The sequence below is a fragment of the Jaculus jaculus genome, chromosome 13, assembly GCF_020740685.1.
Source record: "Jaculus jaculus isolate mJacJac1 chromosome 13, mJacJac1.mat.Y.cur, whole genome shotgun sequence".
Taxonomy (NCBI): Eukaryota; Metazoa; Chordata; class Mammalia; order Rodentia; family Dipodidae; genus Jaculus; species Jaculus jaculus.
In genome coordinates, this window is record NC_059114.1 from 11,060,706 (window position 1) to 11,121,653 (window position 60,948).

At 51.6% G+C, this 60,948-nt stretch overlaps 2 protein-coding genes and 1 long non-coding RNA gene across 3 annotated transcripts; 1 reads left to right on the forward strand and 2 right to left on the reverse strand.

Annotated features, from left to right (window-relative positions):
• Positions 1-27,224: 27,224 nt before the first annotated feature.
• Positions 27,225-31,573, reverse strand: LOC123454017. Its single transcript, XR_006633146.1, has 3 exons — positions 31,562-31,573; positions 31,180-31,243; positions 27,225-27,785 (listed from the first exon to the last, which is right to left on the reverse strand). It is a non-coding gene; the product is annotated as an uncharacterized LOC123454017 (long non-coding RNA).
• On the forward strand, positions 28,201-55,010 carry Smtn (smoothelin). Its single transcript, XM_045131977.1, has 21 exons — positions 28,201-28,336; positions 30,026-30,146; positions 35,810-35,958; positions 36,308-36,401; positions 36,490-36,568; positions 36,651-36,748; positions 37,740-38,048; positions 38,136-38,208; positions 38,853-38,924; positions 39,025-39,549; positions 39,747-39,919; positions 43,743-43,880; positions 43,965-44,040; positions 45,636-45,800; positions 45,897-45,959; positions 46,160-46,232; positions 48,804-48,977; positions 49,155-49,272; positions 50,072-50,223; positions 51,204-51,368; positions 54,731-55,010. Exons 2-20 carry the CDS (start codon positions 30,096-30,098, stop codon positions 51,346-51,348), a joined length of 2,727 nt encoding a protein of 908 aa, XP_044987912.1. The 5' UTR covers positions 28,201-28,336; positions 30,026-30,095; the 3' UTR covers positions 51,349-51,368; positions 54,731-55,010.
• A 161-nt stretch (positions 55,011-55,171) lies between these two features.
• On the reverse strand, positions 55,172-58,553 carry Selenom (selenoprotein M). The gene is made up of 5 exons (XM_004664076.2): positions 58,339-58,553; positions 56,466-56,501; positions 56,025-56,059; positions 55,624-55,702; positions 55,172-55,520 (listed from the first exon to the last, which is right to left on the reverse strand). The coding sequence occupies exons 1-5, from the start codon at positions 58,465-58,467 to the stop codon at positions 55,362-55,364; spliced, it is 438 nt and encodes a 145-aa protein (XP_004664133.2). The 5' UTR covers positions 58,468-58,553; the 3' UTR covers positions 55,172-55,361.
• Positions 58,554-60,948: the final 2,395 nt, after the last annotated feature.

The window sequence follows — 60,948 nt, forward strand, 5'->3', positions numbered from 1 at the left end:
ATCACTGAGGAGCCCTAAAGAAATGACAAACAGGGCCGGACGTGGTGGCGCACGCCTTTAATCCCAGCACTCGGGAGGCAGAGGTAGGAAGGATCACCATGAGTTCAAGGCCACCATGAGATTACATAGTGAATCCCAGGTCAGCCTGGGCTAGAGTAAGACCATACCTCAAAAAACAAAAAAAAAAGAAAAGAAAAATGACAAACAGGGCTGGAGAGATGGCGTAGCAGTTAAGGCATTTGCCTGTGAAGCCTTAGGACCCAGGTTCGACTCTCCAGAACCCAAGAACCCAAGTAAGCCAGATGCACATGGTGGTGCAAGCATCTGGAGTTCATTTGCAGTGGCTGAAGGTCCTGGTTCACCCATTCTCTCTCTATCTGCCTATTTATCTCTAATAAGTAACAAAATAAATAAATAAAAATTCTATTAAGAAAAAAAAAAAGCCGGCTATGATGGTGCAGGCCCTTAATCCCAGCACTCGGGAGGCAGAGGTAGGAGGATCGTCATGAGTTCAAGGCCATCCTGAGACTACATAGTGAGTCCCAGGTCAGCCTGGGCTAGAGCAAGACCCTACCTCGTAAAACCAAAAAACAACAACAACAACAAAAAAAAAACACAGATGCCAAGCCCAGTTGAGCTATGTCCCGCTAACATGGTGGCCTTGGATCTGACTGAGATCTAGACTTTCCCACATGTCCTCATGTTCTAGTCCCTTCCCCAAAGCCCGCCTCTTTATAGCACTCTATCGCAGATCACCTTCAGTGTATAAATTTGTAAGAAGCTGGGCATGGTAGTACGCATCTGTAATCTCAGCACATGGGAGGTGGAGGCAGGAAGATCAGGAGTTCCAAGGTCAGTCTCAGCAAACATAGCAACTTTGGGGGCCTGCCTGGGTTACATAAGACCTTGCCTCAAAAAACCAAAACTAGGTAAATTAATTTGTTAGGGACACATTGACACTACAGCATGCATGGATACCAGATGAAAAATTACATTTAAGAAATATTTTATTTATTGATTTGCAAGCAGAGAGATACAGAGAGAGAGAGAGAGAAAGAGAGGCACACCAAGACCTCTAGCCATTGCAAACAAACTCTAAATGCATGTGTCACTTTATACATCTGGCTTACATGGGTACTGGGGACTTATGTGGGTACTGACAAATTGAGCGCAGGTCGTCAGGCTTTGTAGACAAGTGCCTTAACCATTGAGCAATCTCTCCAGCCCCTGAAAAATTACATTTTTTGGTACCTAGTCTGCAATTCTCAATAGTTTCTGGTCTGGAAGAAGAGTCCACATGCTGTAATGTGTCTGGTATAGGTACGTGTCTCCTGGATGGACAGCTAGAGAGAGTGACTTACTCCTGGACGCGTAGTCACCTAGTATCCCCACCTGATGCCTCACCCTGGGCCCTGGAGGGTACACAGGAACTGATCAGAGAGTGAATGTTGAGGCAAATAGGAAAATCTTGGAGCAGCGTGGGCGAGGGGTCCTGGTCTTGTGTTCTCTTTCATTAACTTTCCCAGCAAGATCCTGAGGAGGGGCGATCCGACTGCAGCCTCTCCCTCCCAGAGTGTCCTGGACAAGAGCCGGGGAGGCTGAGCAGGGACGAGGGCCCCACAGCCCACATGAGCAGGCCGGAGCAGGCCTAGCCTCGGAGGGCCAGGACTGGCCATATTTGGTTTCCAGAGAACCGGGAAACTGCTCGCTTCCTCTGCTGCCCACACACAGGAGCACGGCCACCCACAGTCTCTGAGTCAGGCAAGCAGCTACAGTCGGGGAAAAGAAACCCCACCGTGGGGAGAATGGAGCAGAGCCATTCAGAGGATGGCCTGCCCTATCAACTAGATAAGGGGGCGGTGGTTAATGTGTTGGTTTTTCAAGGTAGGATCTCATTCTAGTTCAGGCTGACCTGGAATTCACTATGTAGTTAGTCTCAGGATGGCCTCCAACTCGCGGTGATCCTCCTACATCTAGGTATGCGCCACCACCCATGGTGGAAAAAAAGGTTTTTGGTTTATTTTTTCGTTTTTTATTGTTATTTATTTATTTATTTTGGTTTTTAAAGGTGTTGCACACCTTTAATCCCAGCACTCAAAAGGCAGAGGTAGGAGGATCGCTGTGAGTTTAAGACCAGCCTGAGACTCCATAGTGAATTCCAGGTCAGCCTGGGCTAGAGTGAGAACCTACCTCAAAAAAAAAACAAAAAACCCCACGATGTGGGGTTTAAACCCTGCCCAACTGCTGTCTCTGAGCTGGAGCATCACATCTAGCCCAGGCTGACCTACAACTCACTCTGTAGCCAAGGCTAGCCTCAAACACATGGCAATCCTTCTACCTCAGCTTCCCCAGTGATGGGATTAAAATCATGTACACCATATCCTGCTTTTTTTAAAGATTTATTTTTATTTATTTATTAGAGACACAGAGAGAGAGATAGAGAGTGAGAATGGGCACACCAGGGCTTCCAGCCACTGCAGATGCACTCCAGACACAGGCACCACCATGTTCATCTGGCTTGCATGGGACCTGGAGAGTCCAACTTGGCTCCTTAGGCTAAGGCATCTCTCCAGCCCCGCTTCTACTTTCTTTTTTTGTTTGTTTGTTTATTTTTATTTATTTATTTGAGAGTAGCAGACAGAGAGGGAAAGAGGCAGAGAGAGAGAGAGAGAGAGGAAGGGAGAGAATGGGCATGCCAGGGCCTCCAGCCACTGCAAATGAACTCCAGACACATGCGTACCCTCGTGCATCTGGTTTATGTGGGTCCTGGGTAATCAAGTCTCCAACAGGGGTCCTTAGGCTTCACAGGCAAGTGCTTAACTGCTAAGGCATGTCTCCAGCCCTGCTTTTTATAAAATAGGACAAGGGACTAGGAAGATGGCTCAGCAGTTAAAGGCACTTGCTTGCAAAGCCTGCCGGCCCAGGGTTCAATTCCCTAGCACCCATGTAAAACAGGGTACAAAGTTGCTCATGCAGCTCAGATCCCTATCACAATGGGAGGCAAAGCCAAGAGAACCCTAAGCTTGAAGGACAGCGAGGCTGATGTTTGCAGTGGCAAGAGACCATGTCTCAAAAGAAGATGGCTCAGCATTGTGGAAGAGGTGGCAGAAAGAATGTAAGAGCCAAAGAAAGGATAGGACTCCTTACAACGTGCTCCCTCCAGACAAAATGGTCTGGATATCCATGACCTCACAGTGCCTGACACTACCTACACAAGACCATCATAATAGAAGGAAAAGATCATGACATCAAAATGAAAGAGAGACTGATTGAGAGGGGGAGGGGATATGATGGAAAATGGAGTTTCAAAGGGGAAAGTGAGGGGTGGGAGGGAATTACCATGGGATATTGTTTACAATTACGGAAGTTGTCAATTAAAAATATCAAAATTAGGGCTGGAGGGATGGCTTAGCAGTTAAACTTTTGCCTGTCAAGCCTAAGGACCCCGGTTCAAGGCTCGATTCCCCAGGACTCACGTTAGCCAGATGCACAAAGGGCGCACACGTCTGGAGGTCCTTTCCAGTGGCTAGAGGCCCTGGCGTGCCCATTCTCTATCTATCTATCGGCCTCTTTCTCTCTGTCGCTCTCAAATAAATAAATAAAAAACAAACAAAATATCAAAATTTAAAAATTAAAAAAAAAAGAAACAAAAACAAACAAACAAAAAAAGGCTCAGCCAGGCATGGTGGCACATACCCTTAACCCCAGCACTTGGGAGGCAGAGGTAGGAGAATCACTGTGAGTTAGAGGCCAGCCTGGTACTACAGAGTGGATGCCAGGTAAGCCTGGGCTAGAGTGAGACCCTACCTCAAAAAAACAACAGAAGGAGGAGGAGAAGGAAGAGAAGGCTGAGTGGTTAAAAGCACTTACTTGAAAAGTCTACAGCCCGGGTTTAATTCCCCAACATCCATGTAAAGCCAGATGCAAAAAGTGTGCAAACATCTGATGTTCATTTGGAGTAGCAAGAGACGTTGGTGTACCTATGCACACACACATGCAAATGAATAAATTATTTTTTTTGTAAAGGTAGAGCACAAAACCTTGAAGTTGTCTTTTGACCTCTACACACACCATGGCACACGCACCCATGTGTGTGCACACACGCATATAAATAAATAAAACCCTACTGACACCATCCTGTATAATTCTCATCACAGTAAGAAATTATTGGGCTGGCCGGGCGTGGTGGTGCACGCTTTTAATCCCAACACTCGGGAGGCAGAGGTAAGAGGATCACCATGAGTTCAAGGCCACCCTGAGACTACATAGCGAATTCCAGGTCAGCCTGAGCTAGAGTGAGACTCAGCATCGAAAAGAAAAAAAATTATTGGGCTGGATGGATGGCCTGCAAAGCCAAAGGACCCAGGTTCAATTCCCCAGGACCTACATAAGCCAGATTCCCAAAGTGGTGCATGCGTCTGGAGTTCCATTTGCAGGGGCTGGAGGCCCTGGTGCACCCATTCTCTCTCTCTCAAATAAATAAATAATAAATTAAAAAAGAAAGAAATTACTATTGCCACACTCTCCAAGGCTTAGGATCCATTGCAGAAGAAGTGATACAAAGAATGTAAGAGGGCTGGAGAGATGGCTTAGTGGTTAAGCACTTGCCTATGAAACCTAAGGACCCTGGTTCGAGGCTCAATTCCCCAGGACCCACATTAGCCAGATGCACAAGGGGGCACACACATCTGGAGTTCGTTTGCTGGAAGCCCTGGCACGCCCATTCTGTCTCTCTCTCTATCTGCCTCTTTCTCTGTCACTCTCAAATAAATAAATAAAAATAACAAAAAAAAAATTAAAAAAAAAAAAAGAATGTAAGAGCCAAAGGAAGGGTAGGACTTCTTACAATGCAATCTTCCAGACACAAAATGGCCTGGATATTCATGATCTCATAATGGCCAATCCTCCTACCTCTGCCTCCTGAGTGCTGGGATTAAAGGCATGAGCCACCACACCCAGCACCTTTTAAAATTTTTATTTATTTAGTGGGGAGACAAAAAGACATAGAATGTATATGTGCATGGTTGTGCCAAGGCCTCTTGCCTCTGCAAACAAACTCCAGATGCATTTACCACTTTGTGCATCTAGCTTTGTGTAGGTACTGGGAAATTAAACCCCAGGCTGATGGCCTTATAAAGCAGTGCCTTTAACCACTGAACCTTCTCCCCAGGTCCCTCAGGGACTATTTTTTTTAAATTAAAAAAATATTTATCTATTGAGAGAGAGAGAGAGAGAGTATGGGCCTTCCAGGGCCTCCAGCCACTGCAAATAAACTCCAGACACATGCACCACCTTGTACATCTGGCTTACATGGGTACTGGGGAATCGAACCTGGGTCCTTTGGCTTTGCTAGCAAGCACCATAATCATTAAGCCATCTCTCCAATGCAGGGACTTTTAATTTAAAGGGCTTAGCTGAAGGAAGACAGAGTGGCCTAACTGGGCTGATGTCAGAGACAGGGGCATTCAGATGTGAGTAAGCAGGTCTTTCTTGTTTGATGTTTCTCAGCCCAGTAGGAATTCCAAAGTCCCTTCAACCTTTATTGTTGATTATCATTGTGATCTTGGATAAAGGGCCCTGACAGAAGCAACTGAGTATGGAAGGCACTGAACTTAACCCTGGAGCAACTGTTAAAGCTGAGTTGGGTAAGAGAGCCTCCCTAACTTGTACCTCTCTCTTTGGTTTTAAAAATCCTGTCTTTTTCAATGCGGTGGCCCATGCCTGTAATCCTAGTGCTTGGGAAGTGGAGGCAAGAGAATCAGGAGTTGGAGGCCATAGTGAGTTCAAGGCTAGCCTGAGGCGACATGAGACCCTGTCTCACAGACAAACAAACAAATAAAATCATGTTTCAAAACAATTAAAAAGTGAAATTGAGAGGGAGAGGAGCTGGACGTGGTGGTACACGCCTTTAATCCCAGCATTCGGAAGGCAGAGGTGGGAGGATCGCCGTGAGTTCGAGGCCACCCTGAGACTCTATAGTGAATTCCAGGTTAGCCTGGGCTAGAGGGAGACCCTACCTCGAAAAAACAGGAAAAAAAAAAAGTGAAATTGGTTTAGGAAACTGGATGAAGGGTCAGTTTATCCCTTAGAGTTATCAAGTTCATGTCAAGTACATCCATGTTTGATCTCTCTCCCTCTCTCTCTCCTTGGAGATAGGGTCTCAATCTATAGTCCAGACTGGCCTTGAACTCTAGACCCTCCCGCCCCTCAACCTCCCGAATGCCAGAATCATAGGCTTGTGCCCACCACGCCTGTATCATATTTCTAGTAAGACACAAGTATCCATTCAAGGTTCTTGAATATTCTATGGGGTTTAATAGTTCCCTTTTAGGGCCAAAACATTGTTGAATTACTGCCTACACAGGAGGCAGGATCGCCTGTCTGCCACCCACAGGTGCCAGGTGTGACTCAGCACGTCCAGGCAGCCCAGATGGCAGCCCCAGAGGAAATAGCTTCCACAGGGCTCTCCTTGTGTCTCCAAAACTTATGAGATGACATCACAAGTAAGCCTTGGCCAGCAGGAGGAAGGAACCGTGCTAGTGAGGACAGACAGACGCTTGAGGGCATGGGCAGAGACAGGGTAGGAACAGATGGCAGAGAGGTGCCAGCGAGGCCAAAACTGGTGCCTCAGAAGTAGTGACTCCAGTTAGTGTTACCGAGGGGTTTCATGAGCATAGCCCCCCTTGAGCCTCAGCCGCTCTGAGTCGTAAGGAGTAATTATATCCATGGCATAGATTGGGATCCTAAGGCCCTGGGATCAAGGTTAACACGACCAGGAATGAATCATCCAGGCAGGATGGATGGAGTCTTGATCTTATACGCTAAGAAGGGTCTAGCATCACTTTTGCGATATGCTTGCTAGAAATGCATAACCTTGGTCATAAAAATATCAGCCAGGCCTGGAGAGGTGGCTTAGCGGTGAAGGCACTTACCTGAGAAGCCTAAGGACCCAGGTTCAATTCTCCAGGTCTCACATAAGCCAGATGTACAAGGTGGTGCATGTGTCTGGAGTTTGTTAAAGGAAGGAAGGAGAGAAGGTAAGAAGGAAGGAAGAAAGAAAGAAAAAGAGAAGGGCATGGAGCCAGGCGTGGTGGCACATGCCTTTAATCCCAGCACTCGGGAGGCAGAGGTAGGAGAATCACTGTGAATTCAAGGCCACCCTGAGACTACAAAGTGAATTCCAGGTCAGCCTGGGCCAGAGTAAGACCCTGCTTCAAAAACCAAAACATAAATAATAAATAAGTAAATAGATAAAATAAAGAGGGAAAAGAGGGTACCAACACATGATGTGTCCATACAAAATATGTTGTAAATAATAATAATAATAAACTAGAAAAAATAAATAAGTGAAGGGAAAAAAGGTTCTTGGCTAGTATGATGGTTCCTGCCTATGTTCCCAGCACCAGAAGTTTGAGGCTACATTCTCCAGGCTAGCTGGCCTGAACGGCAGGCCAGGCATGTAGGAGAGAGAGAGAGAGAGAGGGTGGGAGAGAGAGCCCCGATTTCATTTTTTTTCTGGTGCTGACCATTAAACCTAAAACCTTCCCCATGCTAAGCAAACAGTGCACTGAGTTGCATCTCAGCCCTTCCACATTCACTATGGAGTCTCAGGCTGGCCTCCGTCTCATGACAATCCTCCTACCTCTGCCTCCTGAGCGCTAGGATTAAAGGCGTGTGCCACCAAGCCCAGCTATTTTTTTTTAATTAATCAGAGAAAGACAGAGCATGGGCACACCAGGGCCTCTTGCCACTGCAGACAGATTCCAGATGCATGTGTCCACCACTTTGTTCTGGTTCTATGTGGATAATGGGGCATTGAACCCAGATTGGCAGGCTTTACCTTTAACCGCTGAGCCATCTCTTCAGCTCCTCCTCCCATTTATTCTTGAAGATTTCTGTCTCACCAGAAATGGCTGATTGATTCATCCTTATGTCCATTCCATAACCACCAGAATCTAATAAATATTCCAATAGAGCTCCCTTCCAGTAAATCTTCCTTTTTAAAAATTAAGGTAGCCAAAAGAGTCTTATGCGGCTGTCAGAGCAAAGATACACAATATGCCCATCTTAGCTGTAGTTCTCCCTGGCCATGGTCAGCGAGAAAAGTGGGCTGAGTGGGTGAGTCACGTATCCAGGTGGTTTTTCTATTTGCTAAATTCTGAGATTCCTGCTTGTTGTTAAATTTTATGGGATAGTAGTAATAGTAAAAAGTAATTTGTTTTTTCCTTTTCTTTAGTGTTCTTGGGCACATTAAAAAAAAAAAAAAGTCCATTGTGTGTCCCATTTGAGAAGGAAACTTTCTAGGGACATGGAATCCTAGAGCTGGGGAGGTTCTGCCAGGTAAAGACTCCTCCAGGGCACAGTGCCTGGTATGGGAGCCAGGCCATGGACTGAAGGAGGCTGAGCTAATGGGTTTAGAGAGCTGTTCTGGTCTCCTGACTGTCAGGCGGAGATGATCTGCTTTAGAACTATTACTCTTGTTTATTCACCTGATTCTTTCACGATTTTCAAAGCTGGCCTAATTTATTTACTTATTTGAAGAAATGACATACTGCCAATCCGCTGACCCCCTCCAAGCCCACCAACCTTCCCTTTGGGCGGTGCCAAGGATAGAAGCTTCACAACTACTAGGCTAGCATTCTGCCTCTGAGACACATCCCAGCTCTCTGCCTGACCTTTCCTTTCAAGTGGATCAGATTAATTTTCTCTTTTATCTTAGTCATCTGCGTAGGGGTGAGAGGAGAGGTGAGACCTCCCCTCTTAAGAGTGTCAGGGTTCAGCTCCTGTGGTGGGGAGAGCGCACCAGGGTGTGAGTCAGACCGCATTGCGGTCCACCTCTGGCTGGTTGCCAAGGTCTCAAGTAACTTGATTCATTTCTCTGATCCTCAGTTTCCCATCTATAATGAGGAAATGATTATCTAGCCTACTTTTCGCTGTTGTTGATGGTAGTTTTTTTTAAATCTTTTTATTTATTTTTTAAAATATTTTTATTATTATTTATTTTGAGAAAGAGAAAGAGGCAGAGAGAGAGAGAGACAATGGGTGTATCAGGGCCTTCAGCTGCTGCAAAAGAACTCCAGATGTGTGTCCTCTTGTGCACATGTGCCATATTGTGTGATTATGTCACTATGCATCTGGAGATTTGAGCATGAGTTCTTATGCTTTGCAGGCAAGCGCCTTAACCATGAAGCCAACTCTCCAGCCCTATTTATTTATTTATTCTTGAGGTAGAGTCTTGCTGTAGCCCAGGCTGACCAGCCTGTAGTCTCAGGCTGGCCCTGAAATCATAGCAATTCTCCTTCCTCTGCCTCCTAGGTGCTGGGATTGAAGGTGTGTGCCACCACACCTGGCTTTACTTTTTTCCATCTTTTTAAAATATATTTATTTATTTACTTATATTTAAGAGTGGGGGGAATGGGTGCTCCAGGACCCTCTGCCGCTGCAGACAAACTCCAGACACATGTGCCACTTTGTGCATCTTGCTTTACATGAGTACTGGCAAATTGAACCCAGGCCATCACGCATTCTAAGCAAGTGCCTTTAACCACTGAACCATCTCTCCAGCCCTTTTATTCCCCCCCCCCTTTTTTTTAAATGGAGTCTTTTGTAGCTAAGGCTGATTTTGAACTCCTTAAGTAGCTGAGGGTGACCTTAAACTCCTGATCCTCCTACCTCTACCTCCTAAGTGCCGAGACCATAGGAATGTGCCACCATGTCATACAGCTGTTTATTTTGAGGGTGGGATCCTGATATGTAACTCAGCCTGGCCCGGACACCTGATCTTCCTGCTTCAGCCTGAAATCACAGGCATGGACCACCACAATCTGCTAGCCCACATTTTGCTCAAGGTTGTTGTGACAAGCTGAATCAGGCTTTGGCAGCAATATGGAAACTGGAAATGGGAAGAACAGATGCCAGGCATTACTCACAGAAACTGTTGAGGATGTTTGGAGGCAAATTGATTGAGTAACAGAAATGGGAATGAAGGGGAGCCTAAGTTGCTCCCTACTTGTTTTTCAAGCTAAGATTTTGCTCCAGTCCAGGCTGACCTGAAATTTACTATGGAGTCTCAGGGCGGCCTTGAACTCACAGCGATCCTCCTACCTCTGCCTCCCGAGTGCTGGGATTACAGGCGTGCGCCACCACGTCCGGCTCCTCTCCCTACTTCGTTCTCTTATGTGTGAACTCACCTCTCTGGTTCTTCATTTCCTCATCTGGAAATCTACGTCGCACACCAGGAAGTATCTCTTTGGATAGGAAGTGAAGGATGCTTGAGAGTTGCTTAGAGAGAGAGGCTTTCTCTCTCTGCAGTACGGCTGGAGAGATGGATTCGTGGTGAAAGTGTTTGCCTGTAAAGCCAAAGGACTCAGGTTCAATTCCTCCGTACCCACATAAAACCAGATGTACAAGATGGTGCATGTGTCTGGAATTCGCTTGCAGTGGCTGGAGGCCCTGGTGTACTAATTCTTTCTCTCGATTCTCTATCTACCTCTTTCTCTCTGTCTCTTTCAAATAAATAAGTTATTTTTTTTTTCAAGGTAAGGTCTCACTCTAGCTCAGGCTGACCTGGAATTCACTATGTAGTCTCAGGGTGGCCTCGAACTCATGGCAATCCTCCTACCTCTGCCTCCCAAGTGCTGGGATTAAAGGCATGTGCCCCCACGCCGGGCTCCCACAGTAATTTTAAAAATATATATTTATTTAGCTGGGCATATGGCACATACCTGTAATTCTAGCTCTTGGGAGGCAGAGGTAGGAGGACTGCCTTGAGTTCAAGGCCACCCTGAGACAACATAGTAAATTCCAGATCAGCCTGAGCTAGAGTGAGAACCTACCTCAAAAAAAAAATTACTATGGGGCTGGAAGGATGGCTTAATGGTTGGGGCGTTTGCCTGCAAGGACCCAGGCTCAATTCCCCAGGACCCATGTTAGCCAGATGCACAAGGGGCACAAGAGTCTAGAGTTCGTTTGCAGTGGCTGGAGGCCCTGGTACAACCATTCTCCCCCTCTCTTTCTCTCTCTCCCTCTCTTTCTCTGTAAAGTAAATAAATAAAAATAAATAATTAATTAAAAAAGAAGCCTGGCATGGTGGCACACGCCTTTAGTCCCAGCACTCAGGAAGCAGAGGTAAGAGAATCTCCGAGAGTTCAAGGCCACTCTGAGACTACACAGTGACTTCCAGGTCAGCCTGAGCTCAGAGTGCTGGGATTAAAGGCGTGTGCCACCACACTCAGCCTTTTTTTTTTTTTTTTTTTTTGTAAAAGAATCTTTTTTGAAGCACTGGGGATGGAACCCAAGGCCTTGCATGTGCTAGGTAGGTACACACTACCACTAACTATATCCTCAGCTCAAGAATCTTCCTAATACCCCAACTATCCTGCCATCCACCGTAGACACAGCCTGGATAGATGGATCCTGCTTTTTTGTCTGTTTGAGACAGGTTTAGCTGAAACTAACTCTATAGCCCATGCCTTGAACTCACAAAGATCCTCCTATCACAGCCTCCCAAGTGCTGGGATTAAAGGCGTGCGCCACACTTGCCCAACCTGCTTCTTAAAGAAACCTAGTAGCCAGCCCCCTTTTAGGCTGTTAAGGGGTCTACTGGTCATGTAAATGTCCCTCGATAATAGCAGGTTTTCAAAGTTTACCCTGGAGATTTCTTGTTGTCCTCTCAGAAGGAGACCCAAGCCCACCTTCTGAGGCTCCCTGCCCCCCTCCCATCCCCTCAGCTGTCTTTACATCAATTAGCTGGTGACTAATTAAGTCCTAATTGCAAATCAGCTGGCCCATTAGCAGCTCAGCGTGCTTCAGGGAAAGGTGTTTGGGAATCCAAAGGTTTCATTTGTTCCGTAAATGGATGTTGATATTTAAGAGAGAGAGAGGCAGATAGAAAATGGGGTGCACCAGGGCTTCCAGCCACTACAAATGAACTCCAGACACATGTGCCACATTGTGCATCTGGCTTACGTGGATACTGAGGAATCAAATCTAGATCCTTAGGCTTCACAGACGAGGGCCTTATCCGCTAAGCCATCTCTCCAGCCCCTTTATTTTTTAAGTTTTTATTTATTTATTTGTGTGTGTATGTGAGAGAGAGAGAATGGGTGCACCAGGGCCTCCAGCCACTGCAAAAAACGCCGCCTTGTCCATCTGGTGTCCGTGAGTACTGGGGAATCAAATGTGGGTTCTTTGGCTTTGCAGGCAAGAGCTTTAACCACTAAGCCATCGCTCCGGCCCTGGCCCCCTTCTTTGATGCTACCTGCAGCTCTAGGCCCTGGCGACTCCGCGTTGAGCTTCACGGAGTTCATAGTGTAGCAGGAGGGAAATGTTAACCAAATTCACTCAGGTAGGAATTCAAGTAGAGGTAATTTTGGGGAGCGTTATAGATAGATAGATAGATGCTTGGGAAGGTTTCTAAGGTGACATTTGAGTTGAGACCTCAGTGGTCTCAGGAGCCAAACAGCGAAGATGAGAAGTGGACAAAGAAAACGGCAAAGGCAGGTGAAAGGAAACAACATGGCTTGGGGCAGCCATGGCAGTAAGCCCCAAGGGATTCGAGTGGGGACTGGGGCTGGAGAGATGGCTTAGCAGCTAATTGCTTGCGAAGCCTAAGGACCCAGGTTCAAGTCCCCAGTATTCATATGCAGAAGGCGGTGCATGTGTCTGGAATTTGTTTGCAGTGGCTGGCATACTCATTCTCTATCTGCCTTTCTCTCTCTCTCCCCCCCCCCCACACCCCTCATCTCCCTCTCTCTCAAAATGGATAAGTAATTTTTTTTTTTTTTTAAGTAGGGACTGCCCTAGGCGCACGCCTTTAATCCCAGCACTCGGGAGGGCAAAGGGAGGATCGCTATGAGTTCCAGGCCAGCCTGAGACTACATAGTGAATTCCAGGTCAGCCTGGACTAGAGTGAGACCCAACCTCGGAAAACCAGAAAAACAAAGTGAGGACTGGGAAAACTGCTTTGTTTGCTAAGCTTGTCGGCCTGAAGCCTGTCACAAAAAAGCGGGGCATGCCTGGCATTCGTGTGCCACGGCCAGAGATCCTGCGCCACACACACACACACACACACACACACACACACACACACACACACGCAAAACATTCCAACACAAACTAGGGGCCACGCCCCTAAAAGAAGGCGGGACTCCTGATTGGTCCCTTGGTGGTGGTTAACTACCGCACTGTTATTTCAAGGTCCCCAAATTCAGCTGCCCCTCTGGGGATAGGGCAGAAAATCCTGGGCTATCCAAACCCAGGCTTGAGATTGCAACTACAGAGAAACCAAAATGCAAATTGCTGTGTGAAATTCCCTGATTTTTTTTTTTTTAAATGGTAACAACGAATTGCAAAAGGTTTAACAACTGCGCAGGCCAATCACAACATGTCTATGGGCAGGACCTGCCCGTCAGGCTTGGGCGCGGTGCAACTGGGAATGCCTAAGGGGAGCGAGGAGAGCGAGGGGAAGGAGATGCTAAACGCAGGTTGGATTCAGGGGCCACCCCTGCTGTGGCAAGATTTTGTTCCAGGAAGAACACTCCACCACAGGCACATATTTGAGCACCTACTGTGTGCATGACTCGATGCTAGGTTACAGGACACCCAGCGCTCTGTAAAAAAGCACCTTCCTCCAGAGCTGGGCGGGTCTCCAGTACTAACCGGGTCTCCAGTACTAACTTGCCGGTTCTGTAATTGCTGAATGCCCTTGGGTTAATTCATCATCTCTCTGGGACTCAGCACACAGCCGGTGTTGACATTAATTTAACTAAATCCAGTGAAGGAAGGTTATGAAGTGTCTAGCTGGGGAGTCTGGTCTAAATCTGATTGGTACTGGGCATCCCTGAAGGTCGCTGGGCAGCGAATAGCATGCTGCAGAGAAAAAGGAAGCAGGCCACTGGTGCAGAGGGGTGCTCCACGCAGGAGCCAGGGCAGCTCTTACTGCTTAGGGAAGTCAGATGTAACCAGCATTAGCTCAGAAGTAGATCGCAAGGCACTTCAGCACTTCAGTTAACAGTCTGCTCCAACATCTTGGTATTCTTTTTCTTTTTATTTCTTTTTTCTTTTTTCCAGGCTGACCTGGAATTAACTCTGTCATCTCAGGGTGGCCTCGAACTCATGGCGATCCTCCTACCTCTGCCTCGCGAGTGCTGGGATTAAAGGCGTGCGCCACCACGCCCGGCTTGATATTCTTAACAATTCTATTTTTTTTTAATATTTTTTGTTCATTTTTTTAATTTATTTAATTGAGAGAAACAGACACAGAGAGAAAGATAGATAGAGGGAACGAGAGAGAGAATGGGCGCGCCAGGGCTTCCAGCCTCTGCAAACGAACTCCAGACGCGTGCGCCCCCTTGTGCATCTGGCTAACGTGGGACCTGGGGAACCGAGCCTGGAACCGGGGTCCTTAGGCTTAACAGGCGAGCACTTAACCGCTAAGCCATCTCTCCAGCCCAAACAATTCTATTTTTAAAAGATTAAATTTTTATTTATTTATTTGCAATCAGAGAGAGAGAGAGGGAGAGAATGGGCATGCCAGGGCCTCTAGCCACTGCAAACGATCTCCAGATGCATGTGCCCCTTGTGCATTTGACTTATGTGGGTCCTGGGGAATCGAACCTGGATGCTTTGGCTTTGCAGGCAAATACCTTAACCACTAAGCCATTTCTCCAGCCCTAAGGTTTTTTGTTTTTTGCTTTTGCAGCCAGTCACAGTGAATTCCAGGTCAGCCTGGGCTAGAGCAAGACCCTACCTCGACCTCGAAAAACAAAAACAAAACAAAACAAAATTTGATTTATTTATTCGAGCCAGAGAGAATGAGTGAGTGACTATGGGCATGCCAGAGCCTCTTGCCGCTGGAAACAAATTCCAGACACACGCACCAAGTTGTGCATCTGGCTTTACATGGCTATTGGAGAACTGAACCCTGGCCAGCAGACTTTGCAAGCAAGTGCCTTTAATTGCTGAGCCATCTCCCCAGCCCCCAAATTCCTTTTGAAAGTAATTTTTAAAAATACTTTTCTATAATTATTTATTTACAAGCAGAGAGAGAGAGAGAATGAATAGGCATGCATGCCAGGGCCTCTAGATGTTGCAAATGAACTTCAGATGCATGAGCCATTTTGTTCATCTGGCTTTACATGGGCACTGGAAAATTGAACCCAGGTCATTAGGCTTTCCTGGCAAGTGCCTTCACCACTGAGCCATTTCTCCAGCACCCCTCCCACACACACTCCAAAACAAATTCTTAATAATTTTAAACACACGACTCTGTTTTAGCTTGTACCTAGCCCCACAAATTATGTGGCAAGTCTTCCCACGGGGACCCTCTGTGTGACTTGTACTCCTCTCTCCCTTCCCCCTCAAACCCCACTTCCAGCTCACTCTTCAAACATTAGACGCATTGTTTCTCTATCAGAGATGACAGGTTCCTGATTTTACAGATAGAGGGGGATGGGCTGGAGTGATGGTTCTGCAGTTGAGGCACTTGCTTGCAAAGCCTAACAACCTGAGTTCAATTCCCCAGTACCCACATAAAGTCAGATGCACAAGGGGGCACATGCATCTGGAGTTCGTTTGCAGTGGCTGGAGTTCTTCTCTCTGTCCTCTATTTTCTCTTTTTCTGCTTACAAATTAATAAATAAAATATATTTTTAAGTTAGAAGGAAAGATAGAGGATGGAGGATGCATATGCCTTTAGTCTCAGCACTCAGGAGGCTGAGGTAGGAGGGTCATTATGAGTTCAAGGCCAGCCTAGGGTTACAGTGTGAGTTCCAGGTCAGCCTGGGAGACCCTGCTTAAAAAACAAACACCAAAGACCCCCACAAGATAGAAGATGCTAGGTGGGAAAAAAGAAAGAAAGAAAGAGAAAGGAAGGAAGGAAGGAAGGTCGCTCTGCAGCCATCTTCCCAAGCATCATTTGAAACATAGGAATCTCAATATGTCCACTTCCTCTGAATCAAGTGGCACAGGTGATGGGTCAGGAACCCCTTTACAAATGGATTGGTCAGAAGTTGATAACACCCCTTTGATGCAGACACCAGGTGCTTCCCTTGCCCAGACAAACAAAACTGGAGACCTTCTGATAAGGAGAAAATCCTGTTTTACAGCCTAAAGAAGACCAGCCCGGCGCCAGAAGATGGAGGGAAACAGGATCCACCTGAAGACATGATAAGAACATGTGCGGAATAACCGTCTCCCGAATGAGGTCTGTACTCACACCCTGCAAAGCGCCTCCGTGCAGTAGCTTGCTGGCTTCTCTGAGAAGTCTGCCGTCTGTGCAGCTTTTCCTCTTTCCCCTTTCCATCTCCCTTCGCCAGATGCCTCACAAAATCCTAAGCATGCCCTGACACTCTGGATCTCTCTGTTTCTCTGTCTCTCTCTCTAGACGGCCCTCCTTCATTACTGAGCCTACCTGCTTTGCTGACCTAGAACTCACAGACATCATTTTGTTCTTCCCCCTTTTAAAAAGAAAAATAATTTATTTACTTGAGAGAGAGAGAAATAGCCAGGTAGAGAGAAAGAGAGGGAGAGAGAGAGAGAGCACCAGGGACTCCAGCTGCTGCAAACAAGCTCCAGACAAATGTGCCTCCTTGTGCATCCAGCTTATGTGGGACCCTGGGAAATCAAATTTGAGTCCTTTGGCTTTGCAGGCATGTGTCTTAACCACCAAGCCATCTCTCCAGCCCTCTTCTGTTTTTCTATCTCCCTCCTTTAAGCAGCTACTGAGAACTTCAGTGTGCCTGCTCTGTTGTTTTCTCTCTCAAACTCCAATACTATCTGAACATTCTTTTAAAGGGGCTGAGGAGATGACTCAGTGGTTAAAAGTGCTTGCTTGTAGAGCCTAATGGCCCGCGTTCAATTCTCTAGTACCCACAGAAAGCCAGGCACATAAGGCAGCTCATGTGTCTGGAGACCATTGCAGTGGCAGGAAGTCCTGGTGCATCTATGTTTTCTTTCTCTGAGGCTCTCTCTTTCTCTCTCAAATAAATAAAAACTATAAAGTCAAATCCTTTTGTCTAGAAGACTAAGAATCTGCAAAGGGCATCCTGTCAACCTGTACTGCTGCTCCTCCACACACACACACACACACGCGCGCACACACACACCTCTACCTAAAGACCAATTCAATTCCTGGGTGGGTTTTTTTTGTTGTTGTTGTTGTTATAGTTTTGTTTGTTTTGTTTTTCGAGACTTTGTAGTCCATGCTTCCTGGAACTCACCATGTAAGCCAGACTACCAGGATCACAGGTGCGTGTCACCACAGCTAGCTTTCTCTCACTCAGCTTGAACCTCCCCTTCTTGGTAAGTGGAAAACTTTTCACTTTTTTTTTTTCTCTTTGTGTGTGCGTCCATGCGGTGCCCTATGCGCTCACCTGTTGGGGATGCTGTCTCCCAGGTGGCCGGAGCAGACGGTCAAGAGTCCCACTCCATTGCATCACCCTATTGCTCTTCTGCCCATTTTTTAATTGTATTTTTTTAATTGTATCTTTGGGCTGGAGAGATGGCTTAGCAGTTAAATGCTTGCCTGTGAGACCTAAGGACCCCAGTTTGAGGCTTGATTCCCCAGGACCCACGTTAGCCAGATGCACAAGGAGGCACATGTGTCGAGTTTGTTTGCAGTGGCTGGAGGCCCTGGCGCACCCATTCTCTCTCTCTCTCTCTCTTTCCCTCCCACCCTCTTTCTCTGTTGCTCTCAAATAAATAAATAACTGTTTAATAAAATTGTATTTTTAAATTTTATTTATTTATTAGAGAGAGAAAAAGAAAGAAAGAGAGAGAGAGAGAATGGGCATGCCAGGGACTGCAGCCACTGCAAATTAACTACAGATGCATGCTCCACCTTGTGCCTCTGGCTTATGTGGGTCCTGGGGAATTGAACCGGGGTCCTTTGGCTTTGCAGGCAAGTGCCTTAACAGCTAAGCCATCCCTCCAGGCCCTGCCCTTTAAAAAAATATATATTTATTTGAGAGAGAAAGAGCAGGAAAGAGAGAAAGGAAGAGACAGACAAAGGGAGAGAGAATAGGCAAGCCAGGGCCTCCAGCCACTGCAAACGAACTCCAGACACATGCGCTACCTTGTGCATTTGGCTTATGTGGATCCTGGGGAATTGAACCTGGGTCCTTAGGTTTCTCAAGCAAGAACGTTAACAGCTAAGCCATCTCTCCAGCTCATCTGCCTCTGCCGCCCACATGCCAGAACTATGGACCTGCCTATTTCCACAGCTTCCCTCTCAGTCTCTGCAGGTCACACGGTCCTAGAGAACTAGCTTGCTTCAATCCAGGCGCATCCCAGTCCCCCTCTGTGTGAGTTTGCTTTTGTGTCACTATGATGAAATACCCAACAAAATAATTTAAAAGGAGAAAGGACTTATTCAGCTCATGTTCTTGGAGGGTTCAGTCCATGGTTGCTTTGGCCCATGGGCTTGGGCAGAAAGTCGTGGTGGTAGGATCACGTGGTGAAGGTTTTCACCGCTCTGCAAACTTCATGGCAGATAAGGTGTTGCGGTCAGGTTTGCATTGCTGGTAGAAATCACCTAACCAAGAGCAGCTTGTGGAAAAACAAAAACAAAAAAAAAAGAGGTTTATTTTGGCTTACAGGCTCAAGGTGGAAGCACCGTGATGGCAGAGGGAAATGATGGCATGAGCAGAGGGTGGACATCACCCCCTGGCCAACATAAGGTGGGCAATAGCCACAGGAGAGTGTGTGCCAAACACTGGCATGGAGAAACTGGCTATAACACCCATACGCCTTCCCCCAAACAATACATTGCCTCCAGGAGGCGTTAGTGCCCAAATCTCCATCAGCTGGTGATGTAAAATGCAATGCATTCTTCCAACTTTAAAAATCCCCATATCTTTTGTCAATCCTAATGATGTTCGGACAACCTCATAATCCAGTCTTTTAACTGAGCCACATTACAAAAAAATCTCCCCAAAACCCATAATGGCACAGAACAAACACTCATACTGCAAAAGATGGCATTGGGCATAGCAAAGAAATATTCAAGCAGTACAAGATTTAAAACAACCAGAGCAAATATCAAACTCTGTAACTCTAAGCCCAACAACTCTAGTCAGTGACAAATCTCCAAGTCTGATAATTCTAACCAGCAACAAGTTTCTGGTATTCCAATTCTGCCCCTCCAACTAGGCTACTCACAGTCCTGGAAAACTTCATTGGGGCTGGCAGCTTTCCTTAGCAGCCATCTCGTGGTCCCATCAACTCCCCTGGGTCTCTCCACTGTAATCCATGGTTCATCCAGCAGACCTGCTTCACACTGTCCATGGCCATTTCCAAAACACAAGACAACCCAGTGCAGGTCAGCTGGCCCAATCTCACTGGTTATAATCTTTCATACAACTGCAGCGGAATAAGCAGCAGTTTCGACCTAAAGATTTCTTTCTGTGCCATATCCCTCTCCTCACACCAGTCCATTTCTACACAAAGCAACCCTGCACAATTTCTCAGGACACAGGCATAACAGCAAGCCTCTCACACAAACTGCTTCACACCCAGTCCAGGCAAAGCTCTTTCTCACCCTCATAAACAAAACCTCACAGTCCTTAGTTCTTACTGCATTCTGGTCTTTCAACTCTGACCAGAGTAGTCCATCAAGCTGTACTTACAGCACTGCAAGGCGTCTCTTAGGCCAAGGTTTCTAATCCTTCCACATTCCTCTTGAAAATCAGCTCCAAAAGGCCAAAGCCACAGTCAGGTGTCTAGCAGCACACCACTCTTGGTACCAACATTACTGTTGTAGACAGGTTCACATTACTGGTAGAAATCACCCAACCAAGAGCAGCTTGTGGGAAAAAAAGAGGCTTATTTTGACTTACAGGTTTAAGGGGGAAGCTCCATAATGGCAGAAAAACAATGGCATGAGCAGAGGGTGGCCATCAATCACTCCATGGCCAACATCAGGTGGACAACAGGGACAGGAGAGTGTGCCAAACACTAGCAAGGGGGAGCTGGCTGTAGCACCCATAAGCCTTCCCCCAACAATACACAGCCTCCTGGAGGTGTTAATTCCCAAATCTCTACCAGCTGGGAACCTAGCATTCAGAACACCTAAGTTTATGGGGGACACCTGAATCAAATCACCACATAAAGGAACCCATGGGAAATATAAGAAGGGGTGCAGGTGAAGTGTAGCCCTACAGACACCCCCTCACACACACAGTTAGTGACCTACTTCCTCAACTAGGCCATACCTCCTACCTCTCACCACCTCCTAATTGTGTCTTCATACTGTGCATCCATCAAGGGACTGATCCATTGATCCCTTGAGAGCCCTGGGGTCTAATCATCTTCTAAGCCATCACAGACAGATGGACAGACACAACCAGAGGTGTGCTTCACTAACCCCCCACCCCCACCAAGCATTCGTCCAATCAAGATACAAAGTACAGGGCTGAAGAGATAGCTTAGCAGTTAAGGCGTTTGCCTGCAAAGCCAAAGGATCATGGTTCGACTCTCTAGGACCCACGTAAGCCAGTTGCACAAGGGGCTCAAATAAATAAATTAATTAAATACATTAAAAATAAAGTTTAGCTGAGCGTGGTGGCGCATGCCTTTAATCCCAGCACTTGGGAGGCAGAGGTAGGAGGACTGCCGTGAGTTCAAAGCCACCCTGAGACTATATAGTTAATTCCAGGTCAGCCTGGACCAGAGTGAGACCCTACCTTGAAAAACCAATAAATAAATAAAGTTTTTAAAAAAGATACAAAGTGTAGAGAGAGGCTAGGCTTGGTGTTCATACCTTTAATCCCAGCATTTGGTAGGCAGAAGTAGGAGGATTGCCCTGAGTTTGAGGCTACCCCGAAACTGCATAGTGAACTCCAGATCAGCTTGAGCTAGAGGGAGACCCTACCTCGAAAAACCAAAAAAAAAAGGGGGGGGGTAACTGGAAGGATGGCTTAGCAGTTAAGGCATTTGCCTGCAAAGTCAAAGGACCCTGGTTTGATTCCCCAGGACCCATGTTAGCCAGATGCACAAGAGGGCACACGGGTCTGGAATTCATTTGCAGTGGCTAGAGGCCCTGGGGCTCCCATTCTCTCTCTCTCTCTTTCTCTCTCTCTCTCTTTCTCCCTCTTTCTCTGTCAAATAAAAAATGTTTTTTAAAAAACGTGCAGAAAGACAAGAGGTCAGCCTCCAGAATCACAGCGCTGACATGAATCCTGAGTCATTTGCTATGGATTCCAGGCAAATGCATGCCTGTCTCTGAGCCTCACATCTCCCTTCTATAAAACTGGCAGGCTGGAAAGATGGATCCCCAGTTAAAGGTGCTTACTTACAAAGCCTGATGTCCTGGGTTTGCTTCCCCAGTACCCACATAAAGCTGGATGCACAAAGTAGCACATGAGTCTGGAGTTCATTTGCCATAACAGGAGACCCTAGTGTGTTTATCCCATTCACTTTTCCATCCCCCGCTTTTTCTGCTTGTAAATAAATAAATAAATGCATAAATAATATTTTTGCTTTGTTTTTTTAGGTAGGGTCTCACTCTAGTCCAGGTTGACCTGGAATTCACTATGTAGTCTCAAGGTAGCCTTAAACTCATGGCCATCCTCCTACCTCTGCCTCCCGAGTGCTAGGATTAAAGGAGTGAGCCACCACACCCAGCTCATAAATAACTTTTAAAAAATATTTTAAAAGTATTTATTTTTATTATTTGAGAGAGAGAGGGGAGGAGGGAGGGAGGGAGGAAGAAAGGTAAGGAAGGAGAAAGGGAGAATATGGGCACATCATTGTGCAAATGAACTCCAAATGCATGTGCTACCTTGTGCAGCTAGCTTACCTGGGTACTGGGGAATTGAACCTGGGTCCTTTGGCTTTGCAGGCAAGCGCCTTAGCCATTTAGCCATCTCTCCAGCCCCAATTTTTTTTTTAAATTTTAATTTCTTTATTTATTTATTTTAGAGCGACAGACACAGAGAGAAAGACAGATAGAGGGAGAGAGAGAGAATGGGCACGCCAGGGCTTCCAGCCTCTGCAAACGAACTCCAGACGCATGCACCCCCTTGTGCATCTGGCTAACGTGGGACCTGGGGAACCAAGCCTCGAACCGGGGTCCTTAGGCTTCACAGGCAAGCGCTTAACCGCTAAGCCATCTCTCCAGCCCCCAATTTTTTTTTTTTAATTCTTAGTCCAAAGGGCCACAGTAAACTCAGCAATCAGCTGCCAAATTCAGATTGTTATAAGGAGCAAATTGCTTACCTATGGGAACCTCAGTTACTGCATCCATCAAAAGGGCTGGAGAAGTGGCTTAGCAGTTAAAGTGCTCACCTGTGAAGCCTAAAGACCCAGTTTCAATTCCTGGGTACCTACATAAGCCAGATGTACAAGGTGAAGCAAGCCTCTGGAATTCATTTGCAGTGGCTGGAGGCCTTGGCATGCCCATTCTCTTTTTCTCTGTCTGCATCTTTCTCTGTCTCAAATAAAAAAAAAAAAAAAATTAAGGGCTCAAAATAGTTTTATCCCATTGAATAGTTGTGAGGAATAAGTGAGTTGCTGTGGGCTAGTCTTTTTTTTTTTTTCCCCCCCAAGGCAGGGTCTCACTCTAACTCAGGATAACCAGGCTGGCCTTGAACTCATAACAATCCTGCTACCTCAGTCTCCTGAGTGCTGGAACTAGAGGTGTTTGCCACCACATCTGCCTAGGCTTTTTTTTTTTTTAAATAAACATTTCCCATTATGGTTTAAAGTTCTGAAAGCTATTCAAGGTCAGTGTGAGATGACAGGGGAAGTGGGGGGGGGTTCTCCAGCCCCCCACAGGCTGGAGCTCCAGAAACAGCTTCTGCTGCCATTTGGCTATTATTAGGCCCAGAGTCCTCATCACAAATCCAGATGGGGAGTGCGAAGGGCAGGCAGAGCCTGGCCTGGCAGGCGGCTGGCTGGGAACAGGGCTGGGAGGCTGGGTTTGGGTTTGGGCCCCACCCTGCCTGCAGCTGGTCCAGCGGCCACGTCTACACTTGGCTCTGAGGTCGGTGCTGAGCACACTCCCTCCCACCAGGGCTGTGGGCGCCTCCTCTGGGAAGGCTGAGAACCCTTCTGCAAACTCAGCACTTTTCTGCCCACCCCACAGAGACCAGGACAGCAGGGAAGCCGGGAGTAGCACACACAGGCCTCTGGAGCTCACAAGGAACCATTCTCCCTCCTCCTGTCTCCAGGTCTTCATGCTTCCGTTGGAGCTTATTAGATCGGATGAGGGTGAAGGGCCCACACATCTGGGTTCAAATGCCAGCCCTTGTCAACCTGGACAAGTGTTTCCCTCCCCCGAATTCCAGTTTCTTTCTCTTTTTTTAAAATATTTTACTTTATTTATTATATTATTATATGGGCATGGCAGAGCCTCTAGCCACTGCAAATGAACTCCAGAAGCATGCGCCACCTTGTGCATCTGGCTTAACGTGGGTTCTGAGGAATTGAACCTGGGTCCTTAGGCTATGCAGGCAAGCGCCTGAACCATTAAACCATCTCTTCAGCCCATGAGCTCCAGGTTCTTTATCTGTAAAATGAATGTTATCTCAGCACCCACTTCACAGAGCTGTATCCAGGTTTAAAAGAATGAATAACATATAGTGGGTAATCAGCATGTGCCAGGTGTTGATGCATTTCATGGCTGTGTGTGTCAGGCCCTGAGGAAGAAGAAACAAGAGATTTAGGAGGCTGAAGATCTGGGGTACACAGTGGCTCTACCCTTGACTTGCTGTGTGACTTGAAGCCTGTCCCTTGCCCTCTCCAGTAGGAGGATTGCTGTGAGCTTGAGGCCAGCCTAGGGCTATGAAAGTGACTTCCAGGTCAGCCTGGGCCACAGTAAGACCCTGCCTCAGAAAAAAAAAAACCAAAAAACAAAACAACAGCAACAAAGTTGAGAGCAGCTGGATATGACACTGACATTGACCTCTGGCCTTTCCATTTAGGCAGAGTTCTCAAATAGTAGCTGGTAGGATACAGTGACTAAGAACAAGGGTCTGAGTTCGAACTGTGGGTGAGATGTCAGGACAGCCTGGGTCTGTCTCATCTGTAACATGGTGACACAGGACTGAAGCTACAAGGGTCACAATGCTAAAACTGCCAAACATGTATTGTCCAGCTGTCACACCATGAATCAGGACTTCCTTCTCCCAGCACCAGGGACCCCTTGGAAGTCCTCCTCTTTGTCTGCGAGGCTGTCCTGGGGTTTGCTGCTGCCTGATGGTGTCTAAAGGCTTCTTCCCTTCTCCAAGACCGGAAGTTTATCAGGCACAGTTGCCCAGACAGCAGCTGGATGACACCGTGAAGGTGATGGCCTTGCCAAACTGGTTTGAGAAACAGGTCCTCAGTGCTGTGACCTTGGGGGCCTCTGGGTCTGCCCACAAGGAGCCAGTGCTAGCGAGAACCAGGTCTCCTCGCTCCAGGTCTCATGGCTGTCCTCTGTTGCTTCCTGTTTGCATTGTCCTTTCTTTTTCTTTTCCTTTTCCTTTTTTCCTTTTTTGTTTGTTTTTCAAGGTAGGGTTTCGCTCTATCCCAGGCTGACCTGGAATTCACTATGGAGTCTCAGAGTGGCCTTGAACTCACGGCAGTCCTCCTACCTCTGCCTCCTGAGGGCTGGGATTAAAGGCGTGCGCCACCATGTCCGACTCTCTCTCTCTCTTTTTTCTAGCTACTGCAATCGAACTCCAGACTCAGGAGTCTCCTTGTGCACATATGTCACCTTGTGTGTCTGGCTTAATTGGGTTCTGGTGAGTCCAACCTGGGTCCTTAGGCTTGGCAGGCAAGAGTCTTAACCGCCGAGCCTTATAGCCACTTATGGACACATCCCAAGATGAGGGTCTTTCTGAAAGTGTTGAAATGTTATGTTGTTGAGGTTGGGCAGAGGTGGGAAGGAGGATTAGGGAACTCAAAGAACAACACCCCCACTGTGCAGATGAGAAAAACAAGGCTTTGCATAGGAGCCAATCGGGACTAAGAAACATCACCCACTTGCTGCTTGCCCACAGGTCTCTCTGCAGAGTCTTGACTAGGGGGAGGGGAAGCCAGGGTGACTCAGGGATCCAGCACTGGCAGCTTGGTAAAATAATCATTTTTGGAATTGTGCTCTAAAGCAAAAATATTGCCCTTGGCCCTTGAGCTTCTCCAGCCACTCCTCACTCTTGTCAATCCAGGCTCGGATGTGGAAGAATCGAGATCCTTCTTGTTAGAGCCCTTTGGGAGGCCTGAAGCAGATTAGTTCTATCCTTTCTTCTTAACAGAACAGCTGGAGACCCAGACCTCCCAAGTGCCTTCAAAATTCATCCACCGTACTCTTTTAGTATTTGGGGCCCTTCACAGATGGCATCCCTCTTTTATCCTGTCGCAGCTACAGCCCCTTCTCCTTTTCCCCACTTACAAGCCTCTCAGCCTTTGCTGCTTCCCTACCAAAAAAAAACCCTTTAAAAATGGGACTAGAGAGATGGCCCAGTGGTTAAGGCACTTGCCTGCAAAGCCTAACCACCTGAATTTGATTCTATAATACCCACATAAAGCCAAATAAACAAGGTGGTGTGGAACATGCAGCTGGAGTTTGTTTGCAGTGGTTGGAGGCCCTGGTGTGCCCATTCTCTCATAAATAAATAAATATCATTTATGTATATAAACACTATATATAAATATATATATTTTTAAATATTTAATGTATTATATCTAATTTTATATTATACACACACACACACAAAGTTTTCAAAAATGCCTTCCATGCTTTTCTCTCTCCTCTACAAGGTTTCTTTGCACTCATCTTCAAGGATCAGTTTGACATATCACCTCCTCTGTAAAGCCCTTCACAATTTCTCCCACGTCAGAAGTAACAAGATGAAGTAAAAGGGCTTTGGCATTGGGCAAAACTCCACTGCGTGTGTGTGCCAATACCTGCCCAGAATGCCTTCATCTTCCCGAGTTTCAATTTCCTCCACATTCTATCTTGTTCAGTGGCCAACTTGGCCATAGTTCTCTGACAGGTAGCCGGTGCTGGGCAAATATCGGAGCCTTCCTCATGGGATGTTTGCTCTTTCCTGGGCTGTGGCTATAAAGCTCCACGGAACTCACCCTGGGCTGCCCTTTGGTCTCCAGAACACCCCCAGCAGGCATCCCCTTCCACTGCAGCACCCCTAGCAAGCAGGAAGAAAAAGAGGCAAGCAGGTACGTCTGGAGGTGGACTGGACCTTACAGCACCCGACAGTGCCCTGCAGAAACTGGCCTTCCCAGGGGTGCACATAAGGTTCGCAGTTACAGCACAGTTGGCCCTGGAGGGTGTCCTGGAGGATAAGATGGTTATGGGCCAGGTTAGAGAGGACTTCGAACCCTACCCTCCCAAACGGCCGCCGTTTCCTTCTCCTTCCTTGTGATGGGCAGGTGGCCTCTTTCTATAGGAGTTGCTTTTCCAATGTGTGAAATGGAATTTCCTCTTAGGGGAGAAAACTGAGATGTTACACTGAAAAGAATATCGGGGCTGGAGAGATGGCTTAGCGGTTAAGCGCTTGCCTGTGAAGCCTAAGGACCCCGGGTCGAGGCTCGGTTCCCCAGGTCCCACGTTAGCCAGATGCACAAGGGGGCGCACGCGTCTGGAGTTCCTTTGCAGAGGCTGGAAGCCCTGGCGCACCCATTCTCTCTCTCTCCCTCTATCTGTCTTTCTCTCTGTGTCTGTCGCTCTCAAATAAATAAATAAATAAATTAAAAAGAATATCGGTGTAAGGTTGGAGAGATGGCTTGCTTGCAAAGCCTGACAGCCTGGGTTTGGTTTCCCAGTACCCATGTAAAGCCAGATGCACAAAACAGTGCGTACATCTGAAGTTTGCAGTGTTAGGAGGCCTATTCCCTCTCTCCCCACAACCCCGCTTTGCAAATAAACAGAAACTAAAACAATCACTGGCCAGCGTGATGGCACACGCCTTTCATCCCAGGAGACAGAGGTAGGAGGATCACCAGGAGTTCCAAGCCACCCTGAGTCTCCATAGTGAATTCCAGGTCAGCCTGGGCTAGAGTGAGACCCTACCTTGAAATCCCCCCACTCCCCCAAAAAATCAATGAATTGCTGAATAGATAGATACAGCCTGCTCCTTAAGACACTAGGCGGAATGGATCGCAGCTTCTATGGGCTTCAGTCCTCGTCTATATAATGGGTGTCATTTATGGAAATTACACATCTGCTACATGACACATAATAAGTGAATAAGTTGGTATTTTTATTTATTTACTTATTTACTTATTTATTTATTTATTGACAGGCTGGACTACAGTCGCCATCCGGCCATGGAGACCCCTGGGGCAGCTCCACAGCCTACAGAATGGCTTTCCCTACTGGGTCTGAGCCCCTGGGTCGCCTGGCTTTGATGTCGGAAATGTTCCTCTGGGTCCCCGTAACATGGCAGCCTCAATTTCCCCCATTTGTGAGGCGGTGTCGTGGAGTCCATATTCCCTGTTAAAGATTTCAGCTGTGGAGCTGGAGAGATGACTTAGCTGCTAAGGCGCTTGCCTGAGAAGCTTAAGGATCCAGGTTCAATTCCCCGGTACCCACGTAAAGCAGATGCGCAGGTGGCGCGCGCCTCTGGAGTCGGTTAGCAGCGGCTGAAGGCTCTTGGCGCCCATTCTCTCTCAAACAAATAAAAGTTCAAAAGTTCTCATGCTAGGTGAGAGCGATGTCTGTGCAAAGCTTTGCTCCGTGCCAAGCAGGCTTTTGCGGACTGGGGACGAGGTCCCCGTGCTGCTGCTGCTGGTCACTCAAGTCACTTTGCCCGGAGGCGGCGGCTCCAGCCAGGTGTCTGGGAAACAGCCTGTGGGAAAGCCAGCGTGAGTCGGTTCGGCAAGGCCGCCAGTGGAGGGTGGAGTCGAGGGAGGGGACGTGGTTTCACGAACAAAGAGGAGGGTGGGCGGGGAGGGACTGTCCCCTCGGCCACTCGCTTCGACTCCGGGCACCCTCCACGACTCTGGCACCGAGCCTCGCAGCCCGCCTGCCCACGCCTACCCCACCCGCCCAGGACCACCCGGCCGCGGCGGCCGCAGAGCCTACAATACCCAACATCCCTGGGACGGGGGCGGGGACTCGCGGCGGGGGCGTGGCCATCAAAATTGAATTCCTCCAATAGGACCTTGGAGGGGGCGGGCCCAGGTCGGCGATTGGCCGGAGCGGGCCGGGGGGGCGGGGCCGGAGAGGTTGCTGGCGGGGCTGGACAGGCGGCTCCCGCACAGTCCGAGGGGACGGTTGTGGAGCAGGCCTGGCATCCCGCGTCGCGGCGCCTCCCGCCGGACCGCGTCTCTTCTCTCTGTCGGGTCCGGGGAAGAGCGAGCCCGAACCCGCGCCGGACGGGAGGGCCGGACCTGAGAGGTGAGTGAGGCAGACCACGGGGCGACCCTAGGACCCCCCCACACACACACCCAACACAGATCGGGGGTGGGGTGGAACCCGGAATGTCTGGACCTGGGGGATTCTGGAACTCCCAGAGCGCAGTAGCTCTAGCCGTATGGGAAAAGATCTCACTCGTGGAGTCACTCCATGACTCCCCTGGGTGCTAGTCTGTGTATGTGTGGGGGGGGTCTACTCTTGAAGGTGCTCCCACAGACACCTCCCCTCAGGGTCTTCACAATCTAGGGAACCCCATGCCCCCCAAAAAATGTAAAGCATGAAGCCAAGGGACTGGTGGTAAGCAGTGGCAGGAATCTCTGAGACAGTCTTCTCATAGCCCCCCTGGGCGCCCCAGATTAGGAACTCGGAACTCCTTACAAAATGCGGGTGACCACTGAGTGACAGTCTCTGGGCAGGAGGATTACCTTAGACAACATAGGTAGATAAGAGGCAAGGGACTTAATCAGAAGTTGACACCCATGTGAGTCGAGCGGGATGGTGAAGCATAGTGTCCCACAACCTCAACTGGTTAGCATTAGTCTTCCCCCCCAGACCCATTCACCGGATGAGGTGACTCACCAACTGACTGCTTTTAGAAGAGGGGGAAAGGGATGATTGAAGGATGAATCAATGGTGGTGTGGGGAGGGGGGCCGATCCTGAAGCCATTTCTATCATCATATATTAACTAAGCTCCTAAGGAGTGTTAGACCATGGGCTCTCAAATACCGGTGACACTGAGAAAAAGGACAGAGCTAGGCTAAGTGACTGGGATGGGATTTAGGGATCCATTTTGATGGACAGTAACTGGGCAAGAAGGAAGCATCTTGGGCTCCTGGGGGCACTTTGAAGGGGCTTTCAGAAGGTAGAAGGGATTCTTAGACCCTTTCTATCCTTTGAGTTTATCCCACCGACCCCCTCCTCCTTCCCTCCTTCTTCCTTGGACCTCTCTCGACCTCTCAGTTTGCCTGAAGTCCAGAGCTGTGGGTGGGTCAGCTTCTGAAGGCCCATCCAGTTGGGAGGCAAAATGTAAGTGTATGAGCCAACAGAAGGAGCTCGGTGCCTGGACACCTGGCTTCATGAGGTCAGGACGGTTGGCCTCAGTGGGAAGAGAGGAACCGAGAAGGGTGTGCACGGAGGGAGGCTCCAAGAATTGTCAGACACAGAGTGACCTCCATACCCGGGGAAATGAGAGTGCAAGGACTTGGATTTGGATTCAGCCCAGAGCCAGAGGCTCAGCTTGTGAAGTGGGGTTGCAGGGGGCTGGGGGGGGGGAGCTGGGCAGGCATTGGGGCTGGGTAGGTGGAGCAGGAAGCTGTACAGACTGGTCTGCACCTCCTGGTGGTAAGCACAGCTTGGGTGGGCCTCTCTAAGTCCCTCGTCTCAATTCAGGTCCATGCCCTCCCTGTTTGAGGCTTAGTCAGGATGCCAGTGTAGACCACACAGCCAAGTGGCAGCCAAGCTGGCAAGGCTGAAACACCTATTCTTGGTTTGGTGAGTTTTCCAGCAAGCCACCCTAGGTTATAGGATAACTCCCAGCCAGGAGCCATATCACAGGAAGGGACAGCAAAGATAGGACAGCAACGGAGGCTTATGGGTTGGAGAGAGACTCTGACACAGAGCCCGTGGTTTCCAGAAGCCCCAGCAACCTAACCGATGTTGGCTTCTTGCAGAATTCCCTGAGCTGGTGGTGTCAGGTGTCATAAACACTGAAGATCCCACCAGGAGCTGACAGTCAGCACGATGGCAGATGAGGCCTTGGCTGGATTGGACGAGGGAGCCCTCCGGAAACTGGTAAGTGGCCCCATTACCCTACTAAGTAGTGAGCAAGACAGGCCAGGGAGGCAGGGCCAGTGCGATACTTCTCACTGGACAAGAAGAGATTACAGGGGGTGGGTTCTGGAGGAGGGGTTAGGGAACAGGGCCAAGCTGGTTCCATTTGGCTGATGCAGAGGTCCCTGTGGCATGTGCCTGTCCATGCCTAATGCTGAGGTCGAGTCCCTCCCAACCCCCAACTGCCACCACCTGTTTAAACAGTAACTGCTGGGGACTCACCCATGGGCAGCCACCGGTGTGGGAAAGGCTGGTTCCAACTCTGTCCAGCAACAGCCGGGACACTGCCCACCCCGGAAGTCTACCCGATGATAATAGCAGCAATGATTAATAACGGCCGCGCTCAGCAGGGGGTAAGCTGGTGCACCATCTCCTAGAATTTTACAGAAGCTCCAAGAGCCACGATCCTGCCACTCAGAGTGGTGGTGAAATCACCTGTCCAAAGGCACCTGGTTAACTGCAGAAGCTGTGCCACAGGCCCAGAGGGGGCCCCGGGCACCAAGAATCCTGGGAAGGTTAAAGCTCGAGAACTCATAAGGGCAGAAATAGACCGTGGGCCCTTTTGGGTTCTGTGACTTCTAGACTGTCATTTTTTCCTGTAGAGGGGCTCTGGGGAAGGTCGCATGCTTGAATATAAAGTATGCGTGCTAGGGTTGGCATAGAGGTGAAACAATGCATGGATTAGAGTTGGGGGTTTTTGTTTGTTTTGTTTTTCGAGGTAGGGTCTCACTCTAGCCCTGGCTGATCTGGAATTTACTATGTAGTCTCAGGCTAGCCTCGAGCTCATGGCGATCCTCCTACCTCTGCCTCCCTAGTGCTGGGATTAAAGGCGTGTGCCACCACACTCGGTTTAGGATCCAGACTTTGGGATGGGGGAGGCAAGATGTCTACTCCCTATTCCCCACTCTGTACTTCCTTTTTCCAAAGCTTCTTTCTGCCCCCATACACAGAGAGGCTGTGAAGAAGCACAGCAGGCTAATTATAATAGACTCACCAGCAAGGCCAGGTAGTAGTTGATGGGGAGAGTTGCCAGCACACCACTGTCCAGCCCCTGACCCCTGTTCAGGGCAGAAAATTAAAGATTTACTTTCCCTAGAAGACAAGTGACCCACAACACCCTCATCCCACTCCCATGGAGGAGGAATCGAAGCCACTGCAGGCCGAGCAGCTACAACCGGCCCTAGGCGTTTGGCCCATACCTCCTAGGGCCGGTGTTGTACGTAGTAGCTTTGGGTGAATGAGGTTGGGTCTCCATATGGGGACTGCCAGTTGGCAATACCTCCCCTTAAAATCACAGTCCTGCTGGAAGTGGCAGAATTGGAGCTTTTTTTTTTTTTTTTTTTTTTTGGTAGGGTCTCACTCTAACCCACGCTGACCTGGAACTCACTCTGTAGTCCCAGGCTGGCTTCCAACTCAGTGATCCTCCTACCTCTACCTCCCGAGTGCTGGGATTAAAGGCTTGGCTGGGTTGGAGCTTTTTTTTTAGAGAAAATGCCAGGCTTGGGTGCCCGCGCATCCGCATCTCAGGAGTTCTCCAGCTGCCAGACCCCACTCAAGCTGGGGTTTGGGAGAGGGCAGAACGGGTTACCGAGAAGGGAAGTGATGGTTAAAATGGGGCCCATCTCCACCCGGTCCAGGGGAAAGGACAAGCGTATCCTCCCTCCCCCATTCCAACTGTGGGCAACGCGGGCTTCCCCAGGGAGCCGGCTCCTCCAGCGCCCAGGGATCGCCAGTGGCTGCGCATCGGCGCTGCTGAGGGTCCCACCCCACCGGCCTCGTGGCAGGAACGGGGATGGGGGCGTCCCCGAGCCGGGCTCCTCCCCACGGGGCCGGGCCTTATAAGGGGAAAGCTGGAGCCCAGCTGACTCGGGGACCCGGGGGCAGCTGCTTCCTGCCTGGGCTCCCGCACATTCCTGAGGACGGGGCAGTGGTCCGCGCGGGGGGATGCGGGCGTCCGGGGACATGCATGTCCCCATGTCCCTCCGCCGCATGCCTGGATGCTGCCCGCCTCCGTCCTGGGTTCGAGCTCGGGATTCCAAACACCCCCCACGCGGCCGAGCGGAGGAAGCCAGACTGTTCTGTGACCCTCCGTTTCCTCTGTAGATAGGGACACGCTTGCAGGCATTGGCCGGGGGGTTTCCTGTGTAGCTCCCCTCCCCGGCGCCTGGCAGGAGGTTGGGTGGCAAGGGCGTGGGGTGGACCCTGCGAGCTCCGGCCATGCTGCGGGCCGCCGGCGCCCCCTGGCGACGCGTCGCGCCATCGTCTGCACGTCCAGGCCGCGTGCAACTCTGGCCCTGGATGGACTTCAGCGAAGGCTTGGAGGGGATTCACCTCTTGTGCATGTGGGGACACTGAGGCACAGAGAGATATTAGGCCTAGCCAGACGTCCCACTCTTCCCCCAGCAACGAATACAAAGTACTGGAGACCCAGCACCCCGTGGGGAGGAAGCGCTCTCTTTCCTCCCCGGAGAATTTCACTAGGAAGTTTTGGAAACCCGCCCCACATCTCCTTCCCCTAACCCCTGGTGGACAATGGCTCTTTGTACTTCCTTCCCTTCCCTTCACAGTTCCCTTCCCCCCCGCCCCCCACAGCCACACACAGCGAGGAGGAGTGCCTAGCAGGGTGGGGGACACTGGACATAGGGACACAGTGGTCCGACCTTTGGGGCTTGAGAGGGTGGAGAATGCTGGGCACACAGTGAGACACTGTAGCACGACCTTTGTCTTCTGAGGGGCAGGGACCCTGTGGCGGGAGTCCAAACCTCAGGCTCTCCTCACACCATTTGGAGGGACCACAGTAAGCCTCCTGGTTTCCAGATGGTGATGTTCCGGAGAGTTGTAGAAATGGCCAAGTTCCTGTATCAGGCTTCCTCCCCCCCCCCCCAAGGGACAAGGACCTCTGGAGCCTAGGGGGCTGGAATTGGGGACCCTGGAGACAAAGGGCTACTCGTTGTATTCCGCCCTGCAGAAGGCAGTCTGGACTAGCTGTCCGCCCAGGCCCCCAAACGCCAAGGGCTCTGGGGACATGAGCCTTATATTCCTACCCTCTGTTATAATAGACTTTGGAATCTCTAGGCCAGGACAGAGGGATCTCCAAACAGTTCCAGGGTCCTCAAAGCTCCCCACTATCACAGATAGACCTTACAGCATTACAACTATCTTCAATCTCAGGCAGGCACTGAAGTCAGGGAGGTTCAATCCTGACTCTAGTCATTTGGCCATGAGGCAGGTCACTTCTTCATGAACCTCAGCTTCCTCTTTTGTCAGATGGGAATAACAGCAAATCAAGAGTTTTTGTTTTTCGTTTTTTGAGGTAGGGTCTCACTCTAGCCCAGGCTGACCTGGAATTCACTCTGTAGTCTCAGGGTGGCCTCGAACTCACAGCAATCCTCCTACCTCTGCCTCCCAAGTGCCGGGATCAGAGGCGTGCACCACCACGCGTGGCTAATCAGGAGTTTTTGTAGATAAGGACAAGTGGAGTCTGACACAGTTACACTCTGAATAAATGCGTCCTGTCCTTCCCGTTTGCCCTCTACTCCTGACTGGCTAGACTGGGATGGGGGTAGGTGGGGTTACATTTTTACACTGTCCCCTCACCATTCTGGGGACCATTGTCTCATCTGACAAGGAAACAAAAACACAGAAAGATTACAGGATGTACCCTGACTATCCAGCTAGGAATGAACTGGGCCTGGCACCAATTAGGGGTTCTGCCCTGAGCTTCAGGGGACTGGCCCTCCCATAGCTCCTCAGGAATGTGGAACCTGAAGGGCTGTTCTCTAAAGGCTCTCTCCACTCTCTTCGGTCGGGACACCCCACACTCCCTGCTGAAACATGTTTTCCAGGGAACACCCTCCACTCCTACCTCCCAGCTCCCCTACTTCACAGGAAAGACTGACTGGTGATGGAAGGGGAGAGGAGCCGGGCATGGTGGTACACGCCTTTAATCCCAGAGGTAGAGGTAATTCCAGAAGCACAGGTAGGACCACTGTGAGTTCAAGACCAGCCTGAAACTACATAGTAAATTCCAGCTCAGCCTGGGCTAGAGTGACACCCTACCTCGAAAAAAAAAAAAAAAACAAGAAAAGAAAGAAAAAAGAGAGAGACAGAGGAAACCACCCGCTTTTACTTCTTCCCATCTGGCTGTCATACCTACCGTGGAGGCTAAGTTCTGCCTACTGTCTTGGGAGGGTTCTGAGCTGGCCTCTCCCTTAAGCTACACAGGATCCCTGTGGAAAAAGTGACTCGAGGGGCCTGGAGAAATGGCTTAGTGGTTAAGGTGCTTGCCTACAAAGCCAGAGGACCTTGGTTCAATTCCCCAGGACCCACATAAGCCAGATGTACAAGGTGGCGCATGTGTCTGAAGTTTGTTTGCAGTAGCTACAGACTCTGGCATGCCCATTCTTTCTCTCTCTCTCTCTCTTCCTCTGCCTCGCTCTCTCTCAAATTAAAAATAAAATTAAAAAACTTTTTTTAAAAAGGGGGCTTAGATGCACAAGGGGGAGCACATGTCTGGAGTTTGTTTGTGGTGTCTGGAGTCCCTGGCGTGCCCATTCTTTCTCTATCTACCTCTTTCCCTCTCTCTGTCACTCTCAAATAAATAAGTAAAAATGAACAAAAAAAAAAATTTTAAAGGGGGGCTGGAGGGATGGCTTAGCGGTTAAGGTGTTTGCCTGCAAAGCCAAAGGACTTTGGTTCGATTCCCCAGGACCCATGTTAGTCAGCTGCACAATGGGGCACTTGCGCCTGGAGTTCATTTGCATTAGCTAGAGGCTCTCGCGCCCATTCTCTCTCTCTCTCTCTCTCTCTCTCTCTCTCTCTCTCTCTCTCTCTCTCTTCCCCCCTCCCTCTTTTTCTGTCAAATAAATAAATAATATTTTTTAAAAAGTGACTCTTAACAAGTAGTGTGGGGGAAGCACCAGGATTGGCTGCCTTGGCACAGAGAAAGTACACTTTTCCAGACATGCCTACGACAGGTCCCCACTTTCCTGGGACGTGAAGGGCTGAGAAGCTGGGGGAAGTTCCTGTGCTTCCTGGGCTCTGGGTAGTCCCTCAAGACCTGCTGTCTTACCTCTGGAGGGACTGACCCTCCTAATCTGGGCTCTGGCTCCTTCTGTGGAGGCTAGAGCCAGGACCAAGCCAGTGCTCAGGGCACAGGCAGCTCCCAGCTAGCAGAGACTCAGTTTTCCCATCTGTCCTCCTCTCCAGTGGGGCTGTTGTACTTGAAGACATCGGCTTTCTGGAGACCTTTGTTCTCAGCTCCCAGAGGTGATGTCCCTCCTGCTGTGGTTCTCTGGCTCTTGGAGATTGATGAGGGGCTCTGAGGGGCAGGCGTCAAGGCACCAGGAGTGCCCGTCTGCTTGGCACCTGTTGTGGGTGGGTGGTTGCTGGCTGCCCATTCACAGAAGGTACTCTGTGAGCCACAATACACAGTGGGCTTCCTAGGATCGCTGGGCCCGTGAGTCGGGTCCCCCTCTGAGATGATGGGTGGGCGGTCAGGCTTGGGGCAGAGCAGCTAGGAACAGGCCACTCATTGTGCCCTGCGAGAACTGTAGGCAGCTGGTGCCAGCCCTCTTGCCCCGACAGGCAAAATGACTCGCTCCTTACCCCCACCTGCCTTGCAGCTGGAAGTCACAGCAGATCTGGCAGAGCGGCGGCGCATCCGCTCGGCCATCCGGGAGCTGCAGAGGCAGGAGCTGGAGAGAGAAGAGGAGGCTCTGGCCTCCAAACGCTTCCGGGCAGAGCGGCAGGACAACAAGGAGAACTGGCTACAGTGAGTGGAGTGACAGAGTGATTGGCAGGGGTGCAGGTGGGAGGCGGGGAGGAAAGCGTGTGCCCGGGGTCTCAGCTCATGGGTGGGCAGATGTGCACTGGCAGTGAGTGCACACTTTGGGGGGTACTCAGGGATATTTGCGGGCACAGACGGAACTCTGATTGGGATGGCCATGCAGCGTGAATGTCTAAGCATGAGGTGCCCACAACCAGGGGCACACCCAGCCATGCCCCATCCACCTATGCCCCTCTGCCAAGCTTCAGGGACCCCTGTTCTGGCCCTTACCATGAGCCTGTAGCCCCTGTGATCTCATTACGCAATGGTGGCTACAGTCACGGTGTCTCCACAGCTCTCAACAGAGGGAAGCCGAGCAGCGGGCCGCCCTGTCACGGTTGGCAGGGCGGCTGGAGTCCATGAATGATGTGGAGGAGTTGACCACACTGGTGAGGTCCGGGCCACCCGGGGGGGGGGCAGGGCACGTGAAGGCCTGACCCACACCATCCAACGCCCGTGGCCTGCCTGTCACCACAGCTGCGCAGTGCTGCTGAGTACGAGGAGCGCAAGCTGATCCGAGCTGCCATCCGCCGCATCCGGGCTCAGGAGATTGAGGGTAGGCGCCTCACCCCTGCCCACTGCGTGCTGCCCACAACGCCTTCGTGCCATGCTCCTGACACTTGCTCCTGCCCTGCCAGCTGCCACCGTGGCCGGAAGACTGTGCAGTGGACGTCCCACCAGTGGCTCCCGGGAGGACAGCAAAGGACGGGCAGCGCACAGATTGGACCGGTGTGAAGTAAGGAGTGCAGCGGGAAGGTTCACCCAATGCCTTGTGCCTACTGATGTCAGTAGCCCAGAGTGGAGCACCTGCATGTCCCTGCTACACTGGCACTTGACTGGCAGCATGCCCCCAGCCTGGGCTGGGTGAACCCCACAGCTGTCTCTCAGACTCTCGGTCAACTCCAACCACCTACTTCCAACTCCAGACTTTGTCTCTACCCAAGCCTTCCACTCAAAGCTAACCTGTCAGCAAGGCGTGGTGGCGCACGCCTTTAATCCCAGCACTTGGGAGGCAGAGGTAGGAGGATTGCCGTGAGTTTGAGGCCACCCTGAGATTACATAGTGAATTCCAGGTCAGCCTGGGTGGGGGGGAACTGCCTTTATCAGTTCAAGTACCTGCTCCTCCCCCCATCGCTGCTCTCCATGGATACATCAGCGTCTCACCCGCCTCTGTCCCTACTTCCCACTCCCCCCTCCTGCCATCCAGCCTCCCACTCAGAAGCAGTGAGATGGAGCTCCCACAAACACAAGTCTAGTCTGGTACCTTCTCTGTTTACACACATCCCCCAGGCTGCCCTTCCCTCTTCCCCCTCCAAACAGTCCACATCCTTACCTTGGCTCACTAGGGCCTTTAGGGTCAGGTCCCAGCGGACAGGTGAGTCTCCTCCTCTGTTCTTCAAGAGTGTGAGATAGAAACCAGGACATGCAGTTTCACCTAGCGGCCAGTAGAGGCCACTGGCTCTCCAGCCCTGCAAGAGTGCATAATCTCCCTGCTTCTGGGCTCCGCTAGGTTTTAGGGTATACAGCATGTTTCCTGCCAACACCAACTGCTAACATTAGAGCCTGGTCCTCTCCGGACCCCCTCTGGCATTGATTAGCCTTCCTTGTGCAGATGTGTCCACAGTACCATGCCCAGCCCCTCTGCTTTGCATGCCCGCCCTCCTTCCGTAGTGGGGATGGCCGCGAGGTGAGGAAAGCCCTGGTGGCATCCAGTGGTCTCCCGGCAGGTGCTAAAGCGCGAGGAGCGGGAACAGCAGACAGAGCTCTCAGAGCCCAAGCCAAGCCCTGAGAACACCAGCCAGGATGTGACCACAGTGACACTCCTGCTGAGGACCCCACCTGAGGGCACGCCCAGCTTACCTGCCTCACCCACCACGGCTTCTCCCGAGCCTCTGCTAGAGCCTGCCGGAGCCCAGTGTCCCCCTGCCGAGGCGCCAGGCAGTCCTGAGCCGCCTCCCAGCCCCCCAGGAGCTCCCAGCCCTGAGCCTCCTGTGCCACCAGCCTCCGCCGGGTCTGAGAGGCAGGTAACCAACCAGGTGAGTTTGCACAAGGGAAAAGAATGCCAGGCACATGAGCCCCGCTGTCTAGGGGTCGGCCGTACCTATATGGCTTCTCCCTTGTAGCTCCTGCCTGAGTCCACAGAGGCCCCTGCTGCCCCAGGCCCCACCAGAGGTCCCTGCAACACAAAGAGAGCAGGTGAGGGTCCTGGTGTGGGGCGCCGCAGGCTTGTGCCTGCCTCTGACCCAGCTTCTTTGTCCCTGCCTGCAGAATGGGTTTTGATACCTGGATGCCTCTAGCCTCCTGAGGTCCAGGCAGTGCCTGACACTCCCCCACCGCTGCCCCTGAGGTGTCCCCGCCCCTGGCCAGGCCCACCCCTGCCACCCATGGCCAAAGGCCTCCCTGCAGCCTTGAAAGGCAATGGGCCTCAGGCACATTCTTCTCCCCAATATGGGAGTGCACCCATCTCTCATCCAGATCCATGGGCAGTGCTGGCCAGGGGCAGAGGGTGCTGTCCCCTACACCCATCAGCAGGAAGAAAAATGGTCAGGTTACCTTGCTCTGGCCCAAACCTACTCCTGGCCCCTAAGAGTGTCCACATCACCGTGGGGTCAGTGCAGGAGAGAAAGATGGTGCCTGTGGGAGAAAGGCAGCTGGCTGGACAGGCCTGACCAGTGGTCAGTGCACCATGGGGTAGGGAGACTGTGGTGTTAGGATGGGGCTTCTAGGGAGGTATGGAAGAGAGGGGGAAATAATAAATGCCTCCCCCACCCCCACATGCATACATTGTCCGCTGTCCTTTCTCTTCCCTCATGACTGTCATCCACGCCCCAACCTATCAGATCTGGCTGGAACCCCGTCCTGCCAGCGCTCCCTGTCCGTGCTCAGCCCCCGACAGCCAGCCCAGAATCAAGGTACTGCCTGTTGCTTTTTTTTTTTTTTTTAACTAGGCCAAGGTTTTGAACAGTCCTTGTCCTGCCTAGCCACTGACAGCCTGCCTTCCATCCCTTCCAGCATCCACCCCCCTTGCCGGTGGTTCCTCTCCATTCCTTCGGAGTGGCTCCATACAAGACCGCGTCCGCAAGTTTGCACCTGACTCTCCCATGGCTGCCAGGCTCCAGGATGGCCCATCCCGGGCAGCCCTTGCTTCCCGGACCCCCACAAGGCTCCTGGGTCCCTCTCTCATCAGCACTACCCCTGCCTCCTCCTCCTCCAGCAGCTCCTCCTCTCGAGGTCCCAGTGACACTTCCTCCCGGTTCAGCAAGGAGCAGAGAGGAACAGCTCAGCCCCTGGCCCAGCTTCAGAGCTGCCCTGGAGAGGAGGGCCCCAGGGGGCGGGACTTGGCTGCTGGGTCCCTTGAAAACAGAGCAGGGGGGCCCAGAGCCTGTTCAGAGGAGCCCAGTGCCCTGCTGCCTGTGGCTGTCGGCACAGCAGAGCCAGGGGGCAGTATGAAGACCACATTCACCATCGAGATCAAGGATGGCCGTGGCCAGGCCTCCACGGGCCGGGTGCTGCTGCCCACAGGCAGCCAGAGGGCAGGTAGGCCTCCCACTGCCTCCTCCCTGCTGCAGGTGAGGCCTGCTCTCCCCAGCCCCCAGGTCTGCACAGGGGACAGGTGTTGCAGCAAGGGCTCAGGGTGCATCCAAAGGGTGTGCTGGGGATGAGGGTGCCATCCACCGTGGCTGGTATTGCTCTCATCCTACCCGACCCTGACAGCAGCTCTTCTCCCCGCCCAGAGCTGACACTGGGGCTACGGACACCCCCTACCCTGCTCAGCACCAGCAGTGGGAGTAAGAACACCGTCACCCGTGTCAGCAGCCCTGGAGCCCTGACCCGGCTGGGCAGTGTCACTCATGTCACCACCTTCAGCCCTGCCACCCCCGGCAGCCGAGGAGGCTGCAGCATTAAGGTGAGCCCCTCATCACCTCATCACCCCACCAGCCTCTGTTGACATCCCACAGGCTGATGAAAGGAGTAGGGCCGGCAGCGTCCCCTCCGTTCTGTTCATGTCCACTCTGCACACGGGAACTGAAGCCCAGAGAGGGAAAATTGTTACCCACGGGCCACAGGCAGTTGAAACCGCTCAGACTGAACCATAGTGTATTCTCTACCAGGTGTTTGTTCTTCTCCCTTGCTGATCTGCTTTTTGTCCCCCCTTTTATTTTATTATTTATTTTTTGAGATATAGTGTCATTGTAGCTCAGGCTGGCATCGAGCTCACTATATAGCCAAAGCTTGCTTTGGACTCAAGGTCCCCATGAGTCTACCTCTACCTCTGAGTGCTGGGGTTACAGACGTGAACCATCATGCTCAACTCCACTTGCTCGTGTTTGATTTTTTTTTTTAATTTTTAAATTTTTATTAACATTTTCCATGATTATTAAAAAAATCCCATGGTAATTTCCTCCCCCACCCCCCACTTTCCCCTTTGAAATTCCATTCTGCAGAATCTTATTGGTGACAACCTCCTACTTTCAGTATTGTGTTTGATTCTTGCAACAAATTGATTGGGGCATTCCTAACCAACAGATAGACTTTTCCTCTCCTCTTGTGATGGCCCCAGTGCCCCTGTTCCCACCCCACACTGGACATTGAGCCTGAGGGGCAAAGCATCTCGTATAGATTCATCCAAGATCGGCCTAGCTCATTAGGAGATTGCAGATGAGTGATTGGCATCTGTAACAGACTGTTGGTGGGGGCAGACTGGCAGAGGGGCTCCAGTCAGTGAGGCAGCAGCCTGGCAGATGCCACGGGAACTGAATACACTCTATCCTTCCATTATTCATTCATTCCCAAGCTTGGGATCAGCTGGCTGTGAGCTCAGCTGGGGAAGGGAGTCCCCAGTGGGCCACCTGGCTGCCCAGGTAATGCCGTCTGTGCTGAACGGGAGACCAAGTGGGACTTTGGCCAAGGTGAGGTGGCTGGGGCCAGATTTGGGTCTTCAGAGGGTTGTCAAGGAGAAAGTGGGCTCGGTAGGGACAATCGCACCCTCCTGGCATCCGAGCAGGACCCAGCTCCCTGTGCCAGTGTACGGGGGCAGGGTGTCATGAGGCGTGGGTGGTGGGAAGTATAAGAGTCACGCCTTGGCTCTGGCACTCCTGGCTCACTGGCTTCCCATCTGCGGGGAACAGGTGTCTATGATACCTTTGCTCAAATTCCGGTCAGAGCTAAGCACCGTGGGCAGGCTAAAGCATATTTCTCTCAGGGCCAAGGCACAAGACTGCTTAAAGTCTCCCCTCTCTGTGTCTTCACTTCTCCCATTGCTCAAGGCTGTGTAAACCCGCATGGCATGGAGTCCAGTGAACTGGGTTCTCCGCACCTAATTGATGTGCCGTCCCAGGTCCATGCCCTGCTCCCTACCTGTGAGGTGTAGGGCACCGGTCTTGGTAATCCTTGAGAACCTGCGCACCTTGCTGTGCCTGCTACAAGTCTGTGGTTTCCGCAGGGCCAGCGCCCAGCCTGCTTGGGCAGCAACCCCTCCCCCTCTCCCCCCTCCAGAGGAGCCCAGAATAGGTTTCTATTTGGGCTGCTGCTCCAGCTGGCTGGTGGCAGGCTGGGAGGCCTGCAGGGGCGGGGCGGGCTCACTGCCCTTGCCTTCGCCCTCAGACCAGCTGCAGGCTCTGACACTACCAGCATAGGCTGCAGCCCCCGCCGCCATCCCACCGTGACACCCTGTGGAGCCCCCAGTGGTGCGATGCCGGGGGTGCCGGGGCCCGGGTCAGAGGCCGGCATGGCTGCAGCCCTTGAGGAGCGGCTGGGCCGGGCGTTGCAGGAGCTGCAGGCGGTGGCCGAGGCAGGCCGGGCCGCAGTGACCCAGGCAGCCGACACGGCCCTAGCCACGGTGGAACCAGTGGCCCAGGCGGCCGAAGAGCTGCGAGCGGAGACGGCAGCTCTGAGCCGGCGGCTAGATGCTCTGAGCAGGCAGGTGGAGGTGCTGAGCCTACGACTGGGGGTCCCACTTGTGCCAGACCTCGAGTCTGAGCTGGAGCCCAGCGAGCTGTTCCTGGCTGCTGCCGACCCCGAGGCCCTTTTCCAAGCAGCTGAGGATGCTGGGACCCCCGTGGCCCACCCGCCTGCCTTTAGCACCCGCCGCCGCTCCTTCACAGGCCCTACTGGCAGCAGCAGCCTCGTAAGTGTCTTGAGCCGGTGGGAGGGAGTGTGGATTTGAGCCAGGCCCTCCCTCTGCTGAGTGATTACAGATATGCCACTATTGCCTTAGCCTTAGTTTACCTCTCTGTACAGGGGACTAGGGCACTAGTACTCCAAGACTGGTACAAGAGGGTGCCAGACTCTTGCCCTGACAGCTGTCCTGGCAGTCTTGGGCATGGCCAGCCCCCAGCCCCACCCCCCACCCCAGCCAGCCAGGCCGAGCCTCCCCTGAACAGCTGCCACCCCGGCTCTCCTTACCCTCATGGCAGACAGGAGCCCTGCCTGGAGGGGAGGGCTGTGACAGTTGGACTTAAGCCTGTTCTTTGGGGAGGGGGAGGTTTGAGGGTGGAGGACGGTCCCTGAAGGGAGAGTTCAGGGTTAGATGCCCCTCAGAGAATGGTTCACGGCAATGGGGGCAGGGTGATAGAGAGGCACTGGACAGTCCCAGTGAGACATCTGGTTAGGAGCCCTTGGGACCTGGTCCAGCCCTTTAGCAAGTGAGGGTGAGATATGTGTTGTCTGTGAGGACCTAGGAATGAAATATGAGAAGGAACTCAACTTCAGGAACTACAATATTTCATCTCAACCTCCAGGATTCATTGCACTTACAGAGTGCCTGTGGGCAAGTCATTCAGGTGCCCCGAGGCTCAGTTTTCCCTTCTTTAAAAAAAATTACTTTATTTATTTGAAAGATAGGAAAGAGGCAGATAGAGAGAAAGAATGGGTGCCCCAAGGCCTTCAGCCACTGCAAACAAACTCCAGACATATATGCCCCTTTGTCCATCTGGCTTATGTGGGTCCTGAGGAATTGAACCTGGGTACTTTGGCTTTGCAGGCAAGTGCCTTAACTGCTAAGCCATCACTCCAGCCCCCTTATTTTTGTTCCAGGGACAAGAAAATGCTTATGCAAATGTGTACTTCTCAAGGAACATTTTTACTGCCACTACTAATTATATTAATTATATTAATATGATTCGGGATATGTGAGAAACCCCTCCAACAAGGCTGTCGGTCTCTGTAGTGAGCCTCAGACCAGCATGGCCACCCTGGGCCATTTTGAGGCAAGCCCAACAGACTGCCTTTTTTTTTTTTTTTTTAATGAGAGTGATACAGTGGGAGAAGAGACAATGGGTGCGCCAAGGCCTCCAGCCACTGCGATCGAACTCCAGATGTGTGCACCCCCTTGTGCGCATGTGCAGCCTTGTGCATTTGCATCGCTGTATCACTGTGAGTCTGGCTTATGTGGGACCTGGAGAGTCAAACATAAGTCCTTAGGCTTTACAGGCAAGTGCCTTAACCACTAAGCATCTCTCTGGCTGGTAATTTTTTTTTTTGAGGTAGGGTCTCACTCTAGCCCAGGCTGACCTGGAATTCACTTTGTAGTCACAGTGGCCTCGAACTCACGGTGATCCTCCTACTTCTGCCTCTCAAGTGCTGGGATTCAAGGTGTGCGCCACCACACCTGGCTAAGGCTGGTAATTTCTAAGGCTTTGCCAGCAGGCCCAGGATCTAGATGGTCCTCTGTTCACCGAGGTTCCACTCGTACCCCAACTTAAAGCTTATACCCTCCCCGCACTCTGCAGATGGAGCCGGAGCCAGCAGAGCCCGCCTCTGCCGCCGTGGAAGCAGCTAATGGCGCCGAGCAGACACCAGAGGCACGGAGCCCGCTGAGCGCCGCGGAGCTGACGGCCATCGAGGATGAAGGAGTCCTGGACAAGATGGTGCCGACCTCGTGGACGCGGACAGGGTGGGTGGAGGGTGAGATTGGCAGGTCTCAAGTGTGCAACTACTGCTCTGTCTTGCAGCTGGATCAGACCACAAACTTTGAGGAACGGAAGCTCATCCGGGCCGCACTGCGTGAGCTCCGGCAAAAAAAGAGAGGTAGAGAGCCAGTTAACCTACGCGAATCCAGATGTTCCGTTCCCAGTAACTAGCCGCTTCAGCATCGCCTGCCCTGAGCCTATCTGTTCCCTTGCCTCCGTGTCCCTACATACAACTGTCCCGTAACTGCTTCTCTCCTTCCTGGATCCAGTTTCTCTCCTTCAGCCCCTCTCACCTTGCATCCAGTTGCTGTCTCCTGTCAACTAACTGCTCCTTCCTTGAACACAGATAATCCTTCTCCCACTTGCTCCTCTCTCCCTGACATCCTTAGCATCTGCTCCGACCCAGCTTCTCTTTCTTAGACACAGCTAGCCTTCCTCCTCATAGGTCCTTCCTGGACATGGCTAGTCTTTCCCTCAAATTCTAAATACTTTTACTTCTCCCGAGATTCCCAACTAGTTCTCTTTCTGTTGTTGTCTTTTTTCTTTTCCTTTTCTTTTTCTGTGCTGGGAATTACACCCAGGCTCTCACCCAGGCTCAGCAAGCACTCTACCAGTGAGCTTCCTTCAGCCCTCCGTTACTTCCTTACAGAATCTAGTTGCTTCTTCCCGGGGCTGCTCATGGCCCGTCTCCCACCTCCACCCGCACTCATGTACCTACTTTTCCCTTAGGCCCAGTGAACCCCCTTCTCCAGCTTCTCTGTCAACTGTTTGCCTGAGTCAGATTACTTCTCCATTGCTTGCCTCCCTTGATATACACACTCCTTCCTTCCGCTGTTTTTCCCCCTACTAAGACTGGTTTGCAGGCCTTCTCCACTATGGCCTTCACCCTACTCTCCTTGGATGTCAGCTTCTCCCTCCCTAGGACTAGATACCCCCTTGACTCAGCTGCTCATTCCCATAGAAGTTTCCTTCTTTGGTCCAAGTACACCTTTTTTTTTAAAATTTTTTGTTCATTTTTATTTATTTGAGAGTGACAGAGAGGGGGGAGAGAAAGAGACAGATAGAGAGAGATTGGGCATGCCAGGGCTTCCAGCCACTGCAAACGAACTCCAGACGCGTGCGCCCCCTTGTTTATCTGGCTACGTGGGTCCTGGGGAATCGAGCCTCGAACCCGGGTCCTTAGGCTTCACAGGCAAGCGTTTAACCACTAAGCCATCTCTCCAGCCCCCAAGTACACCTTTTTTTTTAAGAGAGAGAGAAACTGGCATGCCAGGGCCTCCAACCACTATAATCGAACTCCAGACACGAGCACAACCTTGTGTGTGTGTGTGTACCTTGTACCTGCATCACCTTGTGCGTCTGGCTTACATGGGATCTGGGGAATCAAACATGGGTCCTTGGGCTTCGCAGACAAGCACTTTAACCACTAAGTCATTTCCCCAGCCCCAAGTACCCCGTTCGAGGTTAGCTATTCATATTCCCTGGTTCATTTATCAGAGTCCATTACCCTCAACATACGCCCTCCACCCCGCCAATCTGGTGCTGTTCCTTGCCCTCAACCATCCCTACCTAGAGAGACCCGTGTTTCCTGTATCATCGATATTTCTAACAAGCTACCCCACTCCATCCTGTGTGCCCCGTGTCCCTATGCATGTGTGCTGTGTGGCGCTGGGCGGCCCCTCTGGGCACGCATGGGGCATTCCCCACCACCAGACCAGCGGGACAAGGAGCGGGAACGGCGACTGCAGGAGGCACGGGCTCGGCCAGGAGAAGGCAGAAAAAACACCACCACCGAGACCACCACAAGGCAAAGTCAGCGGGCAGCCGATGGCTCGACGGTCAGCACTATCACCAAGACTGAACGGCTCGTCCATTCCAGTAAGGGTGCAGGCAGGACTGTGGGGGAGGCTTATGTGGAGCTCAGGGGAACCCCTGTGGCCCTCACACGTATCATCTCATCTTTTGCCCTTCCAGATGATGGCACCCGGTCAGCCCGCACCACCACCGTGGAGTCAAGTTTCGTGAGACGCTCAGAGAGTAAGGCCGCTCGCCGTCACCTTGTGCCTGCCTCTGCCGGTCTCCTCGGGATCTTCCTCAAGCGCTCTCTGTGTCCTCAGCTGTGCCCACACTTTCTCTCCTCTCCCTGTGGCTGTCACCATCCCTCCACGCAGTCTCATCTCCCATCTCCCGATGTCCAGCCCAGGCCCTCACCTCCTTCCCTTCCTGCTTTTATACAGATGGCGGCGGCAGCACCACAGTACAAACCAAGACCTTCTCTTCCTCCTCTTCCTCGTCCAAGAAAATGGGCAGGTGAGCATGGGCACCCACTCCCCGACCCCAGAGTTGGCAGTGCTGCAGGAGACCTCATTGCATGCCCATTCTGCAGAGAGGGGCGTGCCGCCAAGCTGGGAGGCGACAGGCGTGCAGTCAAGAAGAAACCAAGTTGCAGGGCGTGTTGGCTCATACTTTTAACCCCAGTACTTGTGAGGCAGAGGTAGGAGGAGGGCTGTGAGTTCGAGGCCAGCCTGGGACTACAGAGTGAGTTCCAGGTTGGTGAGACCTGCCTTAAAAAAAATAAGTAAATAGGGCTGGAGAGATGGCTTAGCGGGTAAGAGCCTGCTTGTGAAGCCTAAGGACCCTGGTTCAAGGCTCGATTCCCCAGGACCCACGTTAGCCAGATGCACAAGGGGGCGCACGCGTCTGGAGTTCGTTTGCAGTGGCTGGAAGCCCTGGTGCGCCCATTCTCTGTCTGTCTCTCTCTACCTCCTTCTCTCTGTCACTCTCAAATAAATAAAAATAAACAAAAATAAATTTTAAAAAATCAGTAAATAAATAACTAACATTTAAAAAAACAGAAGGGACAAGTATGTCAGGCCACTCTTGCTTGCTGCATGATCTCACTTGCTCCTCGGCCGCACCATGGGGTGAGGGTGATACTCATGGAAACCAGACACTTGTTTGGGGGTCTCACCACTTTGAGCGGCAGCAATAACTTGAGCCTTAGAGAGGCCCATCTGCCGCACTGAGCTGCCTGCCGGCGCTGCCGCTTTCCAGCATCTGCAGACCACCCCCAGGTCACGCAGCACACTGACATCCTGAGGTGCCTGTGAGGGAGGGAAAAAGATGGCAGGGCAGAAAGGAGGGACCCGGCAGTACCAGGAGCTCTTCGATCATAGGTCTACATTCAAGTTCCAGCCCTGCAAACATGTCCCCTGAAATCTTGGGCGAGGGGACCTGTTTCCTCATCTTCAGTGGAAATAATGCGACTTCCTCCTGTGAAGTTGATCGGCGTACTGATTTTTGTTTGCTTGTTTGTTATGTTCACAGCACTGGGGATTGAACCTCCGGCCTATGTGCTCTACAGCTCAACAATAGCCCCGGCCTTCACTTTACTTTCTTTTTAAAAATATGTTTTTATATATTTAAGAAAGAGAGACAGACAGAGGTGGGGGGGGGGCATGTCAGGGCCTCCTGCTACTGCAAACCAGCCCCAGACACATGTGACACTTTGTGCATCCGGCTCCAGGTGGGTACTGGGGAATCTAACCTGGGCAGCCAGGCTTTGCAAGCAAGCAACTTAAACTGCTGAGCCATCTCCCTAGCCCTCATTTTACTTTCTTGAGATAAGGCCTCCCTAAATTATCCAGAACTCACTCTGTGGTATAGACTGAGATGGAACTTCCAGTCCCCCTGCTTTAGCCTCATGAGTAGCTAAGATTTCTGGTTTGTGCTCGTTTTCCTTGAGACAGGGTCTCACTGTGCATGGCAGGCAGGCTGTTCTCGAACTTGTGATTTTCTTGCCTCAGCCTCCAGAGGGCTGAATTACACACATGCACTAGTAGGCTCATATCCTTTGTGGCTCAGTGGTAGAGTTCTTTACTAGTAAGCTACATCCCACCTCCTTTTTGTTTATTTATTTACTTCTTCAAAAAAAATTTTATTTGCGAGAGAGGGTATGAGTACACCAGGGCCTCTTGACGCTGCAGATGAACTCCACTGCACGTACCACTTTGTGCATCTGGCTTTACGTGGATAGTGGGGAATTGAACCTGAGCCTGCAGGCTTTGCAAACAAGTGCCTTTAACTGCTGAGCCATCTCCCCAGTCTTGCTTTTTAATTTTATATTTTGGCTTTTTTTCAAGGTAGGGTCTCACTCTAGCCCAGGCTGACCTGGAATTCACTATGTAGTCTCAGGGTGGCCTCGAATTCACAGCTATCCTCCTACGTCTGCCTTCCAAGTGCTAGGATTCAAGGTGTGCGCCACCACACCCAGCTTTGCTTTTTATTTTTTGAGACAGGGTCTTACTAAGCTGCCCAGCATGGCCTTGAACTAGCTGTATAGCTCAGGTGGGTCTTGAACTTGGCACTCCTCCTGACTCAGCTTCTCTAGAAGCTGAGATTCAATCCTGAACCACAGGCCTCACTCTTAGCTCCTTATTTCCTGACAATGCTGATTCTGAACTCACCTGTAACTTATCAGTACAGCAACCCAAAAGTCATAGGGTTCAAGCCTGATGAGTTTAGGTGCCAAATTCCTATTTGTTTGTTTTGTTTTGTTTTTCATTTGAGGTAGGGTTTTGCTCTAGCCCAGGCTGACCTGGACTTCACTATGTATTCTCAGGCTGGCCTTGAACCCATAGTGATCCTCCTACCTCTGCCTCCCAAATGCTGGGATTAAAGGCGTGGGCCTCCACAACTTCCTGTTTTTGAGTCTCTGCACCCCTGTGAAAAAGGTGTGAGGAGGGCCTTCCCCCACCTCCCTCTTCTGCTGGTGGAAACTGCTAAGAGAATTTGGGCCTGCTTAAAACCCCTCCTCAGTGAGCACTAGTGGAGAGAATGGCCCTCCTCCTGTGGCATGACAGTGGCGTTCTTGCCCTCTAGCATCTTTGACCGAGAAGACCAGGCCAGTCCACGGCCTGGCAGTCTGGCAGCCCTCGAGAAACGCCAGGCAGAGAAAAAGAAAGAGCTGATGAAAGCACAGAGCCTGCCCAAGACTTCAGCATCCCAGGCACGCAAGGCCATGATTGAGAAGCTAGAGAAAGAAGGCTCTGCAGGGTACGCCACGGAGGGCATGGGCTGGGCTTGGGGGTTGGGGCCTACTAATCACAGAGGAGCCGGGCGCCAACTGTGATAGGAAAGGTCATGGTAGAAGGAGCCAGTGCTCCAGAGGGTGGGCCCGTGCTTGCCACCCGCTGTCATCTCCTGACCTTGCCCCAAACACAACCCCTACAGAAGCCCGGGAGGACCCCGCCCAGCCGTACAACGCTCCACCAGCTTTGGCGTCCCCAACGCCAACAGCATCAAGCAGATGTTGTTGGACTGGTGCCGGGCCAAGACCCGTGGCTACGAGGTGAGCTCAGCAGCCTCCCCACGCCCCAGCCTAGCCTGTCTCTCCCCCCCCCCCCCCCCCCCCGCGAGCTCCTCCCTTACACTCCTCTGGAACAGCCTCGCTGTAAACCTTTGAGCGCCTCAGCATGGGGCATGAAACATTCTGCCAAGGGAAAACTGAGCCTCAGAGGTTACATGTCCTGCCTCAGATGGCAGAATAAGGGGCTCAATGGCAAGGCCTCATGAGGGTCACGTGGGTGGCAGTCATGGTTCAAGTCTAGACCCCACTCTTGGCGTCCTCTCCTTACTGCACAGTGGATGGGGAACTGAGTAAATTTCTGAAAGCCAGTAAAGAAGTGCTGTGGCCTCAGCTGAGGGGCACTAGGCCTCTTGGTAGCCTGTCCCCCCAGGGTCATAGATATGGACAATTAAAAAACTGAGTTGGACCCAAAATAAATAAATAAATAAAATAAAATAAAGGCCGGGCGGGGTGATGCACACCTTTAATCCCAGCACTTGGGAGGCAGAGGTAGGAGAATCACCGTGAGTTCGAGTCCACCCGGAGACTACATAGTGAATTCCAGGTCAGCCTGGGCTAGAGTGAGACCCTACCTCAAGGAAAAGTAAATAAATAAATAAACTGAGTTGGAAGAGGCTCTTGTTCGGACCATTCACCTACTGTGCAGCCTTGAACGAGCTATAGGACCTCTCTGAGCCCAGTGGCCCTGGGTCTGGAAAGCCAGAACACAGCATGGGGTAACAGTAGCATAGAAAAGTTACTTCCCACCCAGGGCCGTGACTGGTCTTCCTACCACCCGTAGCATGTGGACATCCAGAACTTCTCCTCCAGCTGGAGTGATGGAATGGCCTTCTGCGCCCTGGTGCACAACTTCTTCCCGGAGGCCTTTGACTATGGGCAGCTGAGCCCGCAGAACCGTCGCCAGAACTTCGAAGTCGCCTTCTCCTCTGCTGAGTGAGTGTGGGCCCCGGCCCTGCTTCTGTCAGCTGGGCTCAGCTGCCCTGAGACCCCGTGGAGGTGGCCAGCTATACTGTGGGTCTGCAACCAAGGCCCCCTCCCCAGAGAGTCCCTGTCCTCCTCTGCCCCTGCCCACCTGCTGCCGAGTGTGCCCGGTGCCCGCCGGAAGGAAGGAGCGCAGGCCTGCCTACCAGCCCAGGCCAAAACCCACCAGGTGGCCCTGTCCATATTCCGTCCCCCCCTCCGTCCCCTGCCCCTCCCTCTCCTCTCCACTTCTCTGTCCTGCTCTCCTCCACTGTCACCAGAGCTTCCTGCTCCCACGGGATCCCGGCTGGAGATTCCAAAAGGAGGCTCCTGGCCCGGGCACCGTGCCCGAGCAACCTATATAGGCTTATTATATAGGACATCAGCAAGCCCTCCACTTTGGAATCGTTGCCCCTTGAGCTCACCTCACCTGAGCACCCTCTTCCATCTCTCTCTTCCTCTCCCCTTCTCTTTCTGGTTCTCTCCAGGTTCTCTCTTCCCCCACCTCCTCTCACGCCTCCCTCACCCCCACTCCCTGGGGCACAGCCCTCCTCTCCAACTTTGGCGCTGATGCCATCGCCCCCCCCCTACCCCGTGTTCCCGCTTGCCCCAAGAGTTCTCTGCACCTGTGACTGGTTTGCCCCCCCCCCACCCCTGTCTGCATCGCGCACCATTAGTGATGGGTAGTGAGCGGCACGTCCACCTTGGGGAGGGGGCATGCGGGAGGCTGCAGCACTAAGAACGTAACTGAACTCATGTCTGTGTGTGTGTGTGTGTGTGTGCGTGCGTGCGTGTGTGTGCGTGCATGTGTGTGTGCGTGCGTGCGTGCATGTGTGTGTGTGTGTCTCTCTCTCTCTCTCTGTTTTCCTCCCTTCTCTCTTCTTGGCCTCTCTCCCTTCTTCCCCCACCGGGCCCTGCCCCCCGCCCCTTCCCGGCCCCCTCCCCTCCCCCAGGACTCATGCGGACTGCCCGCAGCTCCTGGACACCGAGGACATGGTGCGGCTGCGAGAGCCTGACTGGAAGTGCGTGTACACGTACATCCAGGAGTTCTACCGCTGTCTGGTCCAGAAGGGACTGGTAAAAACCAAAAAGCCCTAGCCCCTGCTCGGGGCCCCACGGTGAGAAACGCCGCCTCTCCCACCTGCCCTGTTTCAGCGGAATCCGCTCATCAGGCCGCAGAGGGGCTGGGAGGTGGGTGGGGACTCAGGGGAGAACCCTGTAGAAACCACAGGAAAAAGCCAGGGCTCAGCACTCGGGAGGCAGAGGCAGGAGGATCGCTGAGAGTTCCAGGTCAGCCTGGGCTAGAGTGAGACCCTACCTCGGAAAGCAAAACAAAACAAGCCCTAGGAGGCAGACAGGACCCTGAACGTTGGTAACTCAGGGCCTAAGTGACACCGTTGTCAATGGGCAGTGATGGGGCGGGGGGGGGGGCACAGAGGCCCTAGACCCAGGATGCAGACCAACGATGGCCATCTGGAAAAAGTGGATGCGAAGCTTGGATCTGAACAGCAAATTCAGGCTAAAGGAATACTAGGAGTTATACACAAAGGATTAGCATATCCCCAGGGCCAGGGATGGGAGAGAGAGAGTATGACATACCCTGAAAAGAAAGAACTTGAGTCTGGGTGTGCTGAAGGGAGTTTGAAATTCCTCCTGTGATCAAAAGGATTTCTAAAAGATATCCAAACAGAAGAGATGAATGTGCTCAGGTTAGTGTTCTCAAACAATCCTTGAGTGAGACCTGAGATGAGTGAGATGGCTAAAGTAGCATCAGAGGTAGAGGGGCAGAGCCGGCCATGGTGGCGCCTGCAGTCCCCGCCCTTGGGAGGCTGAGGCAGGAAGATTACTGCCCAAGGCTAGCCTTCACAGTGAGTTCAAAGCCGGCATGAGCAACATACGGAGAAGATCCTGACTCAGAAAAGACAGGCAGAGAGAACAAGCCTCCTGATCGACCTGGGAGGGTGCCTTCCCCAAGGTTGCAAGCTTGGGAATGGGGACAGTTCAACAGGGAGAACTGGATTCTCCCAAGCCAGCTATAGCTTTCTTCTCTGTCACCTCACCTCAGAGCGTCACTAGAGAAAACTGACTTGAGTAAGTGTCCCACTACAGATAAGAAGTTCAGAGAGCCTGCAGTTTCCCCAGGAGTAGAAGGTTAGGTCACAGGCAGACTTAAAGACTCCAGATTCCACTAGTGGTTCTTTTTCTTGCCCCATTACTGTTTTCTCACCAGTTTCATAGACAGAAGTAAAAATAGAGGTCAAAGGGATTGCCCGAAGTAATGTGAGTCAAGAGATCAAGCCAACTTGGGGACACGTGAAATGCCCTTCCGGGACCGGATCCTTGGGAGGCAGCCCACATGTACAAACACAGCCAGAGGTGCAGGTGTGGGAAGATGAGCTTGCTGCTATCTCCAGGTCATATATGGACCTAGGAGCCGCTGCCCAGGATGGCCTGGAAGGAGAGGGACCTGGTGCAGCCCTGATCCCGCTGGAAAGTGTGACTCAGCCATGCTGTTGCTCCAGTTGCCTGGTGTTTGGCCTGTCACCGGGGCAGTCTGAGCCCTGAGCCGTGCACCCCAGTGTAAACAATGGCTTTATAAGGTCTCCAGGGAAGGCACCAGGGGTGGGAAGGAGCTCCAGATTGGGGGAGGGAGGACGGGTTCCCCAGGAAGACAGCTGTAGCTGCAAAAGGCTGCCCCTGGGCTACGGTACAGCAGGAGAAACAAGCTGACTCTGGGGCGGGCGTGACCCCAAGGGCACATAGCTCACCAGCATTAGAGCCAGGTACTTATTCTGAGTGTTTCCAACGTCTCAAATGAGGCAAAAAGTGACTGTACTATTAGGAAGAAAGGGAAATGGTGTCACAGAACCAAGCAAGGCCCTATCCAGTATCCAGATGGTCAGGAGTAGAACCAGGACTGAGAAGAAATGTTTCTGCCTCCCGGACTCCTTTGTGAGAGTCCAGGTGAAGAGCTGAGCTGTGATCTCAGCTGCTTGGGAGGCTGAGGCAGGAGGATCACAAGTTCAAAGCTTCCCTGGGCTACAGAGAGTTCAAAACCAGCCAAGGCAATTTATTGAGACCCTAAATCAAAAAAAAAAAAAAAAAGTAAAAAAAGGGGGGGGGACAGGCATGGTGGCACACACCTTTAATCCCAGCACTTGGGAGGCAGAGGTAGGAGGATCGCCGTGAGTTCGAGGCCACTCTGAGACTCCATAGTGAATTCCAAGTCAGCCGGAGCTAGAGTGAGACCCTACCTCAGAAAACCAAAAGAAAAAGAAAAAAAGGGGTGTAGGGATGTAGCTCAGTGGTAGAGCACTTGCCTCCTATGCTTGAGGCGGAGTTCACTCTCCAGTACCACCGAAAGAACAGAGTCCAGGTGAGCTGAGAGTCGCCCCAGTCCTTCCACAGACCTAGGTTTGACCCTGCAAGACAGGTGTTTTGCGGCTCCCCGTGCCTTAGAAGTAGAAACCATGCAAAATGAATTCATTCAGCAGCCACGACTAAAGGACAGACATGACATGGCAGACGAGAAATCAAACGGGGAGCAAGGCAAAAGAGGCCCCGCCCCGGGACAGAGGGGAAGTAGAGCTGGAGGCTGTACTCCTGTGTAAGCTATGGGGCTCCACCAGATGTGCACCAGCCACAACCCCAAACCCCCAGCGTAGGGAGAGGGCTCCTGTAACAGCAGGGCAGAGGGAACGCCGGGTATTGACAAGACAGAGTTGGGAGCCTGCACCTCGCATCAGGCCCAGCCTGGCACCTTCTGAGCTGAGAGGCTTACACACGTCTGCTGTATAACCCGTTTCCCTATCTGGAAAGTGCAGCTTGCACCTCTGGAGGAGGGCGAGAAGGGTAGCCCTTGCTTCACCCAAATCAGTTGGTGAGGGCTAATGAACCACTTCCTCCACCCACACTCCTGGCCTCCGTTTTCAGAAGCAGGGTTGTCCCTTGGGAGAAGAGCAGGGCCTCCAGAGCCTCTTGGCAGGAAGCACTGGGTCGGGCAGCTGGCAAGGGGCCTGTCGGTTCACTGGGGAGCTCTGGCCCAGGAGAGACCTAGCACTGGTGAAGGCCTTCTGGGTGTAATGGCCCAGCTGAGACCCCTGTTACCGATTGGGTTGTGCAAATGAACAAGCAGGAGGTGAGCCCTCAAGAGTTCAGGGGAAGTCTACTTCCCTAGGGGAAACAAACCATGAGCCTGCCTAGCTGGGACCGGGGGGGAAAACTACCCCCGACACCCCAAACCATCACATCCTCTACCTGCCTCCCTTCTAGGTAGGACTGCCCTCAGTCTTGGGTTGGTGGGGACAGGGCTTCCTGCCTTCCTGGAAGGCTTCCCAGCCCCCCACATCAATCGGTAAGCCCCATGTGGAGTTTATGAAAGACCAGCAGGGCGCGACCATAGGAAGACCTCGGAGGTAGAGAGGATGCTACAAGGAGGCAGCTTGGCTCTGACACCACCCCCGTCCCCTCGCCCCCGCAGGATGTTGGTGGACTGTGTACCCTTGGTGGAGGTGGAGGACATGATGATCATGGGCAAGAAGCCAGACCCCAAGTGCGTCTTCACCTACGTGCAGTCGCTCTACAACCACCTGCGGCGCCACGAGCTGCGCCTGCGCGGCAAGAACGTCTAGGGCCCGCGGCGCGCGCGGCCCTCACCCGCCACTCACCGCCCCGCTCCCAGTGCGCCTGCCCACCGCCTCCCCGACTCGCTACACCCCCCTACACACGCAGCGTTTTGATAAATTATTGGTTTTCAACGATCCTGTCTCTCTCCTCTTGGGGATGGCGATGGCTGTGCATCATCCCAGAAATGTTCCCCGCAGCCCAGCAGTGGGGGTGAGAGGTTCCCCACCCGACCCCGAAAGGTCTTCCTCCCACGCCATCACCCGCAGCAGCAAGGAAGGAGCGGAGCCACGATGGATGGAGGAGGAAGGGGGTTTAGTGGAGCTGGGAAGGGAGGGATGGAGAGCATTCACCCCGACCCCATCCCTGCAGGCTCGGAGACGGCGTCAGCCCTCAGTAAGGGAGGTGCTCCCGGGACACTGAGCGCCTCATTCTATCTCCGGGGCTCACACAGGGTTGTCCCAGCCCCTCCGCGGCTCCGGGCCCCGTTACAGGTCGTCGCGGTCCGGAGCCGCCCCGGGGGGCTTGGCCGGGTCCCACAGATGCTCCGAGGGCACCTGCGCGTCGGGCGCTTCCTTGCGGTAGAAGCCGAGCTCGTGCACCAGCGCGTTGATCTCCTCGCGGGTCATCTCGCTCAGCGGGATGCGCTGGGGAGGGAGGGGGCGTGGTCAGCGCTGGGGAGGGAGGGGCGTGGCCAGCGCTGGGGAGGGGGCGTGGCCAGCGCCGGGCCCCGCCCCTGCCCGTACTCACCTCCAGTTCCTGGTAGCTACGGCTCAGCAGCACGAGCTCGGGGTCGGCCCCAGGGAGGTGTTTCATCACCAGGTTGTGGCTGGAGCAGGTGTTAAGGAAGGGAGAAGTGATGGCTTCTGGCGCCGCTCATCTGAGCGCTTGCTTTGAGCTAAGGCGAAGTCAAGATCCCTATTCACTGTAAGGTTAGGGGTTCAAAGAAGTAAAAGGCCCTTCAATCCACCAGTCAGTCTCTCTTGCCTGCTCAGTCAGGGGGCCACCTCAGAATCCTCGGGGACAATCAATCCTCTGGACCAATCTGGGCTAGATGTCAGAGGAAAACCTTTTGCCATCTCTTATCAGCCAAAAAAGTGAAAGATTCTCCCCAGTGCCCTCCCCACTTCCCCAGAACTGGAGAAGGATACTAGAATGGAATGTCCTGGGTGACGAAGGCCTTCACCTGGGAAAGAGCAACAACATCAGAGAACGTGGTCCCAGACCCCTCCACCGATGGGAAAGTGACGTGCAGTTGAAGCCACACCGCCAGCCAGGCTCCAAGCGCGGGGATTCTCCCCTGCCCCAATCGCTGATTTCCGCTTCAAGAGGCGGGTACCAGGAGACGCTAAGCCGCCTAGATCCCATTCTTTTCTTTTCTTTTCTTTTTTTGTTTGTTTGTTTGTTTGGGTTCTTTTGTTTTGTTTTTTGTTTTTCGAGGTAGGGGCTCGCTCTAGCCCAGGCTGACCTGAAATTCACTATGGAGTCTCAGGGTGGCCTCGAACTCACGGTATTCCTCCTCTGCTTCCCAAGGGCTGGGATTAAAGGCATGCACCACCACACCCAGCTAGATCCAATTCTTTCACACTCACCTCCTTCAGGCGATTCAATTGTCATCCTCCACAGGTCTAGAAGTGGGGTAAAATAAAACCAATCAGGGCTAGAGAGATGGCTTAGCGATTAAGGCACTTGCCCCAGGACCCAAGTAAGCCAGATGCACAGGGTGACACATGCATCTGGAGTTCCTTTGCAGCAGCTGGAGTCCCTGATGCCCCCATTCTCCCTCCCTCCCTACCCCCCCAAATAAAAATAAAAATATTTAAAAAAAATAGAACGAGGGCTGGAGAGATGGCTTAGAGGTTAAGGTGCTTGCCTGCAAAGCCAAAGGACCCAGGTCAATTCCCTAGAACCCACATAAAGCCATATGCACAAGGTGATGCATGCATCTGGCATTCGTTTGCAGAGGCAGGAGGCCCTGGTGTGCCTCTTTCTCTCCCTCCCTCCCTTTCTCTCTCTTTCATAAAAAAAAAAAAGTAAGAAAAGAAGATTCACTCTTAAAATAGAACCAACCAGGACTGCCTCACATCCCAACCACACCACCAAAAATAGCTTCCAAGGTGTGAAGGACAGGTGGAGGTCCCTGTGGACAGGAAAAACAGTACAGGTGGGAAGAGTCAGGCATGGACAAAAGAGCAAAGCCCGGGAGGACCTGTGTGCTACTGTACACTACCCAGAGTTAGTTGACTCCCACTGGGCAGGAGAATGGTGCGATATAACCTTGCTTCTCCCAAGCAAGGAAGACCCAGGCCTGGCCTTTGGCCACTGGGGCCTCAAGGAAGAAGCAGGCCAGAAGGAAACAACCCGAAATACACCTGCCATCTGGTCCCCACCCCACCCCATGTCAGCTACCTGCAGCCCAGTCCTACCGACCATCTGGCTTCTCCCCTGACTTGGAAGCTTGGGAGAACCCCTCTCTGTAGTCCCACAAGGGAGGCTACCTGGCAATCACAGCCTAGACTCGGGGACCATCCAGACTCATGTATCACAACCCTGCCCTTTCCCAGAAATGTAAGGCCTGGAGAGAGGCTGGGATGGCCCAAGTCAGTGTTGAGGGAAAGTCCAGGGCTGCTGCAAAAGAAGTATTTGTAACCTGGGTTCCCAGCTCTCTTCCCTGGAATTATAAAAGGAGGATCCCAAGTCGGGGCCTGAAGAGATGGCTCAGTAGCTAAAGGTGCTTGCTTACAAAACCTGAGAGGCCAGGTTCAATTCCCCGGTTCCCACGTAGTGAGATGCAGAGTGGCTTCTGGAGTTAATGTGCAAGAGGCCCTGGCATGCCCATACTTTCTTTGTCTCCCTATCTCCCACCCTCTCTCTCTCAAATAAATATTAAAAAAATAAATAAATAAACATGATGATTTAAAAAATAGGGCTGGAAAGATGGTTCTGCGGTTAAGGCACTTGCCTGTAATGTCTACCGACCCGGGTTTGATTCCCCAGTATCCACCTAAAGTCAGATGCACAAAGTGGTGCATACATCCGGAATTCGTTTGCAGTAGCTTAGAGCCCCTGGCACACCCATATTCTCTCTCATCCTCTTCCTGTCTCTCTCACTCTCTTTCTCTCTCTCCTTGCAAATAAATAAATGTAAAAGAAAAAATAAGAAAGTTGGGCTCTGAGAAGGGGGTTTGAGACTAGAAAAGAGAGCACTGAATCAAAGGGTTCACGGGCCTGCCATTCAGCCAAAATGCGAGCCCAGCAAGGGTTCAGAGGGCCAGGCCGCAAGGCTGGATATCTGAGCATCCGCGTCTGGGGAGCGAAAGGGGTGGTCCCTGCGCCATCCGTGAAGGAAGGAATGAGACTCTGAGATTAGGGTGTTCCTGATGTCAGAGCGGGCCGAAATCCAGAGAAATTCGGGGCTGTGATGCTGGGGGTGGGGTGCGGGGTGCTGGGGAGCAGCGCACTCACCTCCACCCGGGCCCGGGCCAGGCCTTTAAGACGGTTCCAGTCCGGCCGGTAGGTGGTGACGGCGGTGGCTGGAGCCGCAAGTGCCACGAGAAACAGCAGCAGGGGCGGCGGCAGCGGTAAGAGGTTCATCTGTACCTGGCAGGAGACGGATCCGCAGGCTGGAAACGAAGCCGCCCGGCCGCTGCGCCACGTCTGGACCCGCAGGGAGGCGCCGCCCCCGCCCACCCCCGCAGACCCCGCCCACCTACAAGCCACGCCCCCGGCTGGAGAGCCAGCCTCCCTGCGCGCCCGCATGGCGTGGGAGCCTCCCCACTAGCTCCTGGCTCTGTCCCAGCTCATTTCTGATCCTCATCATTTCCCCACACTCCAGAATTTCCATGCTCTTTTTTTTTTTTTTTCTCCCCCGGGAAGCGTGGACATTTCCCGCAGAATGCGACCAGACAGCGCCACCTCACGCCACCAGAGGGCGCAGGAGGGCCGAGGACGGACCGTGCACTTTCTGGGTCAGAAGCCTTGAGTTGAAGCTAGGAGAAAAAAAAAAAAAAAAAAAAACAGAAGCCAGGGAAATCTCTTTAATGCATTTGATGCCTTTGAACAGAATTCCGATCGAGCTTTCGATTCTCCAAAGCACACATTGTAGTGTCAGATGTCCCATGGGCTTAGGGAGGAGAAACACCACCAGCAAAGAGAGAGAGGGAGGGAAGGAAAGAGAACGAGCTCACACTGTTGCCCAGCCCGGCCTCCCAAGTCCCGAGATATCAGACATGGATCACCACCTCCCACTGATTTCCACCACTCCCCATGATTCCTGTTTTGCAGATTATTAGGAAACTAACCCTGAAAGGTGAAATAGATGTAGTTGTGGGCCTGGGTTTGAGTCCAAAACATCTCTGCACCCATAGCTAATTAACTAATTTATACCAAGGTGGGACTTCAAGGCCTTATGCCGTCAGCAGACCCAGCAAGTACATTCAGCTCTCTGGATTCAACCAACCTCGTGTTGAAAACAAAACAGCATCTGTACTGAAGACGTACAGACGGTTTTACCCTTGTCATTCCAACCACTACAGAATAGCAACTATTTATAGCATTTTCATTGTATTGGGTATTAAAAATTACCTAGAGATGATTTCAAGTACATGGTGATACGGAGTAGGAGGAAGAAACTTGCTAGGTAGTTAGGGAAGGGATCTTGAAAATTAGCAGTTTTGTCTTTTGTACTTGCCTTGGGAGGCAATGGGTACTGTAAATGATAGAGTTGAAAGAGTAAAGTCAAAACAATGAGGAAGCCGGGCATGGTGGTGCACACGCCTTCAATCCCAGCACTCAGGAGTCAGAGGTAGGAGGAGCTCCGTGAGTTAGAAGCCACCCTGAGACTCCATAGTGAATTCCAGGTCAGCCTGGGCTAGAGTGAGACCCTACCTCAAAACACTCCCTCCCCAAAAAAGAAAAAAAAAACAATGAGGAAGAAGCTAGGCATGGTGGTGCATGCCTTTAATCACAGCACTTGGGAGGAAGAAACAGAAGTAGTCACCATGAGTTCAAGGCCAGACTGCTCGGGCTATAGAGTAAGTTTCAGGTCAGCCTGGGCTAAAGTGAGATCCTATCTCAAAAATACCAAAAAAAGGGGGGAGGGCTGGAGAGATGGCTTAGCAGTTAAGTGCTTGCCTGTGAAGCCCAAGGCTCGATTCCCCAGTACCCACGTAAGCTAGACAGATGCATAGGTGGAGTTTGTTTGCAGTGGCTGGAGGCCCTGGTGTGCCCATTTTCTCCCTCTCTCTCTCTCTCTCTCTCTCTCTCTGCCTCTTTCTCTCTCTGTCTGTTGCTCTCAAATAAAAATAAAACAAAAAAGTTAAAAAAAAGAAAATACCAAAAAAAAAAGGAAGAACAGATGGCTGGCAGCTGGGTATGAGATAGCCAAGGTGAACAGGTAAGAGGAAAGAGGAAGCACAAGGGCTGGAGAGATGGTTCAGCAGTTAAGGCACTTGTCTGTGAAGCCTAACAACCTGGGTTCAATTCCCCAATACCCAGATAAAGTCATATGCACAAAGTGGCACATGCATATGGAGTTCATTTGTGGTGGCTAGAGGCCTTGGCATGACCATTCTCTGTCTCTCTCTGTCTCACTTCTCTGTCTCTCTATCTCTGCTTGCAAATAAATAAATAAAAATATTCTAGGGTCTAGGGGCTAGAGAGATGCTCAGTGGTTAAGCCACTTTGCCTACAAAGCCCAAGGACCCAAGTTCAAGTCCCCAGTACCCACGTAAAGCCAGATGAACAAGATGGCACGTGCATCTAGAGTTCATTTATAGTGGCTAGGTGCCTTGGCACACCCATTCATTCTCTCTCTTGTAAAATAAATAAAAATTGAGAGAAGGGACAGAGCTCAGGGAAAAACAACAAAGCCAGTCTCGGCAGGCTTTGGCTGGTCTCCATTAAGCTCCCCCAAACCCTGTTCTTCATCTTGATTCTGTTTTGCTTCTCTTTATAAAGCTTGCATCTTGTGTTTGTGTGTATTGTGTGGTGTGTATATTTTCTGTGTGTTTCGTGTCTGTGTGTGTTGTGTTTGTGTGTGTTTTGTATTTGTGTATGTTACATGTGCTTGTGGTT

What these genes read in the sequence shown, in the direction of transcription:
- Smtn (XM_045131977.1), top strand. Translation starts at nt 30,096, where the DNA reads ATGGCAGATGAGGCCTTGGCTGGATTGGACGAGGGAGCCCTCCGGAAA. An exon ending in TGGAGGAGTTGACCACACTG is followed by an intron (nt 36,402 to 36,489) that starts GTGAGGTCCGGG and finishes CTGTCACCACAG; the next exon opens with CTGCGCAGTGCTGCTGAGTA. An exon ending in AAGGAGTCCTGGACAAGATG is followed by an intron (nt 43,881 to 43,964) that starts GTGCCGACCTCG and finishes TCTGTCTTGCAG; the next exon opens with CTGGATCAGACCACAAACTT.